Genomic DNA, 72,089 nt, shown 5'->3' on the forward strand with positions numbered 1-72,089 from the left:
GCATGCTTGTAATACTCAAAGAATAATGATAAACAGAGAACATTATAAATCTAATATAGTTAATGGTCTTAAAATTCTACTCTGGAAATTGACTATAAAAATATCTTTGCAGGGTTGCACATTTATTATGTCTCAATAGATGCCAAATCAAATTTGCACAGTTCATCTGTATTATTTTTCTTGTCTGCCCTGCAAATATTCCCTGGGAAATGAGAGCCAACCTCTCTTTTTGACTCATCATCATTGGTGTAATAAAGATCCTTCAAACCAAAATACAACTTTAATTATGCTAGTGAAATCCTCTGGTCTTCAGCTCACTGTCTTTTATATACTTCAGACGGCGTGCGCAGGTGCAATCAGAGGGATAGTTTATTTAATATTTTAATCATGGAGTATGAACTAGAATGGTTCATTCCCCTTCTCTCCCAGTAGCTGAAGAAGCTCCTGGGAAAGTCACCAAATGGGGATAAGGAACTGAAATTAGGATTAGTAGCATTTTTGTCTTCAACTGAAATTAAAAAACATATTTTTACATATTTCCTGTTAAGGCTTGGAAACTTATTTTTTTCACAAAAGTAAGTGATTTTCAATATGCCCAGGGAAGGAACACTGCTATATAGGAAATGGTCGTGTTGATACAGCTATTTTTCAGGCAACAGCTGCCCTTTACATCAAGAGACAGGTAATATACTATGCTCAGTTCCTCACTGTATGCCAGCATAGACACAGAAAGTAGATTTTGTGCTGATTACACAAAAATCAGGAGCCCAGGAGCTCCTAATGCATCTTGTGTACTAGTGGAGGATTAGAGAAACTTAAAGCTCAGGGCAATCTCTATGCTGCAAGGCCAGAACAGGCATGATGTGGACTTGACCCAAACACTTTCCATTCATTTCCCCAGCTGTTAGCCCAGCAGGATATTGGGTCAAAAGCATCCACCCAGTGCTTAGGAAGAAATGAGCTATACCTTCAGGTAGCTTGGCCCATCCTCCTGTTCATCCAGACCAGATGAGTAAGAGGCTGGGTCTGTGTCAAGTCACTAAATATAGTCAGCATCTTCCCCTCCAGACAGCTTCAGTTGGTGATATTAGCAAATATGGACCTGACAATGACTCCTGTCCACACTTAACTGATGGCCCAGGTACTGACACCTATGCCCAGAAATATTTCCAATTGACACCATTTGAACAGTTGTGGATACTGACATGGCGATGTGCTCTTGTGGTCAATGTACTGAAAAGGTAAGCAGGACAATGTCTGCATATGAAGAAATCCATATAAAGTAGCTCACACTACAATGGCGTTTAGCAAATACAGCTAAAAAGCATTAGATATCCAAAAAAGCGTGTGACCCAGCAGCTTTCTAAGGAGATGATATGAAAATGAATGCTTTGTGTGATTGGTAGCTGGAATAATGCCCTATAAAATGATAGCAACCTTTTTTTAATTCTTTTTCTTCAGATTAAAGATAATATCTTGGAAGAAAAGCAGAGGAGTCTCAATTTTGAAGAAATGAAAGACTGGGGATCAAAAAATATCATTAAAATGCACCCTCCTACAGTAAACAAGATGCCAAATTCAGTTGCTAATTTACCTCTTAGGTTTGGAAGAAATTATCCAGAAGAAAGAAGCATTAAACCAATTGCTAATTTGCCTCTGAGATTTGGGAGAGCTTTTGGAGAGAACATACTTAGGCGTACTCCAAAGGTTTCAAATAGGCTTGGGAGATCTCCACTTGTTAGAAGTTCCAGTCAATCACTTCTAAATTTGCCACAGAGATTTGGGAAGTCACTGTCCGTCAAACTGCCTCAAGATGTTCAGGAATCTGAACCAGGTAATACTATGCAAGCGTTCAAGCCATATATTAAAATGCATATTAAATCAGGTTAGCGATGATCAAATACAACCAGGCTTCCTCAAGGGATATTCCCTAAGCATTTCAATATGAGTCCAGTTTGCCAAAAGAAAGATTTGCAGTTCATCAAATCAAAAAGTCTCATCACAAGAACTAGCAGAGAATCTCTTTATAAAACATTTTCTAATGAGAAGATGTCAAATAGCCAAAGCCAAAAATGTTCATATGACAAGATTAGGTGTGACACTTTTTTAGATCAGGTTTCATCTTAAAAAGTTTAAAGCTTTGGCAAAAAAGGTTCAGAATCATTAAAATATCCCATTTCAGCACTATAAAATGACCAAACAAAACTACCTAAAAATTACTCTTCCATTTTCTAAATTTATGCAAATTAGAGCTTAAAAAAAGACAAAATTCCAAGCTAAATTGCAGCATTTTGAAAATGTTGGATTTTTCTCATCCAAACCTATTTTTTTTCAGATTGTCTTACTGAGACAATGTTTGAGATTTTGATTTTTCATGCCAAGTTAAGACGAAAAAATTTTTTTGACATCTCAGAAATTTTTTCAGGATAGGAAAAATATTTCCTGCCCATTACTAAGAATAATTTAAACCAGCTTGTCAATAACAGTCTTTCTTATCATATCTGCTGCTTTATCTGAACTGTCCATTTGTCTTGGAACGAAGTTTCAGTTGGCTACCCCTGACTTGCATCTGACACATGCGTAAAGTAGAAGTTCAGGCCAGGAAAGATAACTGATACATCAGAAGCCAAGATTCTTTCTTATTTAATTTGTTTCCTTTTATTCCTTTCTCACTGTCTCACCTGATTGTAACAAATTATGTTTTATTTGTCTGATATTTTTAGGGATATGAATTCTAACAGTTATGTTAATACTGGAATGAAATCGTGAAGACAGAAACTGAGAGACTTCGAAAAGCTGCAATGTGTTTTCAAAACTAAAGAAAGGTCACGAAAAGGAAACATATGAGAACTGAAATGCAAACCTGTCTTCATGTTATGAATAATGTATTTATTCTGTACAAACCCTTGATGTATAAGGCAATGATAATTGTAGTGATTGTTGTAGTAGTTTACTTCAGTGGCAGTGTAGTATAAATTCTATTTACTTCTGTGCGACTTATGTCCTGTTGGTTGTAAAATCTAATTTCAGAACAATGGCTGTATAATTGAAAGCATTTTAAGCAAAATTAAAAGAAGCATAGTATGAATACAGAAGCATGGTACAAATAAAAAGAAGCCTATGATGTGAATAACAAACAGAAGCAGGATCAAAACCACCAGTACCATTTGTGTCATATGCAGATAAAGAAAATCAAGTAAAATGTAGAAAAAGCACTTTTCCTGTTGTTTATGAGTCATGTTAGATATAAGTCTGAAAGGCGACTTGTCAAGAATTTGCCACAAATAAAACCTAGCTTCTTGGAACACCCCCAGAGGAATAATATCTAACCAACGTCATCTTGTAATGCAATTATCTTGGGTTTTATATCTGAGATAATGCCCTCCCTAATGTCCTACAAGATCTGTAACCAGCGGGTGTCCCGATTCCTCTCTTAATGTGAATGACAGTACAGCTACCAGATACACATGTAGAAGGGGCTACTCCATTACAAGCCCATATTTCCATTTCATATTTCTTAGGAAAACCATTCCCTTCTAAGTGTAATATTGTGTGTTTAGGCTTCCTCCAAAACTGAGTTTTCAGTAAGCTTTGAAGAGAAGCTGAATTTGCACCTGTTACAGGGAAGCCAAATCTGGTGGACTACAGGATCTAAGGGATTCTTTCTTTTGGCCCTCAGATGCTGCATTACCTTGACACCAGGTCTGGCCAATGGTGGGGCTAGGCATCCCCAAAAAACCACACCACACGTACATACACTCACTATACAGCCACAGCTGACTACCAACAGACAAGAGAGCAGCACCTTTACAGTCTCCACATACATACCGACAAGACTCACATAAACATACAAGTGGGCTGATCCTCTTCTCACTCACAGGCTAATCAGACTGAAAGCTTGCTAGCAGATCTCCCACCTAAACACATGCAAACAGGTTCCTCCAGTAGCTGTTCCAGACCGGTGGTCTCTGCAGCAGGTGGCTCTCAGACCCTTGGTCCCTCCACTGTCCCAACCTATGGTCTCTCTGGTAGCTGGCTCCCACACATCTTCTCCTGCTCATCAGTTAGTCCAGCTTTAAATTCATATTAGAATCACACACACAGATGTGTCCCTTCATCAGCAGCTGCTAGATGCTCAGTCTGTTCAATAGCTGGTATCCGGACAATCAGTCTCTCCAGTTGCTGGCACTCAGACCACTCACCCTACTCACCAGCTAGCCTGGCTTGAAATTTGCTAGCAGATCATACACACACACATGCACACAGAATAGAAAGCACAGTCACACAGGAACACGTTCAATTATTGAGTTTAACAAGAAGACAGGACACACTATGATGATCAGGCACAGGGCATAGCCTGACAAAAAATACTGACAGCAGCTTGACTGCATGCAGCCAACCTCTTTTATCCCCCCTCTTCCCCATTTTCCCATGCTTGTTCTTCCCCCACCTGTCTTGATCCCTCCCTTTGACTGTCTTTGGCTCTCCCCTAAATATCCCAAAATAAGTTTAGCACTTTCCCACATCCCTTAAAACATCCATAATAAGTTTTATGGGATCCCACCAGCCCTCTCAAGTATCCTGTCCTAAGTTGCTCTTTCCCACGAGATCCGTGATAACCAGTTACAGAGCTCTGGCTGAACCTCCTAAAGGCATTGATTGGTTCCTTTAAGGTCCCATCAATCAGTGATCTGAGTTCTGCTCTTTGTTACTGTCTTGTTATCTCCTTTTCATCGGGGTCTGGGTATCTGAGAGTTTAATTTATTACTTCTCCTGTCTCTTGTCTTTTAGTCTTTTATGCTGAATAACCAGTAACCAGATATCCTTACATTCCACATATCTTTAGAGGAACCTGGAAAAACTCCTGATTAAATGGATCCTTTTTATCAGATAAATTCATAGTTGGGACAGAGCCTGGGTTGCCGTTCGTCTACAAAGTTAACATGGCTACTTGAAACACAACACTATTCAACCTGTCGCTGGTGAATTTAATTCAATCCAAAGTAGTGAGACCACAGTCCTGAGAATATCTAGTCTCTCTACTCACTCAGACTTGAAATATCAAAGAGAGAGGGACATCTAAACAGATTATAAACAAAGAGATTGTACCTCTTGAAAGTAAGAGTCGCCAACCAATCTTTGGGCTTCTCTCTTAGTCTCAGAAAACACTTTACCTAACAAGTGCTGGTGAAACACCAGTTTTGCAGCGTAACACTTGAGTACTGCAGTGAAGACCATGCTGAAGGACACAGGTCAACAAATTGTCTATGTGGGGGGAAGTCCAGGACCCAGCCTATGAAGCAGAAGTCTTGCCATTGCCTGCCACCAGAACAGGTGGTTATTCTTTCTGTAGTCAGGAAAACTGTGGGATTTTTTTAGTGATTTACAGTCAAATGAACACCAGAAGGAAATGCCCTGAACTTTGAGTTGTGTTCTGGTCCTGCAAACCTCACTGCACATCATGTGAACCAAGAGCAAACAAGATTTGTGAGAATCCCTGAGCAGCAATAGGATGTGCTTTTTTTAAGGCACATATCACCTAGCAACAGGGAAAGGGTACACATCAATTGCCATTAATGATGGCTGCTATGGGAGGAAAGCAGAAGCTCAAACATTGGCCCAGCAGCAAGTACAATTAGGTTGCCCTCTTATTGCAAGCTCCACAGCACAGATATAGGAGATGGCTGTTGATTTATTTTCCCTTAGCAGAGGAAGAGCTAGGTGAAAAGTACATAAAGGAGGAATTATGCTATGCTGTGCAAAATTTCTGTTTGGTTTGAGAGCATGTGAGCCAAGAAAACAATCACTGGATAGTGCAACAGGAAGAGAAAGGGCACAACAGGCAACATACATTGCTGTAGCTATTACTCACCAGGTTATTTATTATCCATATACAGATATTATTCATGAATTGGGAAAAAGCAAGGGAAGGACTCAAGTAAATCAACTGACAGACTATCGAGGCTTACCGGCATGAATTCTAGTAGGGTTCAGGAGCTCCCAGCCCTTCCTGTCATACACAGAGTATTTATGTCTGTTATTAAAGCCTCCATGCAAAAATAACAGCAGGCTTGTTTTAGATTCTGACTTAAGCTTATAGAGAGGACAGCTGACAATCTACTCATTAATTTATAAGTCTGAGGGCTCATCATGTTGTTGATTTCAGTGTATCATTTGGACAGATTTAGTGCAATGTAAAGAGACACTGTTGTTTTACCCTCAGAAGGAGGCAAAGACTTGGGCATCTGACATTTGAAATCTTTCAGTCTTAGATTCACTTCAACTGCTTTTGCAACTGCCTTTTGCATTTTCTTCAAAAGATGACAACTGGGCTAGCCTTGGTCATCACAGACCACTAGAAAATTCCAAACACTGAAAAAGACATTTTAAAAATTGCTCCCTCTTGAAGAGTACCCATTAGCAGGAATTGGAAATGCTTTCATTAGTGACACCCACTAAAGTACATCTAGCACAGACGCATGGACACCCATAGATATCCAATTCACGCTTGTGCTGCTCTCATGATGACATAAGGTGTAGAAGGGCCTCAGCTAGTGCCACTCAGATCTTTTGTAGCACAGAATATGGATGAGAAAAATCTGCACTATTCGGAAGAGAAAAAGAGGCTTAAGGTACCCTTTTGTGTGTTTTATTTCAAAGAACGATGGACAGTGTAAAATATATTTTTTCTTCTTTTCATACCTATGCACATGGATCCTATGAAGTGATTAGCCAGAAGTTCGGTCCTATGGCCTTACCGGGAACCATATCCAATTAAAATTTTGGTGAAAACCAGCAAAAAATGTGTTTCTCCTACAGATGTCATCCCAATTATCTTAGAGCCCTAAAGTTAACTGGCGGAAGACATATTCTAGATAGGCTTTCAGAAAACTCAGATATATCTGTAGGCTACCATTGTACTTGTATTATAAGAAAAGTACATGCTTTCAATAGTTTTCTAAAACCAGAAGGTATTAAATGCTATTCAAGTTCATTCCATCCCTTTATGACCATCCTCCAACGTGCTGATAGTGCATAAAGCAAAAGGGAAACCAGAAGGTTGTTTCTATTTTTTGCAAGTCTTAAAAAAGGAGTCAGGTGATTAAGACAGACATAGATCAGAAAAACCTTGCACAGGAAAATTCATTTTGCTACATCCCAGATTTTCAGAGGCACCTAAATACTGTCTTGTCTCACACAGCAGCACCTCAGCAGATAATTATTTCTTTTAAGGCCCTGCTTTCAACAGGAGGTTGGACCAGATGATCTCCAGAGGACCCTTCCAACCCAGACTTTATTTCTATTTCCTTATATACCTTTATAACTTTGACCCCAAGTCCCTCACCAAGTGTAGGTCACTTGGCACAGCAGAATGTTTCCTAGTCAATAGCAGTAATGGCACAGGTATGTAGGACCCTTTATCTGTTCCCATCTTCTGAACTTGCTGAACACTCAGCTCTTTCCCGCTATTTTGTAATATTTAGGACATCTGTTCTGGTTGTGAAGCTTTTACACTTACTATATTTATCTCATCTCTGATGCTCATAACAATTGACTTCTACCACACTTATCAATTACCATGTTTGTTGTCCTTAGTATGACATCCAGCTACTTCGTCTCTTGCAACACATTGAAAATTATAGGCACAAGCCAGAAAACAAATAGAAGTCCATTTATGGTTCAGCAAACAGAGCTGAAAGCAAAGCATGTACCAGAAACCTCCCTCTTTCACTTCTCTCAGAATTCCTGCAGTTCAGATGGACCCAGAGGGTTGATCTTACATATACAGCTAGAGACAGCCAATAACCAAATAAGGAATATTTTCAATCCTTTCAATTACAGCTTCACATTCTACCTATTGCAAACATTTATTCTCCTTTCTCCTCACATATATTTGATACCTTAGCCATAATGAAAGAAATGGTTAAATATTAGACACAGGAGCTAAACTTCACAGGCTGCATACCATAGCACAGATGCACAGAGATGCACAATGCAATACATATATTGTAAGGCACATTAAGCCATCGTACCTGTCTTTGCAAATACCATGTTTGTGCATATACCACGTTTGTGCATATACCGGTAACAAGTGATAGATGAGCAATGGTTCAAAAACAGGGGCAACTATTACGCATATCCTAACTCAAAACTCTGCTTGGGTTTTGACCCCTAGTTCCTAAAGCCACCCTGCCTCACATCAAAGAAAACATATTAAATTACTTTGCATCACTGAGATTCAAAGTACACAATAGGTCATCTTATATCTCTGAGGAGCTTTATACGAAATTTTTCAGTCAAAAACAAATAGATTTACAGTTTGTGGGGATGCTGAACAGAGCCAGTAAGGTCTGATGAGCTCCATGTGCTGTTCATTCCCAGCAGGGCTTAGCTGGCTTATTTGCATGAATTAGTGGAGGAGAACAGAGAGGAACTTTTTAAAATCAGCTGCTTCTTTTAGCTGCTCAACTCTGTGGGTACATAAAATACATCTGCATCTTGGGGTAATAAAAGTGTTTAGAATTAACTATATTATATGACCAATATGGAGAATTTTATTTGTAAAAGAATGGAGACAAACTTTCTTTGAACCCTGCTGTTGAAGAGAGAGGCTCAAGGAAAAAATAAAATCATATGTTGGGTGCTGAGCTTGTCTTTGAGTGTGGTTACCTTTTTGACTAAGTACCTATGCCCTTAGAGACCTTCATCAATTCTGAGAGCTGCGAGTTTGCCTCTCCCTCAAGAGGCATTTCAAATTAAATGGTACAGCCTAATTCAGCAGCTGATCTCCTTTGGCAGCTATGAAAGAAAAGGCAGAAGTTTAATTTAGATGCCTGTGAAGAAATTAAATACCAGTGAAGGTACACCGGGGTACCTATAGTGTAGTTATACTGGGATCACATATGGCTTATGAAGTCTTGAAATAAGGAAGTGTGAACGCAGGTGATTCTGGATTGCTCTTGAACTAGAAGTGTCAGTTTTGTGTGGAAAGAGCAGGGGAGGGGAAAAGCGCAGACGGTCGTCAGAAGGTACTTCCCGTGCCGGCTCGGCTCAGCATACCACCGTACGCTTCTCCAAGTTCCATATTTCAAGACATTTCCTAACAATTGTATTCTTGCACATATTTATACTGCACATGAATTTATGAATCCCCGGGGGCGGCCTGGAGGATTGCAGAGCCCACCCCCATCTCAAATTTATAACGAGTGATAAATTCTTTCTGGGTCTTGTTTCCCTCTCGTGCTAAGTGCAGATGGTGCACAGCTTGGCACTGGCACAACAGCAGCGCAGGCTGTGCCTGTGCAGTGGTGATTTTCCGAGTTACCCCAGAAATCACAGAGGTGAGGATATGGTAACTTGGGCTGACTGTGGAAAAGGGCACCTAGGAGAAAGTTTGCAGGTAATGTATAATGTAATGGCTTTTTTCCCTCCCTGTTTTCCAACATATAACAGCCAAATATTCTCATCTCGTTAGTATTATCTTGACAGTGAATAAGGTATTCTTGTTTTGTATAATACTGTTCTCTTAAATTGCTATTGCATTATACGCTACAAAATTTCTTGTTCAGATCCTCACCAGCTAACACGCACTAGAGATGCCACTGTGCATGCATGTGTACCTATTCTGTCTCTGTATACTTGATTGTCAGAAAAGGTGATAAGCAGCAGCAGCTCACTTTGGACTTAATTGAAACTATACAACCCTCTATAAGCCTGTATTTGATAGCATTATTCATACAAGGGATACATAGTAACCTTTAAACTGTACAGGATCTTTGGAAAATACAAATTGGCATTGTGGTCTGATCCTGCTCTCAGTCTGGGATAAATCTAAAGTAACTCCACTGGAATCAATGTATTTATTGATTAACATGACTTGGAAACTGAGTGCAATTTAACTTATAAATAAATTAAAGAATCACTGAAGGTGTGAAGAAGATGCTGCATGCAATTATGCAATATTTTTCATATGAACAGGCCAAAAGTGAGGCACAGGCCCTTGAACTAAAGTTACATTAGTGGTAATTAGAAAAGAAATGATCCTTGCTTGTTTCTTCTAAGATGCAAGTCACATTGTCATATGCTGGGTTATGCAGTAAAACTAAAAAAATTGTACGTAGTTAATTTGACAATCTAAATAGTAGACTGATGTACCCACATGGAAGATATACATAAGTAAGTACATTGTATACAGAAAAACTGGCTCGGAGATACAAAATTTTATGTTCGTTCTCTAAAGTAAAAGCAAGACATTTGGGATTATCGAAATGCACTGCTAGTCTTTGAAATTCCCGTCGTTGCAAAACTGCAAAACTGGCCTGTGGCCACGAGAGGGCAGAAAGAACATTCCTTGTAAAGCTCGATTTTGGGGACAATCATGTATTCCCTTACAGAACCTGGGCTCTAAATTGCCGTAAGAGGTTGCTGGAGGAGTTAGGAAAATGCAAACTACACAGTTAGCTTTACAAAAGCTATCATCTCATGAACTTTCAACGTTAACAAAGTCTGGCCATATTCAACTTTCCATTTTTAAATAACTATTCCTAGAACAACTAAATTAAAAAAAAATAATCACAATGGCATTTGATGTAAAGCCTGAAAGGAGCATTTCTTGAACTGTGTATTAAGCTGTGTATCAATGCTTTCTAACTTTTGCCTTTTAGCACTGGCTTAAGGATAAGAATATGCAACATTTTGCACTTAAATAAGCAGCTTGCTTTGGCTCTTTTTGGATCCAAATGCACATTTAGTTCTCACAATATCATGGCTACCAAAATCAGTGATAAGTCCAGAGAATGACATCTCAGTCCTCTTCACTGAAATGCTCACATCCCTCTATTTTCTCCACCACAACTAGGGCAAAAATATTAGAGAAATTACTTTTCTCCCTATTTAGCTGAGCTGGCTTCACCTTTTCTCAGCCCATCGCCATGTAGGTAACAGAAACACAGCTTTAATCAGTTAGAAATGATCCTTCTATTTTCTCTTTCCACTGGCTACATCACATTACACCACCTGAAGCATATTCAGTTCAGCATGGAGGGCGTACTGGTTTAATAACTGCCTCTGCAAATCTTCATCTTTTCTGCATTAGTCAATGGCAAGGTTAAAAGAGCTCTGACCTGAGATCATACATCTTCCAGAGCCAAACACAAATGACTATTTTATCTGTCTGTCAGAGCCATCACGTTATTCCCTGGGAGCTGAATATTTTGCTTAAGAAGGCAGATTATGCTTGCAATTCAAGAGATGCCTTGTTGCAAGGCTCCTTCCCCTCTTTGCCCCACAAAAAGGGATAGTTTTCTTTATCCCACTTTCCACATAACGGCCACAGCATGGGGACACCTTCAACAGCCCTTGATTCTGGGATTGTAGGAGCAAGCAGTCAATAGAGGACTGGGGTAAGAGAGGAAAACTGTGGGCAAGCTCTCAAGAAAAGCCATAGAGAGGTAGAAATGGAAGGACTACATGGGGAACTCACTGCAGAACATCTTTAATATGCTTGAGTAGATAGCTTAGTAAAGTTGTCAGGCTTGTAATTGTCATTTTTAGGATTGGGTTGAGGTCACCTTTTCTTAGGTCTTCTGAATAGCCTGGGAAGAATCCTTAAATGATCATGCTTCTTAATGCCACCTCATTTCTGCTTTTGCCTTCTGACTTCCACAGCATTCTAGAAATAGAACTAGTTGTGAAAAGCTTATTCTCTATATTCTTCACAACATAAGATGGGACCAAAAGCACAAGAGTGTTTGAAAAGCCTTTAAAACACACATACCCAAGTCTATGGGCCCTGGTGGCATGAGTGCTGAGGGAGGTGGCTGATAAGATCTCACCATTCTAAACACTGAACAATCATGGCAACTGGGAGAGGTATGTGAGGACTGGAAGAAAGTAAATGCCATGTGTATCTTCAAAAAGGGCAGGAAGGAGGATATGGGCTGGTCAGCCTCACCTCCATCCCTGGGAAAGTGATAGAACAACTCATCCTGAAAAGCACTTCCAGGCAGATGAAAGACAAGAAGGTCATTGGGAGTAGTCAGCAGGGATTCACCAAGGGGAAGTCATGGTTGACCAATCTGATGACATTCTATGATGAAATGACTGACTTGGTAGACAAGGGGAGAGCAATGAATATTGTCTACCTTGACTTCAGTAAGGCTTTTGACACTGTTCCCCACAAAATCCTCATAGAGAAGTTGATGAATTATGGTCTGGATGAGGAGACTGAAAACTGGCTGAATGGGTGGGCCCAGAGGGTGATGATCAGTGGTACAAAGTCCAGGTGGAGGCCAGTAACAAGCAATGATGTACCCCAGGGGTCAATACTGGGGCCAGTCCTGTTCAATGTCTTCATTAATGATCTGAATGATGGGGCAGAGTGCATCCTCAGCAAGTCTGCTGATGATACAAAATCAGGAGGAGTGGCTGATACACCCAGAGGGTCATGATGCCATCCAAAGGGACCTCAACAGGCTAGGGAAAGGGATTGACAGGAGCTTCATGCAGTTTAACAAAGGTAAGTGCAAAGTCTTGTATGAGAGGAGGAACAACCCCAGGCACCAGTACATGCTGTGGGCTGACCAGCTGGAAAGCAGCTTGGCACAAAAAGACCTGGGGGTCCTGGTGGACACCAAGTTGGACATGAGCCAACAACATGCCCTCACTGCAAAGGCCAACGGTATCCTGGACTGCATGAGGAGGAGTGTGCCAGCAGGTTGGGGGAGGTGATCCTTCCCCTCTACTCAGCACTGGCGAGGCTGCACCTGGAGTACTGTGTTCAGTTCTGGGCTCCCCAGTACAAGGGAGAGATGGACATACTGGAGAGAGTCCAGTGAAGGGCCACTAAGATGATGAAGGGTCTGGAACATCTCTCATTATGATGAAAGGCTGAGACAGCTGGGACTGTTTAGCCTAGAGAAGAAAAGGCTCAGAGGGGATCTCATTAATGTGTACAAATATCTGAAGGGAGGGTGCAAAGAAGATGGAGCCAGGCTCTTTTCAGTGGTGCCCAGTGACAGGACCAGAGGCAATGGGCACCAACTGAAACACAGGAGGGTCCACCTGAATGTAAGGAAACACTTTTGACTGTGAGGGTAACTGAGCACAGGCACAGGTTGCCCAGAGAGGCTGTGAAGTCTCCCTCCTTGGAAACATGATCCTAGGCAGCCTACTCTAGGTGGCCCTGCCTGAGCAGGGGCTGGACCAGATGACCTCCAGAGGTCCCTTCCAACCTCAACCATTCTGTGATTCTGTGATTTTGTGATATTCATCCTTCCCTGAGCCCTCTGTCACATCAGCACAGAAGAGCCACCATAGCCTGATAAGGGAGCTATACAGAGAGGTATCGGGGACCTTAGTCCTCCCAATTAGTTGTTTCCCAAAGAAACTCACTAACCTGGTGGCAGAGATACATCCAACTTAGGTACCGATAGATCTACATGTGGGGTGACCTCTTCTGCATGAAGATTTAGAGGGCAGAAGTGATGTCCTAAGCCTTTTTCCTCCAGTCAGCACACCCTCTGTAATAACAACTAAGACAGGTCATTCCCATAGTATCTTAAAACCACAAATCTAAATCTTCCATAGTATTTTTTTGGAAGGAAATAACAGAGTTTTTCAACAGCTGAGTAATTAATGAAATGAAGGAAAAGATTCTGCTGAGCCTTTCCATACATTCAGCTGTAGACTAAGATGAAGCATGAAAAAGAAACACTGAAAATATTTTTTTTTTTCAGAATATATTAAACTTTTGAACTCTGGGAATTACTGATACAGCTATATCACTTGTACATGGCACAAACATTAAAGTGTAGTTCACTTTAATGTGATGGCCAAGCCATCCATGTTAAAAACAAACCACTGGTCCAAAAACATAATAAACCAATTACTGGCTCCACTGGATAATAATAACACGACAGTGCATTTAATAGGTATTCAGAAAAGCTATTTATGTATTATCACTTGCCAAAAGACTTGCTTCCAGGTTCTTTCACGCTGCTTTTCCAAGAAAAGTAGGACCTCCAGCTAATTTTGCCCTGTCTGGTGAAAGAAACAACAGAATAAAAACACTCTTTTCAAACGCATCCATTTATTTTGACTCCAACTCAACTCAAACAAAAACCACATTGAGAGAAAAGAAAAGGTCAGCAGAAGAAAGTAAAACAGATTAAAATCTACCACCATGTCTGTCAAACATAGGAAGGCAGAAACATCCAGCAAGCCAACTAACCAGAATCCAAGCTCCGCCAGTGGCCAGGTCCAACTGTTTCAAAGGATGGTGTGAAAATCCCACCCAAGACCTAAGCAAAGAATATTGATATCTCCGAGAATGGGAATAAGAGGTGGCAATTCACAGAAGTCCTGCTGCTGTGCTGCCTGCCTTATTTGAAGTGTTCTAGGCTCAGCCACTTTGTCAGGAATTGAATGGACACCCACACCACTTCACTCAGTTCTTCCCAATTGAATTTTCTGTAACAAACTGGCTTTTGGCTTGGCTTGTGGCTATATTTACTGCTTTATTCAGGAGGAATTCAGGAGGTAAAACAGCCTATCACCTGCTTGTGTCTTGGATCCCAGCTCCCAAGCATGTTCTAACATCCTCCCCTCTCACACACTAGGTAACCATCTGCTGGTATCAACAGCTGCCTCATTCTGTGTATCACCCCAAAATATCCCCAACACCCTCTCACTCTGATGTCAAGTACTACCAGAACACAGGCCAAAGCATACTTACAGTGCACTGCACTGAATGAGAAGGTAGGCTTAGTTCACAGATCTGCTCTACAGAGTTTCCTGGGTCTTCTGAAGACAGACAGACCATAAAGCTTGGGAGGAGAGAGGCTACTCCCTAGATATTGTCTCCTGCTTTGGAATAATATCTCTTTGGGGTTTTGTAAACACAATATTTGAAAAGTTGTTACATTTAGAAGTTAAGTTTTACTTAGGTATCATTCCTCAGGACAGAAATGTATCATTTTCCTGTACCCTCCTGCCTTCCCCCACTAGAAGCTTCTCCTCATCAAAAGGCTCGTAGTGAGATAATTCATTCTCTTAGCCATGGATTTCTGAAAGCTCTGGGGCTGAAGTGTGAACGATCGTGTTTCCTGCTTTGGAGAGGCATCATCCTGGAAACTAACGATTTCCTTTGTGGGTGATTTCCCCTGGATCAATAAAGACTTGGGACTGTGGTCCTCCCAGCACCAGGCTCCACCTGACTTCATCATCCTTCTCCTACTGTTATCCTCTCCTATCTATTGCCAGCCCTCTAGCCTGGGTGGCCTCACTGAGCTATAACCCCCTTGGCTTCTTCTGCCAAGGCACTGGGCTAGTTTGCCAAGGAACAGAACTGGACAGAGAGTGGGTGTCCTTCTGCATGCATTGGACTGTGTCCAGAGAGTGTTGTTCATAGGGTTGCCTTGACCCTCGGTCTGGATCCTGCTGCTACAGGTAGGTGTCAAGGGCTGGGAACTCGAGGTTCCCAAGCCAGCCACCTGGAAGTGCTGTGCAATGAACTATGTTTCTGGAGCTGAAGGCAGGTTTTAGGATTTGTGTGGTGGCTTTGGACTAGTGCAGCTGCAGGGACATGGGACATAGATGTTCAGAACCCTTTTGATGAGGGGGTATGGACTGCTACCTATAAGTGGGGCTGGTGTTGGTATGATGAATAAGACTGCAGATGGCTGTAAATCTGTATGAACATTGTGGATTTGGAGATGAATGCAGTCAGATGGATGATGGCTGAAATGCCAGGAGACTCATGAAGTAAAAATGGTGGTGTAGATCCCTGCCTCAGTGGGCAGTTGCTGATGTGGAGCTGCAAAGAGAAGCTGTGAACTGTGGCACCTCCCTATATGTGCAACAGGTGGGGCAAAAAAAAGCCACTAGTCACAGGCCCCAGCGGTAATTCTGGCAGCCAGAAAACATTTCCCAGAAAGATTAATCAAGCTGGATAGAGAGGAAATTCTGCTAGGGTCTGAACAGTGTGGACTTGGAACTGCATTACGTTCCAGAAGCACAGCAGTCCTGCTGGAAGGAAAGTCTGGCTTCTGTTTCTTGCCCACTTGCAGATTGCGAATCGACAACTCTGAACATTTTTCTCTTTGCAAACCAGTAGTACTTGAATCTGAGTTGCCAGTATAAGATTCCCGTAGTGCTCATGTAGATACCATAGCAGACCACTCAACACTCCAGAAACTGCCAGCATGACAGAATTCATCTGATTTTTTTCACTTGAACATGATACATTGGCTTCTTTTCTTACAATACATATGGCCCAAACCCCCAGACATCCTAGAAGAACAAAATATTTCAAATATTTTCAAATTAATTTCCTATTTTAATAAAGCAAAGCAAAATCTTTTGCATTTCACTGACATATGCCTGAGAAGAAGAGGGCTTGATCAAAATACCCTTTTTGTCAAACCTTTGCCAGTCAGGATAGCAAACATGTACCAGTGAGATGAATGTATATTACTTCTTTCTCCTTGAGACTCTCCTCAGACTCCTCTTGCTACTGTAAGATCCATATCCAAAAGCTAGCAGACCATTAAGTGCAGAGCAATGCAGAAGTGGCTTAAAGGTACAACTCAAAATGTGAGGTAAAACAAAGGCCTCTCAGCCTTCTCCATGTGATGAGCCATTGGTTTTTAGTCAAAAAGAGCCTTGTCACAGCTTGTGGAGAGCAGAGTGAATTCAGTGCTTCCCTTTGTACCTGTGAACTTCTACTAAAAGTTATTACACACCCCTACTGGGCTTGTCATAGAGCAAAGAGGCTCCTGAGGGCTTCCACAGGAAGAGTGAGGATTCTCCCAGGGGAAGCAGGGCACAGATACAAGGGAATGCTCTGCTGGCTCCTGGTGGAGGGGGAGGAAGCACTAGTGCCTCTTCATATACTTCATCTAAGAAGTTGCTGGTGTTTTTGAGAGAAGACTCTTGACGCTGTGAACTAGAGCTTCACTAGGTAGAAAGTACAAGTCCTGGTGCTTTTCTCTTGCACAACAGAGCAGCTCAAAACAGAAGCAACTTGTTCAGATATAAATGCCTGCATGGTGTTCTAGAGAGCAGAGGGGTTTATACTGAGCTAATATAGCACCTCTCCTCACAGAGAGCTAATCAAGCAGTGTTGAAATACAACTTCACTCAAGTGAAAGGAGGAATAAAGCATTTCTTCTCAGCACAGAGGTAGAAAGACAAAAAATACTTTTCTATGAAAAGTATCACAGGTTTATTATCATCGTTTTCAGAGTGGGACTGGAACTTTACAGTGAATCCAAATTCACGAAGTGATACTTTCACAAGTGAGACTTGTGCAAGTGCAAGTGCAAACTTTCTCCTCCCATTACTTGAAACTTTATTTCTAGCTTCTGTTCATCAGTAATGCAAAGGAACAGTATCGCACCTCTTTAACCTCCCTCTTTTTTTGTTTTATTTTGTAACCTGGTACAAATAAAGAGTAGCAGTAGTAAAAGCAACTACCATTTCCTGTTGACACTTGACAAAATTAGGCAGAACTCATCTATGTTTCCTCCTCAGCATCCAGATGCACTAACAAAACCTTTGATATTTGGTATTTTATCCCTGTATCTTCCCCTAGAAGCTCAAATACGAAACATGATGCTGCTCCATGACTTGTCCCACTACTACAGAGAAATTGAGGGAACTGAAATCCTATCAAGAACCTTTCAGTCCAGTGAGATACTAACTCCACTTCAAATTCCTTCTCGTCCAACTTTCTCACAAGACAGGTAAGAACAGAACTTGTAAAGGTAAATGATTCTATTAGAAGTATTTGATACCCATTTGCTGTTACCGAAAGTATTTTCTAATGGTTATGTTTTTCTGGCAAGACACAATTTTTTCTTTTTGTTTTAATGAAACAAAATGTTTTCTACTTTGTGCAATAGTCTGTCAGTTCCCTGGGAAATACGTTGATTACACCTGAAAAGAGGACTGCTAAATTATGTTATACTATGGCTTTAGAGCTCAAAATCTCCTGAAGTAACTTTCATAAAGAGTAAAACCAACATGTATATTGTATTTCTAATTTGGAAAAAATTAGCATATTTAAAAAACCGATAACCAACATATTATTCTTTGATCTACTCCTCTTTTGAACCTTTTTTTTTCCCCTAGATTACAGGTTGACCTAGAATTATTGAGATAAACTTTAAAATTAAAAATTAAAATTACAGGAAGCCTGCATTTTGCTTTCATAGTCATCAATGTGTAATCAGGAAGTTTCAGGAATCAGTGCATTTTTACTATACTTTAGAGGCCCAATTATACTGTTAGCTAGGGGGCAGGATATGGCAGAATTCCTGCAGTTTTTAAAGTTCTGGAAAGCTGAATCTCCATGCTACTCAGTACTCATGACAAATTTTTTTTTAATCTAAATTTCTATTTTTTTACATGCATAACAGATTCCACAGTTAGCCTCAAGTCCTCCAGTGTTCTTTCATGTGAGATTTTATCTCTGTTGTTAGCAAAATCAATTCTTAGTTTCCATCCTACTGACAGCCTTCTGGTTTACTATTACTGCTAACTTATTCCATTATTTGTAATGTCTCATATTCAACATCTGAATTCCAGTCAGAGTATTTTGATATTATTGGATTATCACACTTGTCAAACTGTGCCTTGATGCCTCCCACTTATGTATCTTCCCTGAGGCAAGTTTTTGTTGTATTTCTTGCCTTACAGGAATTTGGGTGAATTTCCATCTGAACTGTTTTAACTATTGACAGACTTGAAAGTTTACTGAATTATAGGTCTGATCTAAATTTTAGTGAATGTACAGGAAAGGTTCATTTTGGCTACACAGGATACCCAGCAAAAGGAAAAATTAAGCTCAGAATGGGCTGCGATGTCAGGATCTGAACGCACCGGCAAAGCATCTTTCAGATGACAACTATGTCAGACCCAACATTGAAACACAAACAAGAAATAGGCATGGCCAGGTCGTAACGTTTCTTTTCTCTGTGAACAGGAAAACCTGTATTGTAATACAGGCAGTAAGCTACATTTTCCTGCTAATGTAAACACACACTCACATGAACTCACCAATTTATACCTGAAAAGAATGTGGCTGCCTGTTTTACAGTATCATACATGTTTTTAAAATGGTGCATTTTTTTCTAGTCACATAATTACAAGCAAATAAATAAACAGAACAGTTGTTCTCGGCTTTTAGAAATACTGCATCTATGAATTTATTACATTATCATCTTGGACTAGCGTACTTGTTACCAATATTCGCATTGATAAACAGCGCCCATGAATAACCAGAGGCATGTCTGTGTATTGGTATAATGCTAGGTTATATATATACAAAGAAAGTACCCTAAGGATTTTACCCTATGATCAGATAGTCAGATTCAGTGTTGATATACTAAGATGATGTATATAGTTATTTATATGTTTATTGGGCAAGAGTTAATTAAAAAAAAGTTCAGCCATTCCCACCCGCCAAAAAATTCACTGAATTCCAAATCAGTATGTTGATCAGTGACTATGTCTACGTTGGCAAGTATTGTGGACTACAGGAGAAGATATGCAGAGCGCAATAGTTGGTGCTGAGGATCTGAGGTCCAGAAAAAAACGCATGTCAAGTTGCTCTTTACTTTGTATTACCTCTAGTGTGATTCCAGGGACTGAGGGTCCATTTGTGGCTGTGGTGCCCTCCTGGTGTGTTCCTGGAGCACATCGTCCAGTTCATTTCATCCAGAAGAAACCCAGTTCATATACTCCAAGACGAAGGCACTGCAAAATAGAGACCATTGGGAGATTCATGTCAAAAGTGCACTCCTGATCCAAATTAAAATGCCAGTGTGAATGCACCCTATGTGAACTCATACAGGGGCAGGTCCCAATCCTATCCCTCTAAGAACTCTCCTTCCACAGACCTTCTGGATGCTGTTGGCAACACACCCCCTCAGATGTGTTGGCTTCATGCACTGATCAAATCAGTTACTGGAGCCCTTCACAAGCTCAACAATGTAAGACACTCTGGTTTGAGCTCCCCACAACAGAACAAATTTGAAGGGAAAAAAGTAACTTTTTAAAAATAAAGGAGGCATTAGCAAACTAATGTTCTAATCCCAGAATGCTAGCTTTTTTTTTTTTCATCAGAACAAAAGAGCCAGAAAGCTGGAAGTTGGCTGTCAGAATTCAGAATAAATCTACAATTGTGGAAGTTATAAATGGTAATAGTCTCTACTAAATCATTGATTATATTGCTGAGACTCTTAAGGACTGTTCGTGATACACTCTAAAACTTTGTTCACCCTAGCCCTCATTTGATATTCTCTGGGCAGAGGCATTTTTTTCTGTGTCCTTGAGATCTTCAGCATCACTGGATCAATATCAGCTGTAAATGTTTCTTTGTGAGAAGGCAACTTGGAAACATTTTAAGCTTAACAAAGTCCTGTTTGGGCTGAATGGATGATCAGACCTTTGTGTGCAATGCTTCTCTCTTCTGTCTAAAACAAAGTGGTTGTTCTGCAACTTAGTAACCTATAGATAGCAGTCAACACGGATGATTTATTAATGTTTCCAGTGAGAGTCGGCTTAATGAATACAAACACTGCAGCCAGGCAGGTGACTTGGCATCTGCTCACCTACTTTCAGAAAGGGGAAACAAGGCTTTAGGCAGAACTTAAGAAATGGATGCTTGAGTTCTTTCAGAAACTTAAAAACAGAAAAGTTTTCTGATAATCTAGGGCACATCAGATCCTTATTTTGCCTCATCGTACGATACATATTGCTCTTCACATCCTGGCAAAATGGATAAAGGAACAGCATCAGGCAGCAGCAGAGTGGTGCTGAACCACACGGAAGGAACTACATGATAGGAGGGCACTGCGCTGCCAAGGAACCTGAGAGAACAAAACACAACACAGCAGCACTGTCTGTGTCTTGTAGATCATGGTCTCTCCCATAAATTTCCCTAAGAAGATCTGTTTAGATATCTAGGACTCTGCCACAGTTTGAGTCTAAACGTACTCTAAGAAGAAGTTTTTGTAGCCATTAGTTTTTCTTCCTCAAAAGCCTATATGCATAACGAAGGTCAGAATTGTAATGTTCATTGAAATGCTCATAGCCACATAACAAGCCTGTTTCCCCTCACATTTTAGGACATGTGGGCTCAGGGATGTTATTCTACCTTTGAATCAATGTAAGAGAAGTCAGAATTAGGGGAACCTTACACCTGAAAAACACCATAAGCCTGAATCTAACCAGTACCTGCAGAGTGGCACTTTTTCCCAGTATAGCTTAATGAAAAACACCCTCTTTCTCCATGTCCAAAGTAATGATCAACACTAGCAAAGATTAATAACATCTCTGCTTAAACAAGGATTTCTTTAGCTGATACACCTTGCTCCATCAGGAATCATATATCCAGAAACCCAGAGCAACACCATACTTTGGAGCACAGGGCAGAGAAACCCAAGGTAATTGGGAGCAAGTTGGAATATCTGCACGATTCACCACAGCCTGTGCTGTGATAGCAGTGCAGTGGCTACACCACAGCCAACAAAGTAAAGAAACACCCAATATCAGAAAAAGATGGTAGTACAGATGACGTCTAGCTAAAGCAAGAATCGGGGCCACTCAGTGATGGAAGGGCTGACAAGAAACACAGACATGGCTGCTGGTTCCCAACCCATTCACCTAAACATCACTCTCTCTGGTTTCATGTGAATGAAGAGAGCACGCCGGTAAAGCATCCCGAGGGTGACCATTGCCCTCCCATACCACAACGATTTGTTACTTCCTTGATAAGGTTTTCAGAAAATCCCTGACAACTAAGTTGAATTTAAATCACTCACTTTGGCTCTTATAGAATCATAGAATCATAGAACATCTCTAGTTGGAAGGGACCCATAAGGATCATCGCGTCCAACTCTCTGCTCCTCGCAGGACTTACTTATCTCCTTAATAAGAGGATGGTTGGCTGTGCATGTGTTCTGACTGGAAATCTGTTGCCACCCAAAAGGAAAGGAAGCCTTAAATTTCAGTGAGTTCGGTGTCCGTCTTTACAACACTGTAAACCAAAACTATGTGAGGTGAACATGCATCTAAACACATCGAACTGCTTGATTTCAAATGACACAGATGTATGGAAATGTACTGAATATCCTCAGCCACTAGCACATCCATGTGAATTGCCTGACACAGCTTGCATTCAGTGTGAATTACAGCTACTAAACAGTAACATTTCTCACCCCTTTCTAGAAACGGAGAGGGGAGGTTTTCAAAGCCACAAATAACAAATTCTGAAATCAGTGGGAATTAGATGCTAAAGCTTCCATCTGTGCCATTGCATATATTTGCTGCCCATATGCCACTTACGTAGTACTGAAGGGACAGTGCAGGTTTCTCTGTGCTGGCAGCTGAGACTCAATTATGCTGTAAGATGTACATGCTACACGTATCTAGCACCTTCTTTCTTGCTCTTACTGATCAAACTATGACAGACTTGATTCAACCTTCATTAAACAATTGCCAATATCAGTGTTGTACTTAGTTCTCCTAGTGACAGTTCACAGCAATAGCATTACCCAGAATAAGACTGAGTAACTCAGAGCCAAGAAAATAATGCCAAGTTGTCACTGTTTAAAAGATTTCAAGTAAGCATCACTGTTGCTGCCATTAAAGGACATTTTGGTGGTTTTTTTTCTTTCAGATATAAAGAGTTCAGGGAATCCCTTCACTGCTGCAAGCTTCCCTGGGCAGCAGAAAGGGAGCATGGAGGAACTGCACTACCTGTACTGCCAGAAGACAACAGGGCAAAGGATAAGTCTCCATGTACATTTGTTAAAGTACATCAACCTTATAGTAGAGGTGTAGACCCTTGGCCAAGGTAGGCTAGACATTTCTCACAGTCAAAATGTTTAAGAAGTGAAGTGTTTTTAACAAGAATAGCAACAGACAGCTAATAGGTTCGACAGCAATGTAGACTGAGATGTGCAAATATCTGCATTCCAAAAATGGGCAATTTAAGCTTCTGCTCTTTTCACAATGCCCTAAATATTAACATGGGAATATATTGGTACCCACAAATCTCCACACAGTGTTTTGCTGAAACACCTAAAGTTCCAAATTTCCATATTTTCTTTTTGACCATCATTTGATAATTATTTACTGTTGGCTGTTGTCCCAAACACCCTTCCTGACCTTAAAAATGTCTCTACCGGCCTAATATACAGCATCCACAAATCCCATAGGCATAAACATGAAAAGTCAGTGCTCAGATTTTTCAGAAAGCTGTTGTAAAAGAAGAGATCTGTCTAGACAACAGCTGAGGGGAGAGCTCTGGCGTATGCTTTCTGATTCAGGGCTCCTTCTCCTAGCCTCTTACCACAACCGATTTCTTCTTTAGAATATAATGGGGTTGGTGCCACTTCCACTGAAACCAGTTCCAAAAATTCTTGTTCATCATGATAGCATTGGTTAAAAATAAAAAAAAAACAACTGACTGACTAGCTGGTAGATAAATAGATAGATAGATAGATAGGCAAACAGTGATGCCAAATCTGTTGTTCAGACACTCAGGTAGGTTTCAGATCACTGCTACTGACTTACAGGAAAGCTCTGAAGGCAGAACATGCTGCTGCTTAGGGCTGACTTGGAGAAGTTCAAGGATAGCCTTCAGCCCTGCAGGCTTCCCTGAAGAACGGGAATGGAAGATGCAGATTAGGCATCTGCATGACTGTCCAAGCATTAAAACGTGACTCAAAGACTGGAAACATGCCTTCCTGTCCTTGTTCTCTGCATTATCATGAACTAGCCTCTCTGTAAAACGATCATAGAATCATAGAATATCTCGAGTTGGAAGGGACCCATAAGGATCATCAAGCTCAACTTTCTACTCCTCGCAGAGCTACCTAAAACTAAACTGTAGGACTAAGAGAGTCGTCCAGACGCCCCTTGAACTCTGACAGGCTTGGTGCCATGACCACTTCCCTGGGGAGCGTGTTCCAGTGACAGACCACCCTCTCAGTGAAGAACCTTTTCCTAATGTCCAATCTGAACTTCCCCTGATGCAGCTTCATATCATTTCTGTGTGTCCTATTGCTGGTCACCAGACGAGGAGATCAGCACCTCCCCCTCTGCTGCCTTCCTTGAGGAGGTTATAGACTGCGATGAGGTCACCCCTCAGCCTTCTCTTCTCCAAACTGAACAAACCAAGTCACCTCAGCTGCTCCTCATAAGTCTTGCCCTTGAGACCTTTCACCATCTTGGCTGCCCTCCTCTGGACACACTCTTAGTAGTCTGATGTCCTTCTTACATTTGAGGTGCCCAAAACCGCACACAGTACTCAAGGTGGGGCCGCACCAGTGCAGTGTAGAGTGGGACAATCACCTCCCTCGACCGGCTAGCTATGCTGTGCTTGATGCATCCCAGGACACGGCTGGCCCTTTTGGCTGCCAGGGCACACTGCTGACTCATATTCAACTCGCCATCAACCCAGACCCCAGATGTCTTTCTGTGGGGCTGCTCTCCAACCTCTCGTCCCCCAATTTGTACGTATAACCACGATTACCCCATCCCAGGTGGAGAACCCAGCACTTGCTCTTGTTAAATGATGGTGATGGGACTTCCATCCCAGGAGCTGTGATCCCACAGTGATAGGATTGGTGCAAGAATGCAGAATGAGCTTGAAACAAGAATTTTCACACTCTTCTGTTTTTCTTTTCTGAATATGCAATCCCTTGGATTATTTGTTGTTCAGGCACACTCGTGTAGAGCCCCTGATCCATCCAAGTGAACCCCACTCTGAAGAGAAAAAGAGGTCCAGAAACAAGCCTTCCCTTTTCCACAAGGTGGAAAATGCCTAGGTGGCATATAGTCCATGTAGCTGTCTTTACATTCCTACCCTCACACTGCAAGCAAGCAAAGGTTTTGGCCAACTCAGGCATAGTACCTAAGGAGAAGGTAAATGAGTCACAGCGACTACATGCCCCATCTCAGAAAACCAACTTAGCAGTCAGAAAGGAAGAAAGGTTTGCAAACTACTTTATAAACCCATGTTCACGACATCCATTTATTGTTTGTCTTGGGCAACTCTCACAGTAAAGTGATACTGCAGAAGAGTTGTTCAGAGCATATCCAGATGCTCACAATCCTGACAGTGCTATTGCAGGAGCAAATTAGATTAGCCTTTCCTCCACACCAAGTTTCTATATTACACAGATTAGCTTCCAGATAAGGAGCAGAGGTACAGTATCCCCAATGGCACCACCTCCACTGATCTCAATGAAACCTATGAGAGATACAGGATAGAAATTAATTAGAAACTTACTTACTCAAGTGCAAACAATTATAGAGGAGAAAGCTGAAGTGGGCAAGATGCAAATGAAGTATTTTCGTGGCTGCACCTCTGATAGCACTGGCACAAATTTCAGTGGGGGAAGTATGAGAAGCCGAAATAAATATGTTTATAATACAGCTTGTAAATAAAACTTCAGGAAATATCCACAGTGAGAATTATTTGATTTTTATAGAGGAAATATTGTTTTTTCATAAGAACCACACAAAAATACTTAAATAAAATCCCACAGTTACAGTTGATTTAAATATAACTTTCTAGTAAATAAGATTATTAGATTATGCTGATATTGGTATTTTCTATATATGTGCAGGACTTTGGGCTGTAGAAGTATAGTACACAGGGCAAGCACTGGAGTCACACACTGTGGTTCTAAAACTAGTGGTAAGAGGGGTGTGTTTGCTTGTGCTTCATTTTTTAAATCATTTTGTAAGATGTCTATGAAATTTTATGAGAAAAAAAGCAAAGAACGTATTTTCCAGTGCACCTCTACATAACTAATCTGTGGCTTTTATACATGCTGGAAAAATTCCTACGTATAAAACTACAGAACCCAAAGGAATTTTTGTTACATAAGAAACAAGGGGCTGGCACAGCTGGCTTTAAGAGGAAAATGAAATGATGCCCAGTGCTCCCCAGCAGATGCCAAGGTGCAGGGAGAGCACAGGGAGAACAGTTCATGAGAGCTTCTTTTTCCAAGTGGTGGAGTCACAGTCGGGTTCAGGTTGGAGGGATCTCTGGAGATCACCCACGGCCAAGCCTCTCTCCAAGTTACAGCCAAACTACTACAACTACACAATGCTCTTCTGAGTGGGAGAGGCAGTTTCCAATACAAAAGTCATCCACCTCTTGATTCAAAGTAAGTACAAGGAACATAAAGGCGTCCTTCTACAGATACAACTGCTGCCACTTTGCAGAGGCACTGCTCCAAAAGACTTACTTATTGAGCCAGACCACCCAAAGGCATCAAACACAGAAGTAGTGAAAAGTTCATCTTCACAAACGCAGTAGCTGAACTAGGCAAAAGCTAAGCATTTCCAGGTTAGCAGGTTTTCATTTTAATGATGGAGAGAGACTTTGTGTCATGGCAATCCTACATATGCATTGATCATCCCAAATCAGCCTTCAGACCTCTTAAATCCCTGGATTTGGCTCTAAAGTGAGCATTGCTGCTCCGTTACTATGGAGCACCACCCTCCCGTGGCACAGTCTGCCATTAGGAAGCACCCTCAGCACCAGCTGTCCTGCCTTAAGGGTGCACGGGACCTGGCCTCCAGGATGGAAGTTGGGTACTACTGTGGTGTGATGGGGCTGAGAGGGCAGGAGAGGAGTCTCAGTGAGTTTAGTTTAAGAAAGACAGAGGTGCTCAGCACGTCTGAACACGCAGCCTTGCACGACAGCGGGAATGCTAAGTCTGACCCTAGGTGCCCACACTGCTCAACTGACAGAACCTGTGGCAGAGAAGCTTGCATTACACTGGACAGTGCTAATGTGGGAAAGTGCTTAAAGAGGAAAGAGAAGACAATAACCATTCTGAACTCGTGGTCAGACCCAGAGTACTATGAGCATATTCCCGTTGGACTGTGCTATAACAGGGAGCCCATTGAGCCAGCCATAACAGTCAAACAAATCCCTTCTGATTCAGCATCATTTCTCTCCCTTTCTTGCAGCCAACATCTCTTCTTCAGCCATGCAATTAAGGCCACCCATTCCTTTCAGCAACAGACACTTGATTAGACTCTTTGGGTCAAGCTCAGCTTTAGCAAGGCCAGGTCAGGAGTATAAGCCTATTTCTAATACCAGGAAAATCTTACTGGTTACAGCTGATTTTTCCAACTGCATTTCCTTCATTTTGGCACTCCCATTTGCTCTCTCTTCTGTTGTTGGGGTTTTTTTTGTTTGGTTGGTTTTTTTTACCTGATGTCTCATACTAACTGCTTTGTTTTCCATTTTTTAAACTCAACGACAGGTATGGTGTTGTCTTTTCTTCAGATTCTTTTCAGTGAAAAGGCCCAAGCAGTTTGGCTGGATTCTGGGAGCCTTTTGGCATCAGAAGGGGCTGAAAGTGATCCCCATAATGTAGGAATAACTTAACTCCTTATAGGATCAAAAGTTGGAGCCTGCACCCATTCAAGGCATTCCTACAGCTCCTACTGAGTGTTAGGGGTGCATGGTGAGGAGCTGTAAGGGCCAGGCCTTCCGAGGGGGAAATACTCAGCATTCTCAGGAACTCTGGATTCAGGCATGCGTGCTCAGCACCTCCAAAATCCAGCCCTGCATGATTTAGATTTTGAAACTGAGGATAGATTTCTACACTGGTAGCATCTATGAGTTTTGATATTAAGGGTTATCTGAGAAATCAAGACAAAAACATATCAATTGATTTGGATTTTTATAAGCAGATAGAGCATAAGCTTTCTACATTTATGCTTTCTCTTTGCACAGAGGCCTTCCCACTGAGCAGTACTGTGATGTCACCCAGCTGAAAAAAGTGATGTGAGTATGTATGATGAGCTGTAAGTTTAAACTGTGCGTTAACCAAATTGTGCATTTAATGAATATAACAGCAAACTGAACATTCATTCCACTCTGGTGATATTACGCACATCTGATATGAAGTGCAGCTATGATATGAAATCCAAAGGGCCATGTTCTGTAAAAAGGGATTAGCTAGTAACAAAGGAGAGCAAACACAGTTGGGAAGGAAATTCAGAATACAGCATTGTGCCCCTTCAGTTTAGTCTCTTTTCAACAAGGGTCTCTGAGTTTGTTTTACAGGTTGTCCATACTTATAAACTTGTAATGCTAAAAAATATTATCCTTTCTACTAGTTAGAATTCAGATTAAACTGAAGTAACTCAAGTAACCATGACACCATGTGTATTTCACTCAATTTTTCTGGTGTATTTATATAGATATATTTTTGGAGGGGGCTTGGCAAAGATTGCTTTCCTCACTGCTGCTGTTAAAGAGAAAGCAGAGTGAATTAGGATGCTGATGGAGTTCTGCAGTCCAACATTTTGCCACTTGATGGCACCAGCAAAACGCTTAAATTTGATCAAACTACTGAGATTTTAGATTACAGCAATTTAAAGTGTAAATGTAAATTCTTCAAAAGCAGAAAATGAACAAGTAACGCCTCTCATATTAGCATTGATAGCTAGACCATATTAGAAAGCCAAGAATAATTCTGCAACGATTCCTGTCAGTTATCTTTACAGGGCTATGAGGGGCATTGTTTGACCCCACCACTCTCCTTTTAGCTTCCCTGCATGTGAGGTACCTGCTTCCCATTTCGTGTAAACTCAGACACTTTAGAAAAGCAGGAGAGCTAACTGTAAAGAGGCCACAGAAGCTACACAAGGAAACCTGCAACCTTGCTCTTTGTGGTTCACTTCACTTCTCTCTTTATTACCTCATTACAGCATGCAGCACAAGCAGAAGCGAGTTTGGTTAACTACAAGAGTGTACAAGCCAAAACTCCTTTTTACTGGGACATCTTATTGCCTTTGACCAGCAACGCACATTAGAAGCATTGGTGGTGCTGCTTCTGCAGAATTTGATTACCAGATACAAGGAAGTAGCAAAGTTTCTCTACAGGTTTCTTCCTACACGTTTCCTAAGCACCAAGTGACAAGAACTGGCCCGTGCACTTTTGTAAGATAATGGAGCACCTTTAAAGTTGTTTCAAAACCAACATCCATGCAAAGTGGGCACTCTCATATTGCACAGTCAAGCTGGGTGGTTCTGTTTTATTACCTAATCCATCCTCAAGAAAACTCCATCGACTACAGTGGAATGACGCTGGGGAATAATCTAGTTCACTGTGACTTGACAGTCAGATAAGTGTCGTGTTATGTGACATTTATATGGGTATCCCTGAAACAGCAGAAACACAGACAGATTGTGGAGTGAATTAAAAACTGCGCTTTGCATGGTGTAGGAGGCCTGCTGTGTTTTCAGTGAGTCCTAGGCTGGCCAACCTCAAATGATTCTTGGTTAAGGATGCTCTGGGACCCATTCACTTCATAGCAAGAGCGTTCCTCGTGCCAGCTGCTCACCAGACTGGATCATCCATGTACACAGGGCGAGGCAGAGATCATGGCACCTTTCTGGGGATTTGCTTCCCTAAGAGGAAGTGACCAGGGACTACTGTGACTCTATGTCCTTGTGCTAGCTGTATAAGGAGGAAGGAGGTTTTACACAGGAGTAGATCAAACTCTGCCCTCGTCCATACTGAAAAGTACATGACCTTGGACTCTGGATATTTCATCAACAGCACATTGATATACTCTCTTCATTATTTTGCACTCATATCTTACCATGAAACATGGTGGGTCTCTAAAAATATTTTATGGTCTATGCTTTGTCCTCACTTGAGCATTTTTTTTTTTCCTATAAGGTTGTATTTTCTTGGTCTTTGAAAGGCTTTTAAATTGAAGGAAAGACTATATCCTTTAAGACAAAAAGTGAAACACACACACAAAAAAATCTTCCACGTTCATAGTCTAAGGTCCTTCAGAGCAAATATTCTTCCTGCTGTCAGGGACTATTAGGTGGTGACAGCCACACGGAACCTTTCCTGAAAAATACCCTCTGAGTGGTGCTCTGCAGGCCTACCTGGGAGCTATTAACACTCAGTTTATTTACCTTATAGCCTGTGAGGGCTCCTTTGAGCCATTACTGTCTTTTGTGGGAAATGAATTACCAGGCATTTGCAATAACTCTGTACACTTTCATGGGACAACTATGCCTTTGCCTTAAGTATGCACACTACGTATCCTTGCGCAGTTTTGCACTAAAATGAAGCACTGGGTTTGTGCAGATGTGCTTAAGTGCATTAGCAGTGGGCCACACGCATATGCCTTCCCAGTCAAATGTACTGGAGAAAAGTAGTTGTCCCCTCCCATCTAAAGGTGTAATACATCCTCAAGTTCACATCAAACAAGACTGCAAAAATCCTGAAAGGCCTTGAAAAACACCCTTCAGCCATTGCCAAGAACCCTAGTTACACACACACACAACATCAGGCTAGAGCGTTTGCAGCTGTCCTTCCAAAGACAAGTCACACCAATGAGGTTTTTGGTGGGTTCAGTGACAGCATGAAATGAATCAAACCTGGCTTTTTTCCGTGTGGGTTTTTATCTGCTTTCACTGTTTATCATGCCACACCGCACTTCCATTCCCCTGGCTGTCCCCCAGCCCCCTGACCCCTGGTGGTCCCCTGCCCTGCAGCTCCCTGACCAAGCAAGTTTTAAGGTTAGGCAAGATAAGTGACTGTCTTCCTTTGCAAGAATAAAGGGCTGCAGAGAAAGCCAATTTACACGTTTTATCCTCCAGTCATAATTTCCTTCCTGTTAAAACTGGCAAGAGTGATACGTCTTATTCTCTTAATAATTTACAGAGTACATCGGAAATTAACAGGAAAGAGCAGCAAAAAGTTATCTATCTAGAAAAGAAGCTGAAGGTCATGACGCTCCCCACACTGCATCACTCTCAGGCCAACACCACACCTGAGAGAAGAAACAGCTCTTCAGAGGCTCCTACCATGTGTCGGAGAGTAGAAAAATAGTGGGAAGTGGGAGCTCCTCATGAAGGTCACACAGGTTCCAATGTGTCTTTTATTACCATTACTGAACAAGTGTGTCCCTGCACCCAGTGCTCGGCACCACATCGGGAGGGGAGCTGCAGAACTACTGCAGGTGAAGCCAGGGTTTCCATAAGGGTACTCTCTCTCACATGAAACTCAGTTTATGCCTATTTTATCAAAAAGTGTTTGATGAGTGCCCACAGTGCACTCATGGCTAGGGAAATGGGATGGTATCCATCTGGACCACTCCCTGGATTTGTTCTGGGGCTTTCCAAACTGGGAGCATAAGTCCCTCCAGCTTGAGTCTGACTTCTTTTCAAGAGACTGATAGATTCCATATCCTCTGTGGACTGAACATAAAGGGGCAGAAAACATAATACTTAGGAACTATTTCTTGTGTGATACTGGCAGACTCCAGCAAAAGTCTGCTAGAACTCCAGCAAAAGCATCTCGGTGCCAAATTTGGGAAAGCTGCTATTCCTTTCTTCCCTTCCAGCCAGAGCTCTGCCTTTCTATACTGCCATCCATTCTGGATGGCTTCAGACTTGATTACCCAGTTTGAGTTTTAAAAATATAAGGAACACTCTAAACAACTGTCCACCTTTGAAAATGCAAAGCTTTGCTGGCTGTTACAACCTGGGCTCACAAAGCTTCTCTAAATCATGGCAAAGTCATGAAAATGCATGTTCATCCTTATTTTATTGCTGCCTTAAGTTTAGGTGTTATAATGAAAAGTGCTCTACAAAGGCAGTCAAGTAGTTCTGCCACGCCAGAGCACAAAGCAGACTGACTGTCCTTATTTTTGCATATTTGTATCAGGAATATGTCCAATGAATGCAATGAACAATGTAACAATTCACATTGTAACACAATGGAATGGAAATGGAAATTGAAAATACTTCTTAGTGTTTATTTTCAATTCACATTGTGTTACAATTGTAATTTTCCTTCATGTTTGCAGCACCAGTAGACATACAGCACCAGTTCTAACTGTAAAAATGGAAAATCAATTAGAAGTATCTGTGGAATAAATTTTAAAGATTGCTGTTCTGTAAGTATGGTTATTTCTGCAAAAGCTTTCCGTTTTGAAGACAGACACAAAGTTTGAATCAGAGTCCCAGTCATTATAAAGGTAATAATGTACAAATGGTTGTCAGAATCCAACATTTTGATTAAGTCCTGTTATCTTTGTAGCATCACACATTAGAAGTAGATCTCTTGTTCAGCTCAGCCGAGGCATGAGTTATGCTGTCACGGTAACTTGTGAGATACCACACCTCATGTTGATTGCACTGAGTCCCATGGCATCACAGCACAGATTTCAAATGAAATGCATGACTTCTGCATGTTGTATCAGAACGTGTGAACAAAATCGATCTGGCACTTGAAGTTTATCTTCAAAACACCCATGCAAGTATGGAAAGAAATAAGCACAGGAGTGTATTTAAATTCTTTGAGCAAGGGGGCATATCTCCTCTTTGTAACTGCGCAACACCTATTTTTAAGGAGACTAATCCAATGATGGAGCGGCCAAGTTGCAGCTCTTGAGTCACAGGTGACCTGAACACGGTTTGCGTGCAGCTCCCATGCCGCGGCTATGTCATTAACCAGGCTACTGAGTAATCCCCAGCTGTGGGAGGAAGAGAGCTCCCACAGGAACTGCCAAGGCTGAAACGATGGAGTCCGCCTGGGGCCCATTAACATCCCACACGGCTCTGTCCTCAAACTGAGCAAGGGGAGGAGCCCTGAGAAGTTATCACTTCACATCTCCTGCTTGGGAATGAATCTGGGACATCCCCCTCCTCAGTGAGAAAAACGAGGGGGCAATATGAATATTTTGGTATATGGCTTGTAGAATCAAGAAACTTTGTTTGATCACTGTACAGATAATAAAGCTTAAAAAAAGACTACCAGCAGTCAATCTCTCCTACCCATATACAGTAAAGACCCTTTCAAGCAAGACCTGGTAATTAAGCCTTCCTCATGAAATACATAAGATTTTGGAGCTCCAGGCGAACCAGTTAGATTAGTCCAGTAATATTGTCTTTCAGGCATTTTTTAAATTATTTTTTTCATTATACCACAAAGAACCATTAAGCAAATTAATTAATTTTTTAATCTTAGACATTTTTCTGACTTGGTACAAATGCCAAGAGACTCTTAGCTAGCCTCAGTGATTAAATTCTTGCCCTTTAAAGTTAGTGTTTTCTTTTGATTGCTTTTTTAAAATTTATTTGAAGCATAAAATAAGTCTCCATGGCAAAACATAAATAATTTATCAGCATGGAATGAATAAGTATTTTCTCTGCAAGTAGAAAGAGGACATGCTTTCTGTTTTGAATTATGGATAAAAGGGTTTATTTTTACTAATAACACATACCATTGTTAATTAATATAAAGTTTATTACATAAAAGTGTAAGAGGATAGATTTATCCTTTGCTCCTTTTAAAAAGACATTCTGCACATCACTTGTTCATGGTGCCTTTTCAGTTTTTGGCACCTGGCAACACAAAACATTCCTCATGGAATAAGTAGTATCAGGCAGAATATTGTCTGCGCTGCTTACACATTGATTTGTCCCTAATGTATACCGATTGCACTGATTCAGATAAAATGTGGGAGGTGCAAATGAATGTGGGTCACTTCAGGTAACTTATTTATTATTTTTGTTCCCTAATATAGGCTTCATAAACCACCAGAGAGTTTGGCTAAATAAGAACACTTCCCCTACATTATATCTTATCTTTCCTTAATGAAATAAAAGGGCAAGTTGTTCCTCTTACAGCCATAATTGCACAGTGCAGGTGCCTTGTCAATAAGCAGCAGCAATGCTACTAGGCAAAAACCCCTCGAATGAAACATGTAATGATAGGTTTAGCAGGTTAGCAGTGTTTGCCTAGCACACCTACTCTCCTAACAAATACTGATCTTGCTGACTTGCCTATGGGCTAATTGGGTTTTCTCAGCTGTGTTGTTCATGGCCTCTTTACTTAATGTGAATTAAAGTGTTTGGGAGCATCTACCAAGCACAGCTAAGGGATCTAAAGTATGTATAAAGCAGATTTATGAGACAGAAGCCTCAGAAAAGCCCAGCTTGGTAAGACATCTCGTTACATCATGATGCACAGCCTCAGGAATTAAATTAATTTGGCTCCTGTATAAGGTTGTGACTTTGCTTTATACAGCAATTGGGGAAAGGAGTTTGCCCTCAGTAAGCTGCTGTATACAGCTGTGGTAAAGTTTAGAAGAATCCAAATAGGGTGCTAGTCTCTTTTACTGGAATAAACTGCTGCTTTCATTTTCCTCAGATGATTTCAGGATTCCCACGATTTGAATAAGTTTTTTAATTATTCTACCATGAAAAACTGAAAGCTGAAAAGAACAGCCACAGGAACGTGGGCATTCCATGAAATCCTGGTTCTCAGTATCCCATAAAATTCTCCAGCTTAGCTTTATCCTCCTTCCTCCCAGAAATAAATGTCTTCGTAGAGGCAAATTTTGATTTCACAAGCACAAACTCAGTTACTACTAATTGGAGCTGTGCAAGAATTAAAGTCCACATTTTCCTTCCCTTAAGCCACATAAAAGTAAATGTGAATTAGTATAACTGATTATGTACAAAAGCTGCAAGGGAATCATCATTGTCAATTCTTCACAGGGTGCAAGAAAGAGGGGATTAAAGAACTAAGATACCGCCTTTCTGATTCTCGCATCTTTCCCAGATCTTGCAAAGTGTTATATTTAATGCTAAAACTCTGTGAAATGCAAAATAAGGAAATTTTCTTTCTTTCTGACCTTCCTCCTGCCAACTCAAACCAATCCAAGACCACTGTGCCTGCCATTTCCCACCTCTCATCCCTACCAGACACACATCTCTAGGTACACAATGTTTGCAAACTTCAGATCACCTGAGGATCAAGACACTGGGATCGATGCAAGCAGTCATCAGTCTTTCCATCCCAATATCCCTACGAAGGCTTTTGATGTGGTTGTTCTAAGGAAGACCAGAGTTAAGACTGCACTCTGTTGGTTTACCATTTATTCTTGAAACTTACATAGAAACACTACTGAAGTCATGACTCTCTTCTACTGAAGCTTAACAGAGACAGAATCTGAATATATCAGTGGTCAAGCTAAGCATCTTGGCTTAAATTAGAGCTCTATGTGCTGATAGCTGCAGTGTCCATGGAGGATACCTCAGCACTGAGAACGATGAATAAACTCTATTCATGTGAATGCCTTGTAGCCTCAGAAGCCAGCAGAGCTATTAACATAGCTGCTAATCCCCACAAAAGCAAGATGGATTATTTAGTGTACCTGACATCTTCTGTCAGGCAAATAATTCTTCACAGTCCAACAGAATGGAAGAGAAAGGAAAAAAATGCATCAGTGGGATCAAAAACTAGCAATTTTGGGGCCAAAGTCATGCCTGCCATACCTTTGCTGAGGACAACAGAGGTACCCCTGAAATGAGAGCTGACTGATTTAAAATATTTTATCACTACACAGATGGCAGAATAAGGTCCAGGGAGAGAAAGCAACTCTTCTTATCCCTTACGAAAACTGAGAAGAAGCCCTAGACACTCATTATTTACAGAACACCATGTAAGCCATCATGAGGTCTTTGTTTTTAACCCCAGCAGCATTTTACCCTGAGAGTGTTTTACACAATACATTGGATTTGGAAAAGGGCACGAAATTTTTGTTCTTACTCTGCTTTTCCCTGGAGGCATTCAACTATATTGGGATTTTGACAGGTCCTTCCAAAACGGAAGACTTTAAAGATAACCTGCAGGAACTGATGAGGAGTCCTTGGCAGCTGCTCGCCGCACAGGGTTATGGGGAATTTGGGACAGGAGAAAGCCAGCACCTCTGTGTGCCATGGCAGTGCTTGCCAGGAAGGGTTTGGCAATAACTGTGTAAAACAGAAAAAGCATACGCTGGCATGGATAATAAGAAGCTTTTCAGCAGAGTAAAAGCTGATAATGTTAAGTAGGAGGTCAATTTGCACTAATTAGCTGCCATTCGCAGTCATCAGCACAGTGCTGTACAGTTATGTATATAATTGGGTACACGAGCCATTTTTAGTGGAATATTTGTCCATCCAAACACAAAATCTTTCCACAGAATATGTAATGCTAGGAGTAGTAATTTTTAGTCAGTTTTCGTTGATCATTGGTCAATTTAAGAAACACTAATCATGTGTGGAGGTGGGCTTGCAAAGCGTATTTTTGCACAACAGGAGGATCATCGGAGGCCAAGACCTATTTCCAGCAAAGCTTAGCAGGCTCAGAATTACTAGCTAAGGAGCCAGCTACCACTGGCACTTAGGAAACACTTTAACTTCATTGGCTGTTCCCTCCATACGGTTTGAATTCCACTGAGATCAAGACACTCCAGTTCTCAGAGACTGAAGGAGAAATCTCCAGTTAAGTACAGACAACCCAGACCACACTCAAGTGACTTTTAACACTGGAAGGTTGTATTTAAAAGCTTTGTGCCTTTTCCGCATCTCACCTTTACAAAACTCAGAGTAGCTATTATGTAGTTAATGCCGACATTGTTGTGAGGTAAATAGGGAAACTGAGGCAGCAAGACTGGAGAGAAAAAGCAGTGATAGAACCAGGGTTGGAAATTAAGCTCTTCCAAGCATGCACTGCAGTTTCATTTTTATAAGACATCTAGTAGCACTCAGTTATTCCTCTGATGGTGACATTATGAGTACAGGGCCAGCTTCACTGTTCAAGCTTTATTGTTTGTTGTTCCTGTTTTTAAAAATCATGCACAGAAAATGCAATAAGAATCTTCCCTGCTGGTGTGTGAATCAATCCAGAGCTTTTGCAATTGGCCATGGGCAGTTGGCCTTCTGCAGAGGCAGCTTCATCTAGTATAGGATCCAGCCCTCAGCTGCTTGTCACCACCTCTCTGCCTGAGACAACTAGCCTTGCAGATCTGGTGGTGCAGATAATCACATTGAGTGCTTCCAGAAAGACAGCTGGGTTAACTTATGCTGATTAAATGGGTGATCTGATCTAACCCTACTGATTTTGTACCAAAAGAGTGAAGATGAGTTCTGTGTGCAGATCCATGAGGTCAGTCTCCCAAAGTAGAAGAGACATTAGCAGCAGCTCACAGAAAGAACCTCTTCCACCAGCATAGCTGTCTTTATAGTGAGCATATGTCTACAGCTTAAAATGCAGCTCCATCTGTCATTCTGATCAATGGTGTTCCATTAGAACATGTTAAAATATTTCCCCTATAGGTAATCCATATGGACATGAAGTTGTCAGTACTCCAACTCCCAGAAGGCGGCTGTGCACTAGCTGGGACAGCACACATACTTGCAAGTACATCGTTCATATAGAAAAGAGCAAAATGCCTTCTTTTTTTTAAATTGAACCCCTCTGCATCTCTTTCATGGGAGACATTTTTACACAGAGAGCTCCTACACTGTTCCAAACACTTGCAGACCATGAATTAGGCATCAAGCATACAAAGACTGAAAAGCTTTAGAGACAGTTTTCAGCCACCTCAGCAATATATAAACAAGATCAGAAGCTAGCAGGCTGTCCTGTGACTGAAGTCCTTTAAGTACTAACTAGCTCTCATAGGACCTATCCAAATAGCTCTGGAGACAAGAAAAAGAACAAGAAGCAACAATAATAGCTCCTGACCATACATTTGGGGGAGGGGGAGGGAGGGCTTCATTCAGAAGCCCAGATTACGCTCTGCAGCCCGTCAAAGAAATGGGTTTGGGCAGCAGCAGATCTTTGCTCCTCCTTACCTCTCCACAAGTACTGCTAACATATTGACAAGCTGGTGCCTCTACTTTCATGGTTTCAAGAAAATAGACATCCTCTTTGTGGATGGTCCTTGACTCGAACCTTGCCTTCCCCAGTGTAATGATGGAGACTGGGCTGGCCCATAAAACAAAAGAGTAAATTTGTTCACAAATGATCACATTTTGACTATTCTTCAGCTTGGCTAAACACTAGTTCTCTTCCCAAACAGATGTAGCCTGAAGTTTGACGACAGATAAAAGTCATGAATAGTGTAGGAAAAAATAGTGGTGAACAAAGAAAGATACAGCCTTTGTAGACACACAGTTTTACAGATGTGGCAAGGGAAACAGTAAGCGGCAGTCCATTTTAAGGCAGTCTATAATTGTGACTACAAAAGAAAGCTTATCTAGCATGTAATGTTCTGCCTAGGTGTGGATACCATGGAGAACTTGATTCTAAGTTATTTGAAGTGAGTTCCGCTTAATTATCTACCTGTTGAATCTTCCACTTGAGTAGTAATACTGTACTGAAGACATTTTTCCACCACACTTTTACTTTGATTAGCATTTACTAAACAGATAATTGGGGGAGGGGAGGGCAGCACAACACATGTTATTTCAAACCTTTAAAATAGTCTTTTCCATCCAGCACACATATTTGGTTCATACCTTACCTATTTCTTCTTATCCTTCAACTTCTTAAGTTTGCTGAAGAAAAGGGTCAAATATACTACCCAAATCCACCAAAGATAGTGGCCCCCAACTCCACTTTTAAAGAGCTAGAACATAACCTCTCTCCAAGAACAACCAATATGCTATGAAACACTGAAAGGGCTCTGGGGATCACGACATAGTTGGGATTTCACAGGTAAGCATTTTTTGTTAAATTAATTTACTTGGGATAGCAAAGAAAGACCACAAAGTGTTAGCCCCTAAATTTCTCAAAGAAATTAATTTTTTGTCATTTAGTAACAAAGGCCACAAAAACTGTAAATTATCTGAGGTTTTTCAGGAGGACTGTGCATTAATTCTGATTTTCCTTGCCAATAAAAATGTGTGACAATAAAGTATGTCTCCATTAAGGAAGAGGTCCTATGAATCCCCTTATCCTGGATAACTATTACATGAAAGCAGTTGGCAGATATTAACTGGAGAACTAGGTGAAGATGTGGAACTAGTAAGTACTGCAGTTGCTAAGAATCTTATGCTTCCACCACAAGTAATACTGGCAAGAGTATTACCAGATTCAGCCAGCAGAATTTAGCCTTCCCTGTGATAATACTTAAGCGCAGGGCAAGGTTCACTCTAAAACAGAGGCAAAAGTTCTGTATACTAAATCAGTCCTGACACAGCTGGTTGACAGAACTTCTGTAATGGATTAATGACTTGTTCAGGGTTTGCAGGGGGGGAAATTATCGTGATTACCTGCTTATTTTTTATCTTATCATTTAAAGTTGCCACCAACACGTGACAGCAATTCAAACGACCTTTTGCCTTGAGAAGCATGAGTAACAGTCTCTATAAAACAAGTTGGCAGCTCTCATGTGAATGGTGCAGCACTGCAGAGACTGAAACATATTGGCTATATGTTCAGCTGGTGTTAATCAGGACAACCCCACTGAATTCATCAACTTACTGTCTCTATTGCACACTGCATATTTGATAAGTGACCTATTACCGTTGCAGACTATTGCCTCCTTACTAACTATACCAGTTTAAGTTTGGCAGAGTTTCTATGATTCATCCTCCCCCATTTACGTGAGTGATTTGCCTTTCTTCCTCAAGGGTGCATCAGTAACATTATCAGATTCTATTTTAATGCAAAGATTTAGTCTAAACAATGTATAAAACTATACTGTAAAACTCCATATTTATTGTCTTCCACAATTTTTATATTCTGTGTGGCCTGTATAAAAGTGAAAAGATACTATTTCTATCGAATATTACTCGTGCAAATGAAGCATAACATGGTATATAAGCACAGCAAATCAAGTTGAGCTGCTTTTTGCTAATGCATCATTACCTGTAATGGCTTAAGCCATTCAGTGACACCTGCACATTGTCATGCAGAGTACATACACACGTCTAATTTATTCTAACTGACTAAGCAATTCTGCAGGTAAAACAGAAGGAATGGATTCCTGCCCACTCTTCCACAGCACTGCTGGCTTTACAGCACTTCTGGGTTCAAACTGCAGACATACAAGGAGCAGGGCACCTAAGTAAGATGCTGTCATTTTCTTATAGTCCAAAAATGGCCCTGGATAAAAAGTCCCCAGATTGTCCTGCTTTTTTTCTATTGGATTTTAAAAAAAAAAATCCATGTAAGGAAATCCTTTTTGAAATGGCATTTACAAGTTTCTGATAATTGAATCCCTGTATCTGAAATGGAAAAGCTGTCTAGGTTTTTCTCCAGTGTTTTGAAGAAACAAATGTTAAGCTTTATGGTGATGAACACTTTAAAGAACACTTTCAACAGCTTGTCTCTGGAAATGAAAATCCAAACCAGCAGCTTACCTTAATTCAAAACTGAGCAGTTTTATTACCCTTTTGGCTTCTGAAGTGTGATTGGCAGAGGCCTACCCTGGGCCATGCTGATTTATCTGAACAACATTACTCCACTTAAAGCATACATACATTAAATATCAAACACTCAGATTGTTCAGCACAGTAACTGGCTATAGGACTCAAATGTACTTTATGTTTGAACAGTTCCTATACAATGTGGCTTTGACTCTGCACCGGTATCTGAAGCTTCAGCAGTACAGATGATTAATACAGGGTAACAGTATTCAAGCAGTGGGTCAAACTGTGGTTGAGAAAGCTAAAAAAGCAACGTGCCGGTGAGCATCCTCAGTCCCACTTGCAACAGTTCATCAAAGGAGTTAAAAACACACTAATGCAAGTCACCGTTTATACTATCACATTGCTTATGAGACCACAAATGGGAAGACAGATGCTTATAGAAGAAAGGAGAAGAGAGCACAAGACATCTATATCCATTTATATCTTATGCATTGGGGTGGAGCAGAATATTTTCTTTTCCAAAGCATGAAGACTGACTCTAAGCTCCCTATGTGGCAGGGTAGTAATGAATGTCTGGGCTGCTTCCCTTTGTCTGGGAGACCCCTAACTGAGCCATTTCACTAGTCTCAGGCAATGGTCTGCTAAAATAAGCAGTCCCTGCTAAAATAAGAGACTTAGATGACAGTGTAAATCCTGTTACTTCCTCCATATAGAAAGAAACATTTCTGCCTAGTGCCTCACAAGTGAGACCTCTTGAAGGGCGCACTGCATGTTTACTTCAAGGTCAATGGCCCCATGAATCAATTCTGCAGGAACAGTACTCCTCCAGTGCCCAGGTGCCTCTCTCTGCCTTTATTCAGGGTTCCTACTGTCATAGCCAGCTACTCAGGCACAATGCTGAGTAAAATAAAAAGTGGCCAGTCTGGGTCAGCAGTGTAAAGTGACAGAAAGCACAGACCAGAAATGGGATGTGAGCCAAGAGCAGGCCACTCTGACTCAGACATGCTACCAGAAAGTTCATTATCTGGATACAAGGCTGCCAATAAACAAACTTCAGAAAATCACTGACACATTGCAAACACAAGCATTGTACAGGGGGCAGCTTTCAGGAAGGCCTGAACTTGAATCCCTTCCAAAATCTGCATGTTCCCTTTCCTATGAAGACTTCAAGCCCAGACATTTGGATCAACATACAATATGGGAAAACCCGGTTAGTCTAAGTAAGCCAGGCTTACCACGGGATGTAAAGAGTAAGGAAAGTAGAATTTTGTTGCACAAGCTTTGGAATCAAGAAGCATGTCAGCCTGCATGAAGACCATAGGACAGGCCAAGAGAGACAGCACTGCCTGAATGGATCCCTAGCTGTGAGGTTCCTCGGCACCAGACAGCACTGCCGAACTGCAGCATTCCTTCTCTAAGACAGCACCACAAAAACGTTTTCATGATTCCATAAGAGGAAAGATAAAAGACCTCAGAGATAACATTATTGAGGAAAAGAGACAAAAATTCTACAGTTTCAATGCTTTTTATTTCTTTAACTGACACATTCCTTGGCCCTTTAAAAATAGAGTCACAAATAAAAAAGTACCTCAATACAAACTGTCTGTCCTTTCCCAGAGAACCACAATAAATTCAAACAGTAAAGAGAAGGGCAGCTAGAGTAGCTCAGGACATGTGCAGCCTATTTGAGAAGACTAGAAGAGCTTGTCTTGGGCTAGAGGCTGTGAAAACATGACTTTTCTTGAGAAACACATTAATGGGATAAACACTGGTTACAGAAAGAGCTGGTTCATTAAAGGCCAAATAGATTCAGAAATGAGCGTTACAGTCTGACTGGGAATAAACTTACGCTGGGAATCACAAGATTTTTAATGGTCACAGCAGGGAGGTTCAGCAATAGCTCTTCAATAGATGAGGAGAGGATCAGAAAACAGGCTGCTTCAGAATGGACCTGACCAGTTGATGAAAGGACCTATGACACGGTTGCCAGCAACAGCTGGGGATCATAGTTACTGACGCAATAAGGCCCTTTGCAGGCCCTCACAAGCACCAAGCTTCCAGGTCAAAAGGACCCTCTGCTACTCTGCAGGGAGTCAAACACCAGTAATGTCAGCACCACCGCGCACATACAGGGACAAACATGATGCTCGTGAGCCGTGGAGTCTCTTTGGCTGCGCAGAGCACATTCCCAAAGCCTCCATGCTCTAAGGTTCACCGTGGCCTCTCTAAGCCCACATTCCTATGTCAGACCTATTATGGCTTGTATTTCAGACTCTTTCCTTTTTTACTTGTTGTCTAAGACAGGAATGTTTAAGAGAACTGGAAAGGCCATAGAGACCGTGTTTAAACTGCAGTGAAGACTGGTAGAAGGAGAATGGGATTTGGCAATCCCTGCAGGGCTTTGAAGGAGCTTTAGAATGAAGCAGGTAAGCTACAAAAAACATGTAATCTATTATTAGGAATTAGCCCTAGATGGCTGCAAGTGGTCAATATAGTAGCTAAGGATTAATAGAAGGCATTAACTTGGTGGTTATAAAAATAGTTACGAGCAAGAGATAGGGACAGAACAGCTCTGCTGCCGTGTCACACTTACTGAGCTGTTTAGGATTCCTGGAAAGTGTGAACAAAAACCAACCAAACAAAAAAGTCCCGAAACACAATATATTTAAATATCTTAAATAATTTTTGTAAATGCTTTTGAAAATAAGAAAGCAGAAAAGGAAACTTTAGTGGAAAGCTATCTCATGAATTAGCAACTGGCCTTGCAAACAGAATGCAAAGAATAAGCTTAAATTGCTATTTTCTGTGTGCTGACAGATTAATATTTCTGCTACCCAGAATTCAGGAACATAGCTACTATTGCTTCAATGAATATCTTAAAGAGCTGCAGCCAAGTAAGGATTAGAGAAGCAGAAACAGCACATAGGCATTCACTGTTCTTTTTTTTTAACTGCTTAATTAAATGAGGGATTATTCAGTTGTTTCCCAGAGAGGACCTGAAGAGGGAGCAAAATGCCATTATATTTGTTGTTGAGAGTTTTTTCATTGCAGTCTTCTAAGCTGTCCCATTAAGAGATCAGATATATTCCCCTCTCCCTTCAAGCAAATCACCAGAGTTCAGGAGACAGCCAGGATCATACACTGAATACATGGCTCAAACAGAACCATGCTTCCAGCTAGTCATAGCCACTGGACTTTCCTTTACAGGAAGAGATACTAGCAAAGAATCATGGCAGAAACATAAATCCCTGATTACTTTATTTGTGTGTGAGATCTTCAGGAGGCCAGTCAGGACACAGTACCCCAGCAGTGCAACATTTTCTGTGCAAGTATTCAGAATACAAAGGGCTCAGTGGCTACCAAGAGGATATAAGGAAAATGATGTGACAGGAGTCAGACAGCTTACTTTCCATTAAGAGAGGATACTCACTTTCTACCCCACCTTTACACCTCTCAGAAACAATCACTTTTGGTTCTTAGAACAGAGATGATTAATGCATTTATTAGGACACAAGAAGACTACAGGAGAGTATCTAGAGAATTTAGTACAAAAGTAACTGAGCAGCATAATAACAGATTAAATTTAAAAGTGAAGTATGAAGAAACATACTGCAAAGAACTCTTGAAGACAACTCAGCCACAAATGGGTTTTAAAATAGTTGTTACCTCCTGGAGGAATGATTTCAAAACCAGTGTAGGCTCCTGCCTTTTGCTCTGCCTCTAGCACCATTCAGGAGAGATTAATGTTAAGCTGCAGAGAAGATAGAATGTTATGTTATTTCATAATCCTTGTGTATCTTGCATTTAGTTTTGTTCAGCAGATTTCATAAGTAAAAAAAAGCAAAAAAGTCTGGAAAAGAGCAACAATTATTAAAACCAGGGGATTAGTTACATCCCAAGAAAGATATGTGAAAACTGAACTTGTTCTTTCTGGGGAAAAAAACAACCAAACCAAACCAAAAAAACCCACACAAACAAACACACACCAACAAAAAAAAACCCCAAAAACTATAAGCTACAACTTAGCAATGAGTACATAACACATTTACTACAGAAAAGTTTCAGCAGTCAGTTGCATCATGTATCTGTAAGCCCCTGAATCAAAAAGCTCTGGGACTTTTTGTTTGGTCAAATTCATCAGACAAAAGAAGAAACTTAGAAAGTACACTCTGATTTACTTGTTTAGTTTTCTGCTCAGAATATGATGAGGGCAAAGAGCTTAATATCATTTTAAAAAAAGGCTGAGAGACATATCCTAGGAACACAAGAAAAACATCTGCAATGCTAGTAATTTGGATTAAGTGTTCTCAGTGCTCTGAGACTTCATGCTTTAGGATAATAAGCTCATCCTGGGCAGTTTTTAGTGTCCGCAAAGCATCCAGCATTGATCATTGTCAGAAACAGTGCTAAACCACTAATCTGCTCTGATATAACACTGCACACGTTCCTGAAGTCCTATGTAAAAACAAGCAGACAATGAAGCTGGGATATTAAAACCTGATTCTAAAACTACCAGCCAGGCAATTACTTGATTACAAAAGTCTTGAAAACTTCATGGCCTGTAGATCTATGAATCATGAACATGTTGTCTTGTGACTTCATCAGGCTTCACATTCAACAGCTCCTCTCGCTGCTATGCACAGAGCACTCATAGCTCTGCAGGGAACTGGGTATACACTTAAAAGCATTAAACGTGCCATAGCACACTAGTTTTATTTCTATGGGAGAACAGAGCTAAATTTGCCAGTTCATGACCTTATTTCTACTTATGTTATAAATAGTTTCTCCTTTGAAAATCCTAAGGTAAGCAAAGCTTTTATTTTTTAAGACTCTCATCTGAATTGCGGGGCCGTGCTAGCGCTCTTATTTCAGGAAAGGTCCTCTTGTCTGGCCTATAGCTTAAATACAAGAACTGTATAGGCTTTAGTAGATTACATTAGATTAGCATATCATCATTACATAAGGAGACCCAACCACACAAATCTCCTCACAAAAGGAGTCTTAATTTGGAGCTTTTCTCAGGGCTAAGTTGATGCTTTGGAGACTAATTTGACAATATCTTCATTTAAGCTGCTGCAGAAGTACTTCTTACTCTACAGCTTGGATTATTCAGAAGATAATGTCCCAACTGATGATGTAAACGAGAGGACAGTAATCTTTGGCTCCCACAGATACACAAAGCAAATGTATTATCAACGTAGACAATTGTCATCCCCTCCAAACAGGATATGGCTGAAATTCTTCCAACTGTTTGATTTGTTAGAAAGAAAAATAATTTTTTTAAAAAATGAAAATGTAGTAGCTTTGACCAATTACTTGCCACCTAAAAACAGAAATTGAGGCCAGTAGAAATTACTGTTCTTGTAGCATGTTTTTTTCGTCAGATGGAATCAAACTCTCAGACAATGCTCAAGGACATTTACTATAGCTCTATTATTTTAAGCTTTCCAGTAAACTGTGGCAGACTCCACAATAGCATGACACTAGCTTTAAAGTTATAAACATCATGGACTTAATAAAAGCATACCCTTTTATTTGTCTTTCAGTTCTCAAGCCCTTAAAGTTAAAGTTCTTTTCCAAAAGCAACAAAAGTATGTTTTTAAGAAAAGCTGAACTTCTGACAAATTGCTAGGCCCTGAATCTTTCAATTGGGAATGTCCTTGTGAGTTAACTTAATTAACTTTGGCCTCGAGTCCAAAAATGTTTCTTTAAATTACTATCTTGAATCACCTACCTTTTTAGCCTACTTTTGCTATGGGAACTGGTTTATAAGGATTCAGAATGAGTTTTCTGATAGTAAAACAGAAGTTGATGCAGTCCTGTCCTAGGACAACTCTTGCATTTGTAAGTCCTTTCTTGCTATTCCATGCTTCGTTGCAAGTTACCTGACTTTATGCATTTATCTTTTGTACTCACTACTCCTCTATACTCATCCAAACAAGATGCCCCTGTTGTGTTACGTGCCTCAAACCATGAACTGATTACAGAGAAACCGTATCCCATGCTTCTGTCTCTCTTAGACTGAGGTCCAAGGCCTCATTCTACTCTTCTCTTGAGTCTACAGATAACTAGACATCTATCAGTCTACAAGCAGCTACTAGAACAAATGCTTGAGCATTTGTTCAGTATCTTAACATAGAAAAGACGGGCATTGATTCAGTGTTCTCAGCTGGAGGTCTGTGTCTGTTTTAAGCTGGCGAAGAGTGACTCTGGATCTTCTTAACCTACCCAGCTCTCCCCAGGCCAGATGCTGGGAATGGCAGAGACCTCTACCTACACCAGACTTGGGGACACTTCATCATAAAATAAATGGGTACCAAATGAATCTCCATGCCTGTGACATAAATCCTCAGCATCAAAGAATGGCCAAAGCACTTTGGTATTTTCACACTTGTTAAAATTATCAGTAAATATATCAGTAAATAGTAATGAAAATTTTTGGCAGTCTTCCAGCTGCCCACTCTGCTTTGTACTCTGGTTGGATTGGCTGGTGTCTCTCTACCTGTGTTACCTGTTATTTTTTTGATAGCTTACTGCAATGGTGAGCAGCATTCCTCACCCTGTGCCTAACTGGAGTCTACAACAACATCCTGGCCGGGCAATTCTCAGCGTCTCTGTTCACCTGAAACCTCTCATAGTAGAATTTCCCTTATCTCCCCTAGTGCCAAGTAGTTGCATCCACAGCCCTACAAAACTCACTCTCCAAAACCACAGGAACAGCAGATACAGAAAGAACTCTTAAGTTGGGCCTTCATCTGCTAAGATCAAATCCTTCAACTGCCACTCTGCATCCTGGGGTGCAGAAAATATTTCTACGTCCCACTCCCAAATACTTTATAACATAGGCATGTGACAACACAGTAGCAGTGCTTTTTGAGAATAGCTTTTATCTATTCAATGATGGAAAATATGCATTGAATGCAATCCAGCTATTCAAGTCAATATAACACTTGTCATTTAAAAAAAAAATTAAAATCACAATGTTGTCTGAGACAACTGCACAAAGCATAAATACACTGCCACAAGAAACTACTATAAACAGAGCTTAAAATAAAACCAAAACATGTTTGATAAAAATGTTACACAAAAGCAGATGCTATGCACAAATTTAGCTTTGTCTTAAGAAGGAGCCTAATATGCAGTGACCCTTAGCAACTGCAGCACCTCAGACACTCTGCCTTTCCAGCTGTTCCAAGCAGTAGCACATTTGCCCTTTCTGTCTTAGACTGTTTAAAACACAGCAAGCAGCAAAATTAGAGGCACACCATTCATCCAGCATTTTTATTCACTCTTCAGTCTATAATGTTTTCCATCTTTATTCCTCACCTGTTCGGGTGAATGGGTTCCTGTCTTCCATCCAAATGCCCTGTAAAAGACATAATAAACATAAAGCCATCAGTTTGTTCCAAATGACAGGACTTGCACGGTAAGAGTGTTGAAAAGTAACCCTCAAAGCATGTGTTTGCCACTGCAGAATATTTTTGAAGGATCCCAGCATCAAGTATTTTTCAAGCCCAGCCCAGAATTGCTCTTTCATGTTCATAAACCAGGCTTTGAAAAAACTATGGAGAGAGACACCTTTCTCCCGACCAATTTCAAAGGCAAAGATATAAAAAAAGGGAGGTCTTCTGAACAGCTTCAGTACAGTTCAGAAATCACAATGGGGCAAATTAGCCAGTACTGTTTTGTGAGGAGGTAATATTTATCACTTGGGTCATAACTCAAACTCTTTCTTCAAACCAGCTCACACTACCGTGACAGCACAAATCACAGACTCGCCAACACTGGCGCAGTTAGCTGATAACTAGCAGCAGCTCAGGCTTGGCCCACATCCAGACGGTTAAGAGGATGAAAAGAGGCCAAAGTACCGAAGCACCTAATCCCTGATAGTTTCAACACAAGAAATGGGTTCTAAGGTATTTGTTAAAGATGAACCAAGAAGTTTATCACCAAACTGATAAAATCCCCCCCACGTTCTCCTAGGTTCCAGCCTAGGCCCATAAGGCCATCTTTCTTCTTTATCTGCAGCGTATCTCTTAAAGAGAACTGGTTGGCTCTTTTGCCATGTTTCCTTTAGTATTGGACTTCACACACTTGGTTTATTTTTCCTTCCTTCAGGACAGAATTACATAGCAATAATTCTGATTGCAAAATAACTGTTGTTCCAGTGTGTAATGGTCTGAGGTAGTAAAAAGACAAGGGTATTTCAGGTGTAACCACAGTGAATAAATGAAAGACTAAAATACAAACCTTCTAGGCAAACCAAGGCAGACCAAGGCAAACAGTCTAATGAATGTTAATACATGTAGGAAAGTAATAGCGCATTGAAAATGCACCCTGAGTCATTTTAGTTTACTCCAGCAATTCAAACCCACAAAGCCAGAAAAGCCCTGACTTTGTCTTCAGCATTGCCTCTGGAAGTCCCACAACATATTCTGTCCTACAGAGGAAGTCATACAATATGTGCAGGATTTACACTACAGATGCTATATTTAGCGGAGAAGTGTAACATTTCACTATTACTCTGTCCTGTTGCAGAATGTTTCAAAACATAAAACACTGGGCACCTTGAACAACCCCCCTTTCCTGCACTGTCTACTTACAGACCAGTTCTTACCACTGTGTTGCTCCAAATTCACACTTAGTAACGCCCAAATGGGCTTAAAGAAATTAAGTCAAGTCCTCTCCATTCAAGATACCTCTTATTACTGGTGAAAATACATCTTCTAAACTAGTATAGTTTTATATTAGATAGAACCTCTGCTTCCACTGACAATACAGTATGCAAACCCACAAATACTCCATTTGTATCATTTACCCCTTCATGAAAGGGTATTGCATCATGACTCCTGGCAGTCACTCAGACAGCAGACATCTGAGTGGTCAGGTGTAAGGCAGAGAAGACAACAGTTCCTTTTACAGACTGATCTTTAGTATATTAATCTTTAGTGCGGAAAACCTCACAGGTTCAATATTTTCCCTGAAAGCATTATTTTGTTACTTCAAAATTTTAACAAAAAGCAATTAAACTGTCTTGAATTAAGGTGCAGTTTTCAAAAACAGCTTCCTGGAAAACAATTAAAACAACATTGCTACAATGTCCCTCCACATGCATCAGAAGGGTTAACCATGAAGCCCAGCATGCAATGCTCAGTATGCAGCATACATATTTAGAGGGCAAAACCCTACAGAAATGAAGAGCTACAGATGCTTGAAGTCTGCATTCTACGAAGAAAGAGAGAACCTTTGACTGGATGTCAGCGGGCATCAGTCCACATCAAGTGCTTAAAGAAGCTTAAGACTTTACACTACTGTAATTTCTTAAAGCAGCTTAAAAGGTACTTTCAGCTCCTTCCTCTTTCAAAGATAAGAGAGACCACAGGTCTTATCATGAGTCTTGTGATATTAAGTTACATACATCTGGCTCCTGAAATCATATAAGACACAAAAGCCTTGCTAAAAAAATTAAAGTCCTTACAATCACAGTAGAAAAATCTAAAAACATGAGTGCGCCATGAAGGTTCAAAACCAAATAGCAAATAAAAGAAACAGAGAATGACTTTAAACTATTATCTTTCCAGTCAATCTCCTAATTCTGGGATTCTGACATGATTTGAGTTTGGCAACAGAAGTCAAGATGACAACTTAAAGTGGCTCCATTGCACATATATTACCTCACTCTCCATGAAGTATATGGATTTAGCTGTATATCATAAGCAAATTTGTTTTACTGTGGTAAGTGTACTGTCAAGAAAATTACAGTGTTAATTGTTAAAGTTTAGGAATGTATTAATAAAATATTTTGCATATACCTAGTGATGAAACGTTCGAAACTGCACAAATGTATGTGTCTCTAGACACCATGAGCAACGGAAAACAATGTACTCTCTCCAAGCTAGGAAGTGGTAATTTGCTGAATATGCTTATGAATTGTCTGCAAAATTCTGCCGTCAGAGGAACCTTTGATGAACCCTGTCCTCATTCCCTCTTGCTTCATGTTGGCGCTTCAGGTGAGCGCTGCTCCACAGGGCAATTACAGGAGCACACTTACACCAGTCCCAGCATAGCATAGGAGCACACACTGAAAAAGAAGTTTTTCAAATGCCAGACAGTGGGAAATTCTCACAGTTTTAATGTCCATCGTTAGGGCACATAGTTCACCTCTTGTGATCACTGCCTTTTGATCATGAGACATTATTACACTAGGCTTTTTTAACAGCTCTTCTTCCGCCTTGCCAAGGAGAGCGAGATGGCGGTCACATCTGAAATTCGTTATTTAAATTCTGTTTAGAAGCCCACAATGTATGGGTATCCACCCATCCTCTTCAAGCACCACGTTATCGAGCATGCTGGGAAGACAGCTGGGCCACCTTCTTTTCTTGTGGTGGTCCCTTCCGTAATAGCCTCATCTTCTTCCGAACCACAAGATTTCAGCATCCTACGTGAGATGCAGGATCCAACGGCGCTCCCGCTCCCGCTAGCGCTCCCGGCCAGCCCCTCTCAGGCCTGCAGGGGCTGATCCTCGCTCTTCCCACCGGCGACGCTTCCACCTCTCCATTCTCTCGGCTCCCTTCAGAGAGCTTTTAGAGGCCAGCGGCACGCACGGCGGGGGGCAGCGCTTCGCTTCACCTCGCCGCGGCCGCCTCACGCCTCCTTCCCTCTGGAAGGTGCCAGAAAGCGCCGGTGGGGAGAGGCGGGGGCTGCAGGTCACGACACGTCACGACACGTCACGTCACGTCACGTCACGACACGTCACGTCACGTCACGGGCCCCGCCCACCGCCCGCTGAGGCGATAGCCCGCTCAGGGCGCCGCACGACCCTTCCCGCGCCTTCCGCTGTGCGCATGCGCTCGGAAGCCGCTCCCGCTCCCGCGCGCCCCGTCGGTCTTTACGTACCCGAGTTACGTCTGACGCAATTCCGCAGGGAGGGGGAGGGGGAGGAAGCCCGGGGCCCGCCAGTCGCAACCTACCCCGCTAGCCTCTAGCGCCGTGACGTCCACCTTGACGGACAGGCACCGTAGCCAATTAGAGGTCTACAAGCCGGCACTTGATTGGGTGTCACGTCGGGAGGGGCGGGCCGAGTGCCGGCGTAGCTTGGTTGCGGCAACACCGGCTTACATAGGGCGGAGTACGGCGTGTCCTTGGGCTTAGACGCCGGACGGTGCGGGAGTTACCGGGCTTGTGGTCACCGCCGTGGGCACAGCGTCAGCGGGGCGGCCGGGCAGGCAGGTGCGGGCGGCAGCCGGCGGGGCAGCCGCGGCCCGGCTCTGGGCCCGACTCGCATTGGGCTTGGGCCTGGCGGGACCGTTAGTCCGGAGGGGGCGGTGAGGCGGCCGGGCGGGAGGGAGGGGGTGAGGGACAGGGAGCTGAGGGCGGGCGGGGGCTGCTGTCGTCTGTCCTGAGAGCGCGATTCCTGCCTCCGTGGGCTGGGGCGGGGGAGCCCGGGGCCGCGGCCTAAGGAGGCGGCCGGGGTGCGGCGGAAGGTCACCGCGGGGCCTAGCGGCCTCGCCTCGGGCGGCTGCGGCCGGGAGGCCCGGAGGAGCGAGGGGGGGACCCGGCCTGCCCGGGCTCTGCCGGCGGCCGCCGGAGGTCGGGGGTGGCGCGGCCTGGCCCCCGCGCCCTTGCGGGGTGAGGGCGCCCGGCGCCGCGCTGGGGTCGTGCCAGGGTCGCGCCGCTGGCTTGGAGGGTCCCCCCCGCGCCCGGAGCCGGCTCCCCGCCTCAAGGTCAGGCTCCGCGGAGGCAGAGCCGGAGCCGGGAGGTGCCGTTGCCCTTGGGCGCGCAAATAGCGTTGGTGCCGGCGGGGGCTCGGGAGGCAGCCCGGCTCCTGGCGAGAGGGCAGCGGGCCGGCTCTGTGCCCGCGCCCGCGCCTCCGTCCAAGCTGGTGTGCTGGTGCCCTTTTCCAGCTGAAGTGGAAAACCAGGCAAACAGTCCTGTCCCTTTACACAAGATTATTCGTGACTAGGAAACTTCCCTATTAGAGATATAGATGCTATATATGGAAGTTGCATTCAATTCACTGTTCAAAAATTATCTCCGTGCTGTTCAAATGCTGTGGGGCAATTACTTTGGCTGAGGGAAGGTTTTTCCTGGTCTTCAAGCATGTTTATCACCTTGATAACTTTTATGTGGTGTAATGATTCTATGTTAATCTTCAAACCCAGGAGCTATAGCTTGTGGATAGAAAGTGTGCTGGAGAATAACTAGACTGATGGGCCATATATATGATTGTGTAAACCAACAGGATGCTTTTGAAGTTTCTGTTAAATAGGTGACCTTGAAATTGCGATACTGACCTCTGTGTGTGTTCTTGCTGTAGTACTGAAAATGGGGGATATTGAGAAGGGCAAGAAGATCTTTGTCCAGAAATGTTCCCAGTGCCATACAGTTGAAAAGGGAGGCAAGCACAAGACTGGACCCAACCTGAATGGCCTGTTTGGACGCAAGACTGGACAAGCTGAGGGCTTCTCTTACACGGACGCTAACAAGAATAAAGGTAAACTTTAAGCTATTATTATGAGTTACTAAGGACAAAAATACTCAGTTCTCGGTGATAGTTCTAGAAGTACTGAAATCTGCCAAAAAGTAAAATCATATGGAGGACAAGAATATAAATGTGTTTTGTTATTTTGAAGTCGCTAACTTATCTTTTTTTCTTCTCTCTAGGTATCACCTGGGGTGAGGATACTCTGATGGAGTATTTGGAAAATCCAAAGAAGTATATCCCAGGAACAAAGATGATTTTTGCGGGTATTAAGAAGAAGTCTGAGAGAGCAGACTTAATAGCATACCTCAAAGATGCCACTTCAAAGTAAAAGTTATCTGCTGCCTTATTTATTTCACAAAGGAGATGGCAATGGAAATGTCTGTGATGAGATTGGTTTTTAAACTTTCTACTTTTACATGTACTGTCTAACCTTAAAATCTGTCTCACCCATCAGCTGATGTTGCTCATGGTGGGTCACTGGGGTACACACTTGTTTGGCAGCCATTAACTTCATGGAAACTATGTAATTGGGTTGATTTAAATGACTATAATGTTCAGTCATACTTGATGATAGAATTAAAAAAAAAAAAAAATATTTCCTGCCTCTTCATTGTTTAAAAAGTCTGTAGATAATCAAATGAGTAATTATCAACAGCATAATAGCTTTGATAGCCCAGCTGTTCCAGATTAAAAAGCAGGGTGGTTTTTGGCATCTTCCACCATAAGTTTTCTGTTACATTACTTTAAAGATTTGGAAAAAAAAAAAAAAATCCAAAACAACAAAGGCTAAAAAAACCCACCAAGATAATATTTTTCTAAATCTAATCGATGCTAGGTGTTGTGGTATATATTAATCTGTCTAAAGCTTGTGATAAGAATGCATTTCACCTGACTTAAGTACTATTTGTGAAATGGCAGTTGTGCCCAGCCACTTTTCTCTTATCTAGGGGAAGCATGTTACCTAATTTATCCAGACTTTGACAGCTGCATGCACCAGTGGAGTATAACTCCCCTTCAGAAACATCTTCAGTTTTTTTAAATGTTATTGAAACCCTTTGTTCAGTAAATCTTCCAAAAACAGCTGTTCTTGTTGTAACGAATAGAGCAGAAAAACCTCCAGTTCTGGAAATACAAGTGCTAAAGACCAAGCTGAGAGTTATTAAATCTTCTTAATTCAGCAGAAGCATTCACCTAAAATCTACTGTTACAGGCAATTTTAGATGAAGGGGTACAGGAATGAATGCGCTGGTAGACTACAACAGTCTTCCTCTGTGCCTGGCTGTAGCCAACGTCATTACTTCTTAAGGTTCTGTTTCGCACAGTGTAAAGCGGTATTTTTAATGTTTTAACTGCATTTTTTTCATACTAAGTGAATTGTTCAGGTGAATGTATTTACTGTGTACTGACAGTAAGGCATAACTCAGAGCAATCAATACTGTAAATTAAAAAAAAAAATTAAAAGTCGTTTGCTGTTTGTGTCTGAAATTAAGTGGAAAAACAGTGGGAATATAGAGAAAAGTTGGGTGTCCAGCTTTACATTGTTAGGAAACAAGACAAGCAAAAACTCGGCATGAGAAAAAGTAATGCTAATGGAGTTGGTCTGAGAAGTACTTACAAGTGTGGCGAAGTTAGAAAGTATTTTGGGCTAGAACTAGCAAATCGAAGCTCTTCCGTCAGTGTTCTCTTCAACAGCACTTCTTCTGTTTCCGGAGTGGGACAGGGGAGAAAACTCAAAGTAGCTTGAAAGCTGTAGCTGTCCTGTAGGATTGGCTGAGTTTGAGTTATGTCAGGTGGAACAGTGTGCTTAATGACTGAGTTGCAAAGGCCTGTTATTCAGAATTAAGGAGTAAAAAGAATTAAGATGACCAACAAATCGTCTCAATGGTTGCTACCATGTATTTTGTGACTTTTTTCAAACTAAATGTGCAAGCAGCAGTTCCTGCAAATGGAAAGGCAGATTTAATGTTAACCAACAGCAGCTTCTTTACTGAAGGCTTGTTAAGAGATACCTTCAGGTTGTAGTAGTTAATGACTGTTCTGATTTTCAGAAGTGATGTTCATTGTTACACCTTTATGGCTATATAGAACTTAGCTTTCACTGTGGCAAAATCCTGATAGTCATAGATAGAGTGTAACCTTACCTAGCTGTGCAGTCTTTTGAAATTATTATGGTGGATTGCGTGGCGAGAGTTGTGGCACTTTCTGTTTTGTCAGCACCCTTATAAGATGACAAAAATCTTTGTCATCTCTGAACTGCTCCTCTTCCCTAGTTGAGCTGGAGAAGAAATGGACTGTAGAGAAGAGGATTTTGCAGTAAGGTGGCATTTAATTTTGCACAAGCAACAATTTACAAAAAGTTACCCATCATCAGGAAAACTCTTTCAGGAGAAAGCAGAGTGATCCTTTGTACAAAGTAAGTAGGGGACACAATTTAGCTTGGCTTGTTCTATCTGCGTACCTCGGAGGCCTTAGTACAAAGACCGGTGCAGCTGAAGATGGAGGAAATTGAACTTTTGAATTCTAGACTGGGAATGCATCCTTGTTTACATTTTAGGGAAAAGACCCTTCTGACCTTTAAAATTTCATCTTTCTCTCTATGTATACAGCCCTAGATAGGAAGAGCTTATAAGATTTGTTGTAGTAGATAACTAGCAGCCATTTACCACTGGACAAACACAATACTATAGTATTTCTACTAGTGGATCAGCGAAGTAAGACTATTGAAATGGAAGAAGGTTAGGTTATCTCCTGTTGAGGTAAGTGTTAATGCAAGTGCCTGGATGGGTTTTTTGGAGGGTGGGAGGGAGGCGTCCAGATCGGTTGTGGAATGAAGCTTTCGTTCTTTGATTTCTGGTTTTGTAGAACGGGAGGAGTGGGGTTTGCCTTTGTTTTATGAAGTAGTAAGTTTCTTCTTTCTTTTCTTCTTGTTTTATGAAGTAGCAAGTTGTTCTTCTTTCTGATAGTGGTATCAGTTTAGACGTCTGGTATTTCAGTGCTTCCTTTACAGTTCCAAATTAGGGAATCAAGGCACCATTGCCAAACATTGCACCATCCCACAAAAATGGTTCTTGGCTACGAGTTTACAGATTTGATGGAGCATGCCTTTAAAACTGATCTTATAATCTTTTCACATGTAGTTATGCAAATGCATGAAGATTGTCAATGTCAATAATGACTGGAAAAAAGGTAAAATTCAAAAGTACACTTTTTCGCAGTGTGACTTTTTGAAACCAAAATGAAACAGGTAAGATACTTTTAAAATTATAAAGTTGTTATTTACGCATCCCAGTGAAATTTAGTGATAACAGAAGCTCTTCTTTATTTAGTCTTAACAATTCAAGTGTAATCATTCTACAAACAGCTAAATTTGGGAAAGTTCCATTCGTAGTTGTCCATGCAATTGTAGATAATCGCTTCAGTTGAAGATCTGTTCATTTTAATAGATCTAGTCTTGTGTGGGATCATATAGTACTTTCCTTTTTTGGTATAAAATACAGTATCAGTGATCCAAAACAAATGTGATACATTTCACTTCTCTTACAGGGGAGAACAGAAATTAAACAGCTAATAGTTAAGAACTATTAGATATTCTTGTCTCGTGTATATCAAAGGCCATTAAAGTGCACACATTTACCTCTGTAGTAAGCCTTGTCATTTGCCTTTATCTAAAACACATCCTAAAAACTCTTCCAGGGCCAAGGCCAACAGAAGTCCCTGTGTTACTGCATATAGGATGAGTTGAGCTGTTTCAAACTGATGTCCTGAAAACCAGGTTATTCTGGGAGGGGAGCAGCCCAGAGCTAGCAGTAGGAAATGTTAACCCTGGGGAATGGTGTGAAATCTTCTCCCTTTCCAGCGCTGTAATGGCTGAGACAGGACTCAGACAGTTATCGCCATCTGCTCATGATTCAGAGCTTGCATGTAAGTACTTGCATGTTTTTTTCCCAGGATCGTTCTTTTCATCTGACATACAGAAAATATTAGAATAATTAGTTTCTGGTTAGAGGTCTCACAGGAGGTAAGAGACGTGGCTGACATGTTTGCTTCTGTGACAGGATACAGATTTATATCCCCAGATTTCCAGAAGGCTGCCTTAACCACCAAACTGAACGTGTGCGCTGGGAAGAAGATGCTGTATGCCTCTGTTGGAGTTGTCATTATGCAAAAGGAGAGCCAGAAAGAAAATGAGCAAAGGAGGAGCTAACTATAGCATAGTGTTCAAAACACATACCTTGGAGCAGGGGAGAAGGTGTGTTCTTTCCAGGTTGTTTATGCATTTAATTTTAAACAGTCTTGGATAAAAATAAACCTGGCAGTGGAGATCAGAAGTCATTAGTCCGCTAGTTTTACATCTCACTAACGCTGTGCACTGCAGCTTGCTCAGGCAATGTGATCCCCTGCCTTGTTCCTTTCAGAATCACCCACTCTCCAGATGCATCTTCCCCTTCCTCGTTCTCCATGTGTTAAAACATATTTTTGTATGTAAGACTGTGCTGTCCCTGTCTTACCACACTGCCAGTCTTTTGGTCATAAGCACTCAAAAAGCTGTTGACGGAAGCATTGAGTAGGGTTCTCATCCTTACAATAATTGCTGAAATTCACTGCTGATGTCCCCATTCAGTTGTGACTGTCTGGTGACAATTTCTTTTCAGGATGTCTGATGGTTCTTAATCTATGTGACGTTGCCTTTTATTGATCTTTTCTAATTGTGAATTTTTAATAGAGCTAACTAAAGCAGCTAGAGTTTTATGTGGCTTTTACCTGCACTAGGTCTCAGATTTTTTTTTTTACTGTGAGATGCAGCGTGATGATTTGAGTATTCCCTCATGCGTAGTGCTTCCAGACAAATAGGAAAAATGCACCACAGACACTGAATTTTAAAAATGGTGTTGGTGTCACCTACATGCCACTGGTAGCTGCAAGAATCTGGTGCTCTTACCCAGGTTTCATTGCAGGAATGTGCCTACGCTGACTGTAACCAGCCTTTCCCTTCAAGCATTTCTCGCATTTCTCCTTCCACTGCTGACTCATTGTTTGGAGAACAGAGGGGAATGGAAATCGGACTTCTCCATGGCTTTACCATGTTTCCTACAGGACCCTGTCATTTTATTTCCAATTATTTTGTCAGTTTACTTGCTATTAGATCTGGAGTTCTTCCAGTGCTCTTTTTAAAGGAAAGTTACCACATTTTCAGTTCCACAAATTTTTGCCATAGTTAATGATTTTAATTCTAATTTTCATGTACAAATTATCACTGGTTAGCTTACCTATCTGGTCTCTCTCTTCTTCGTTTTACGTGTTACTGTTACAATTTATACTTCTTTTGTATTGGCTGAACTGCAGGCGGCTTCTTGTACTTTACTATTCAAGTGTACTCTTTAAGTTACACAACTCTTAACTCTGTAGTGGACTGCTTTTTAAAGATTCCAGGTAATGACTTTACTTGAAAAATCCTTCTTTCATTTCTTTTTTCATTGTTTAAAATCTTCTTTTTTAAAATTCACTGAAAAGGGTTCGTTTTTTAACTATCCCTCACACAATGACGTTATATATAATTATTTTGTATACACCACTGTTTTGGAACCAGCTATTCTTATGTATTGAAGAAGAATTGTGTCCTTCACGTGGATACGTGGGAAATAGTCTTTTCTTGTGAGCCTCGGAAATGCTTCCAAAAAGCAATCATGGTTAAGTGCTGAGAAACTTCTGTAACTGGCACTACTTGATCAGTTTATTGTTTACACCAAATGAACAGGAGGGGGAGCCAATGTACTAAAAAGCTGCGGAAGAACTCATAACATGAAGTAATTTTGAACTAACCTCGGACAGTTTGAAAGATGAAGTTCATTTGTACAAAAAACAGTTTTACTGCAAGTGCTCAGCAAAAAGCGCTGGATGTAATTAGTACAGCTGAATGCATTGACATGTCTGCAATAAGTTTAGGGTCTTCTGAATTCTTAAACTGATTCATGTTTTATATTTCATCAGGCTAGCTCAAGTTTGAATAGCCTGTATTAAATTTCAACCTATTCAAATGGTAAAAGATTCAGTTAGAAAGCAAAATGTTTCTTTCTGACCACTCAAAGAATCTTAATCAAGAGTGGCAATCTCTAATGCATACTCTGGCTTTGTTCCTACTGTGGAGCTCACATTGATATCATCAATTGAAGTATTATGCTTGAAATGAATATACAGTTTGTAATATAGTTTCTCCACTAGCAGTTAGGTAGGAACATGATGACCTTTGTTAGTAAAAATGCACTTTAATTCTGTCTTTAATACTGTTTTATGGATGTTGTTTGATGATAGACTCAAATTACTCTGAAAACCATGCTAAGTTTTGTAATACAAGTATAACTAAATGCTAGCATTGTTAGTATGTAAGGTCCTAGGAAAACTAACATTTGTAACATTGAGTCAGAATTTTACTTCGCTGGGATATTTCTCATGGGGATATCCATTTTAATTTAACTATCGGTATGGCTTTTCTGGCACACACCCGAATATGAAGTCTTTGCAACTCTTCAAAAGACCATGTCGCCCTTCTTCCTGTCAATCCATAGTCCATGTGTATGTTGCAAGTTAAGCTTGTTTTTCAGTGCCTAACTCTATCAGGAGCAGTGTGATCAGACATTAAAAGTTTAGGTTATATGTGTGTTTGCTGTCACTCTGAATTCTCAGAAAGATGACATCTCTCTCTGTACCAGCATGCAGTGACACATCAGAAACAACTCCCCACAGAAAGAAGCTATCCAAAGTGAGAGCTTTGCAGTTGAAAGGTACTTCCACATCAGAAAAATCTATTGAGAACATGAAGTAGTCTTCTACAAATGAACAAGGTCACAGGATAAAAATCAAGATGACACAAATGAAGCAAAGGAAGGGCAAACAAAGTGGAAATGAAACGAGGTTAGTACAGGGTGAAATATTACATATTCTCATTACACATTCAGCAGTTACAAAGACTGTGGCTATGCTTTATCCTGTTGAGTAGAGTCAGGTACTGCAGTATGAAAGGAAAAGCAGTGGAAACCAGAAGCAATAAAAACTAAACTTGCCTACCTTCAGCTGAACGCACACTCTGTGTGTGTTCAGTGAATATCCCTTTGGTTGGATGCCTTTAATTTTGCTTCAGCTCTGTGAAGTCATCCAATTGATGCTACCTGGCTCCAGCAGTCTGTACTTTGCTTCCACTTATTTTAGTGATATATATTCCACATTAGCAAATCAGCCAGCTGAGAAATGGTGTGATGTTTACTCAGTGCACGTATCGAATGATGTTTTGCAGGGCTGTAAGCTCTGATCCTTCTGTAACAGTAGAGCCTCATGTCCCTACTTAACACAACATGCTTGAGTTGCACTGCGGTTGATGGCATAGCTTTAAATTTTGCTCCAGCTTCAGATCTTACCTGAAATGTACAGGTCAGTAATCTTCAATAGCTATAGTGAACATAATATAGACAAAAGGGCAACAAAGAAGGGCTTTAGCACAGGAGAGAGTAGTCATACAGTAGAGTCAGCATGAAAAACAGCCTTTGTTTCTCAGCCAGAATATATAAAAACTGTTGATTGGGAGCATGGCCTAAATTACATTTACATTGCAGATTATTTTTTTTTTCATTTAAGGACGCTAGTTCTCTGAGCTGCTCTGTGCCAATCCAGAACTCAGTTGAAAGGCAAGTCATCAAGAAAGTCATCAACAAGTGAAGATAAAAAGACCCAAAGCCCAGTGAATCCACATCTACTACAGTACCATCTGTCTGGCTCTTTAAGACCAGTTTTCAGTTTCTAGACAGTGCAGCCTGATGCTCTGACTGATCAGGTTAGCCAAATTTATGTTTTTCTTTCAGAAAATGGTTTCCAATAACCTTTTGTCATTATTTCAAGATTGTAAGAAAACTATTCCTTTGGTAAAGCAGTTAGTTTTATTTTCCTCATATCAATCAAATCAGCGCTATGTATAGCACTGATGCTATCACCAGGAAAGCAGGAGAGGGAAGAGTCACATTGAAGGCTTCTCCCACTGCCTGCAGCAAGCTGGGATAGTCCCCTCCAAGGGTTTCACACCATGGCCCAGAGACAGCACTGTCACGAGTTGTGCACCCGCAACAGTTCGGTGCCTGGCAGCTGGGGTGTTTCTGTTACGGCTATGAAACACTCCTACCAGGCCGGGGCTCTGGGAAACCTTTCACAGTCCCCATTCTGCGATCTAATCACATCAAGTGATGGGGTTAAAAAGGGGGATGGAGGAAGAGACAGGAACTGTTACCAGTTTGTGCAGTGTGATGTAGGGGTTCAGTCTGGGAGAGTTTCCAGTTTGGGCTGGTGTGCCAAGAGATGTTCTGCCACCCAGAGTGATCTTTAACCTTGATCTTCCCACTGCCCATTACTGTTAATGTCTCTGCTACCCTTCAGCTCCCTTCACTGCAGCTCCTTTTCCTGCATGGCTGCAGCAGTAACCTCCATCAGGTCTTGGGCATGTTTGACTTCCTCAAAAAAGGGGACAGTCTCCACTGACCATCCATTTGGGTGTGGTTTTCTTTCTACCCTCTTACAATTTCCAAACATCCTTTCTTTCTAACCCTAGGGTTACAGATTTTGGTTCTTAGTTTAAAGAGTAGCACAGGATGCTCTCCAAAACAGTGGTTTCTTAGCTAGTCTTTTGATTTCTCCAGGTCTTTATTGGGCAAACCCTTGTTTGTTTTACCAAAAGAATTGGGCTCTTTGTTATCTGTAAGGTCTTCTAAGTTCGGGGGGGGGGGGGGGGGGGGAGTGGGGGGGTGGTTCTAAGTTGGTTTTTTGTTTGTTTGTTCCTTTGTTTGTTTGTTTTGCAAGAACTAATAGGTTTTCATTTAGAGAGTCTCTAAATGGCCCAGCCAGACCCTTCCTCACGGGAGAAGACTATAATAGTATAATCACAGGGCTTTGCTTTTTCTCCTATTTCTCTGACTGCTTGAAGGTGACTCTGAGGGACTTCAAATATTGGGTAATTATTGGGTAAGAATTTCTTATTACTTCATCTGCAAAAGTTCACTTTATTGATGCACATCGTATGCTCACTTTCTCTTCATTTATGGACCTAATGGAATTTGAGAGCTTATAACTTCACTGAAAATAGTAGTAAATATCAAGTGCACATTTTATGACAGCACTCAACATCAAGAGGTTTCAAAGGCAGTTTTCTTAACTTTCCGTAGTGCAGGCGTATAAGTCTAAACAAAAGCTTGATACTAGCATGGTGAGAATCTTTAACTTGGGAGTTTCATATTAGAAGAAGAAAATATGAATGAAATTCTGAAATGTTTGACCCTCTGGTGACCCATCCTGCTTTCTTTTGCTCTCCTCATCTATTACAGCTACATGTCTCCAGAGAATCAAATACATGGCTGTAGTGATTGCTAAAACAGTGAGCTAGCAGATGCTTGTTTTAAGCGATTTTTAAGGGAGTTCCTGCATGAACACAATAGCTTGTTCATTTTTTTTTTTATTTTTGTTTAACTGAGGCCCTCGTCTCTCTCTCACACACGTGGAGGGTGGGAGAGGAAAGAGAGGGGCTAGTGAACTCTGACAGCTGTACAGAGCTCTTTCCCACAGCTGTGGATGTACCCCATATGTAGGTGACATGTAGGATGTACAGGTGACAGTTTCTATTTTTCCTGTGACTTGTTCATGGCTATCGTTTCTTTCCAGCCACAGAGGGGGGGATATTCTCCCTTCTGTAAAGCCACCTTTTGAAGGAAGGCCTGTGATTTTGTTGCCTGAGCCCATCTTTTCCAGTATATGTGTTTCAGTAGGTGGAACCAGTCTGAGTTGGTACACTCTTGTGCCCGTCCCCTGAAACTGTTTCTTTTCAAGTTTTAAGTGGTGCAGAGGGTTTACTTGATGAGCAGGAGCAGAGTTTTCACTACTGTCAGGAGTAGTATCCACTTAGAGTTGTAAAATGAAATGCTTTGAACTTTCTAACTGTGGGCAAATATGCATTTGTTTAAAATTTGCAAGTAGGTGGAATTTTTCTGTCTTGCCAAGCTTTGTAGAAATTACACAGTGCTACAAGCAATTTGTAAGTATTGAATAGACTTTGGTTAGTTCAGAAATGCTAGGGTTTTTCTCTTATGCTTTAATGGATAGATGAGACTGTGAACCTGCCAATGTGTTTAATCACAGAAAATGCAAGTGCCAGTAAGTCCATGCGATGTGTACAAAGCATGCCAGAGGTGTGAATGTAACTGTTTATTTCTTGTCAGTCTCAGGAAATTCAAGGTCTTAAAAAATTACAGGTGTCAACTAGAAATTAATGTTGCCATATGTCTCACAGATGTCTGCCTAAAGTTTGGCTTCATTCTCCCAGACTTCGTTGGAGAGGATTTACTCTCCATATTGGCCTTGGGTTTAGTTCCGTGTCACCATGACCAAAATGAGAAACCTCTTCTGGGCATTGTATTGTCTGGGAAAGTTGGGTGTACACCACTGTATTAAAGCATCTCAATATGGCCTTGCAAGGCTGGTCTCTATATATATATCAGGCCTGAAGGTCTGGGCTTTTGTTTTTCAGCTTTGATTGTTTCTTGCTGATATGTTCTTTCCTGGATTATTTCTCTTTAGCTTCAAAGCTTGCCTCAGAAAAGTTGAGAGGCCAATATTTGTATTCTTTTTTCTAATTCCATTTTATGGAAGATGTAGGAGAGGCGGTCCAGTACTTAAAAAGAAGTTAATGTTTTGCTGCTGTTGCCTTGAATCCCTTATAGCAAGAAGAGCTAATTTAATGACTGAAGCAACAACTTTGGTTAAAAAGACATCCTATACCTGGAATCCCAGATTTATGTCCTAGAGAGATCAACTCTTCATCCTTCATTTATCCAGCATTAAATAGTCTATTTGGAAAGAGCTTTTCTACAGTGAATGGATAATGAACGTCGCCCCCCTAGCTCCTTCTGAAAAAGTTGTGGTTTCTCTATTCTCTCTGAACAAAGTCTTGCCTTGGTATTGCTCTGCTGTTTGCTCATTGATTACTATCTCAAATATATACATGTTATATATTCTCTCACTGCTTCACAGGGTGTGTACAGATAACTAGAGATTAAAAGCCTGCACCGTATAAGTTACTACAATAATAATTACAGACTCAGTGCACTGAGTGATTTTATTTTTTTTTAAATAATGGTCCCTAGCAGTTCAGAACTGATAAACAGGATGTTGGATAAAGGTATCTGGCCCAGAACAATGTCTTCAGCGATCTTGTTTTTGCAGTTCCTTTCCTACTATTCATATGCATTTTCTTGATCTGTGTCTGAAGCTTGGGAGGAAAATAATCAGCTTCTGTGGGATTTAGACATTACAGTGCTTCTCTATTTCTAAGCACTCAAGTAATAAAGGCTTTGGTAATCATCTCCAGCATACAGTATTACTATCTTTCCAAAGCTGTCATTGCTGTTAAGTTTAATGGCTACTCTACAACTTAGAAGCAGCTATGAAAATCAAAAAGGATGGCACCACAACTATAGACTGAAATCCAGAAAGCTGTGGTTCTTGCTCCAAGAAAAATATTGAATGCATTAGCAGAACATGACTTCATTAACAGCATTAAAAGTTATCGTTTATGGGAAGGCAAGCTCTACTTTGGCACATATTTCAGTGAATGACAACTTTTTGAATATTTCAACTAACATGCATTGACAGCTAGTTTAGGGCAGCAGGTCTAAAAGCATTTACGATTACAGCAGTGTTCTTTAGAATAATATGAAGAATTGTTACTGCGGTCATTTTAAAAAGACATTTTGCAGAATGTTTAGTTGTATACTAATGTTCATATATAATTAAAACCAGAGGCATGTCTCCTAGCTAATTATGTTGCCCAGTATCTTTCTAAAAATATTGTCTTCTATACTTTTATTTTTTCTTCATAGTAGAAAAAGAAACTTATTCTAAATTTTGCTCCTTTGTGGCTTTTATAGTTTTGCTTAGGGTTGACTCAGTTTTGGGACTGGGAGGTTGGATTGCTTCCTTCTGCTTCTTCTCCATCCTCACCTCTATATAACCTACATAATTCTCATCAGTTCTTTCTGCAGCCCTGGCTGGATTTGTTGATGATCTCTTATTTCTGTCTAGCCAGCAGCGAGTCCTCTCCTAGGCTCCTGTCACTGCTACTGCCACGCTGAGATTTAGCTTTTGTGACATTATCCATTCTGGGAACAGCAGGACGGATTTCTTGGATTTCTGCAAGCCACCTATCTGAATAAGAATACACCACTCTGCAGCTCAAAGACTGCTATTGTTTCCTGAGCCAGCAAAACAATATTGATAATATTTCTTAGCTGTTTTGACAATTATTTTTTTTTCTCTTCTGTCTCATGATTGTTACATGAATAGCTGCTATAATTTTGATTTAGGACAGCATCATGCAATGTTTCAGAAAATTAAGATCAATCTCAATTAGGCTTTTTCAATTATCTTTTACTTAGAGGAAAAAAATCAAAGTGGGTAGGAATGCTATTGTGTCTCCGGAGATTTCTTGTTTACAATTGTAAGGCTTGATTCTCTTCTGTTTTACAGTGATACAAATAAGGCATAAATGTAAGGCACAATGTAAATGTAGGCTAGTGTAAAAGCAGGGGGGAGAGAGGAAAGAATTTAGGCCTAAGACTGGCAAAATGGAGAGTATTTAGATGCAGGTAGAGTGCATGATTTTCAAAGCACAGGGGGCAAAGACAGAAGGTCCATGAATCCAAAGTGGACCAGGAATCTGAACTCAAATCCTGCAGAAAAGCATGAGAGGCAGCTGGTTTGATGTCCCTGCCCAATCTTGCCACAACTATATGATTTCAGATATGCCTCTTCAGGCAGGAAGACATACAGGTAAGACACTTGATAGACAAAAAAAGGGAACGTAACCATGTAATACAAGCCTCCCTGCACCTCCAGGGACTGGGAAAGGAGAGGAAAGGCAGACAGGTTGTTCCCATGTCCTAACTGGTTCTGGGGGGCTGCAGAGACCGAGCACACCTCACCATAGCTTAGAGCACCCAGGGGGGTTCTGGAAACCAGGAGAGCCTCCCAGCAGCTCCAATGCCTGAGGTGCTGCAGGTCCACCAGGAGCTGTCTTCACTGTGCCCAGGCCTGGGAGCAGCTGATGTAAAGCAGACTTCTCTCGCAGGCAGTTAAAGAAGTCATGCAAAGCCTCATTTGCTGTCACCACATCCTAACAGAGCCAATAGTTTCTTCTGTAATGGGGCTGGGCACTGTTGCTGTCATACTAAAAGGGATGAAAAATGAAGTTTAAAGAAATTTGAGAAGAAAGCAGGAAAGTAAATAAAGTCAAGCTAAAATCAAGCCTGGTCTTCAGCTCATTCCAGGGAAAAGAGTGGGGACAAGAAATCAGCAAGTCCTTGAAGGAAGAAGGGCACTACATCAGTTAACAGTGGGAACTAGAAATGCACAATGTTTGTGCCTCAAATATTCACCTTGCTGCTCACATCTAATTTTCTACCAATATGTTTTCAACAATAGTGGCCATTAAACAACAACACATATATACACAAAAGCTTGTATTGTGGCAATGGTATTCTCTTCCTCAGTCATTAAAGACCACCCTGTGGCACTAAAGAACTGCCTGTGCAATGCAAGGAGCTGTTCCCTCCTGCTGCCTACCGGCACTGGATGCACATATATGTCCTTGCTGCCAGTTACTGAACGTGGGCTTTCGCACCCCTGACCGAACTGCAGTGTCACCAAAAAAAGCAAAGTTTCCTTGAGTCACTGAAAAATCAGTTATGTAATTCACATTTGGCAAGGGTGTAGAGAGGAAAGAAAGTACAAATCATGGATGCAGTTTGTGTGCTCCATGTCCAGCACCTAGATGGAGAAATGCACAGGCACTGAAATAAAAGGATGAAAATTCAGTTGTGGAAAGGAGTAAGGGAAACACAGAAGGGGCTGAGGGGAAGGTGAAGAGACTTCATGGGAGAAAGAAGGCCCTCAGGACTCCCATTCCTTAGGAAGAAGAGAACAGAACGACTGGAGATAGTCAAGGGGAAGGAAAGCTGGTGAAGCGATCACATCGAAATTCAGGAGGCAGACCTGATGACATTTACCAGGGAGAGAGCGCTGAAGGGAGAAAAAGCCATAAAGAAAGCAGAAGGCTTTAGGAAGGAGCAAAGCAAATGCAATTTAAAAGGACCAAAGAATTTCTATGAAAAGTATGAGAAACGAAAAAGACTATAGGGAATTCACCCAGACATAAGAGGACAATGCTGGAGAAACAGAAAGTAAGAATCAGAGCAGGACTAGGATGTTATTGACTCTGTTATATTGAGTGTTTGGCCCATCCAGCATTCTGCCCTGTGAGTGAGTGACTATCGGCTTGTTTCCTTCCCTAGATTATTTGAATGCAGGCTATACCAGTGTCTTTTTTTTTTCATTCTGAAAAGCTGACTGATCTTGCACTCATACAGTTGAAAGTCCATAAAAATTCAAAAAAGTAATCTTACAGCAAAAAGCAGTATTACAATAGCGAAGTGTTGTGCCTCCACAGGCAGCAGCTGCAGGAATGGGGTCTAATTTTCACTCTGATCAGCTCTTCAGCTGAGCATTTTCACATGTCTGTGATCTCATTCTGTGCAATAACTGAGAAGTAACAACTGTAAACTCTGGAGAAGCTTCATATTATTAATTATGTAGTTACTTCACTAGTAATTAGAACATATATAACAGGAGGACATATACACACACTGAAACAATTATAAATTATTCAGTTGAAACAACACTTACCAAAATGCTCCAGCAAATTATACTCTCTTTCATATAGTTTTGAACTCTGTATCTTATCTGTCCATAAAGATGTGGATCCTTTAATTTCTTTAATTTGTTCTCATGTAGAAGAAAGAGAGCACCCATGATCCTGTTTTCTTTGGAGGAATTTCAGAGCAAAGAGTATCTCTGGTAGCACTAAATAACTCATCGAGCTAAACCTTATTTGCAAACTCATAAAATGATAGCAATTCTTGGAAGCATCTTTCATTGCTGAAATTGATAGTCCTGTCATGTCATCTTCTGATTAAAGTTGCTCTGGAAATATGGAGAAGCGGTAAATTACCACCCAACCTCTATTTGTGTCCCTTTTAATAACATTGACCTATAGTTCAGTAATAACTAAAATGTCACTTACATGTAAATATATAGAAAGCTTCTGTCCTCTGATAATAAGTAAATGCCTAGGAACATCTGAAGCACAGGTTTAATTTCAACTGGAAATGAAGTTCTAAACAAGTTCTGGTGCCTCACAGGGCAGGCGCACTACTGGGTTTTTGACGATAGTATTTTCATCCCTGATCAGCTTCCTCTATTTCTTGTATTTGTGCTTACGAGAAGGTCTGGTTAAAAGGATGTTTCAGCAACTAAGCTAAAACTCCTTTAGAAAGCAATGTTTCTGTATTGCAAGGTGGGAGCGGAAATGGGAACTTCTACTATTCTCTTCTGCTCTAGGCTTGCTCTGGCTTTTCACTCTAAGGGTTGGGTATACCTGTGCTGCACAATGCAGCAAGATGTAAAGATTTCCAGACTAATTCTTACTGAGCTAGCATTGCTATCAAAGAGATAAAAGAGCTGCATTAGCAGAGCACTGCATGAGAGCCAAGTTCTCCTGCGGAGAAACTAGCTTGGATGCCTCTATTCATTTAGCACTAGGTCAGGCGTGACAGCCCGGTACCACGTTCTGGCGTGGAGATGCAGGCAGTGTTTCTGCGGGGAAGAGCACTGACCGCTTCCCCAGGTGATTCACCAGGCGAGCCTGCCTGTTAGCAATCCGTGCGCGGTGTCCCGTGGCCTTCCAAAGGACGTGATCAGTCATGAGTGACACAGTGAGCCCGAGAGGCGGTTGCATCTTTGGCTCCTGACCGAACTCCTCCATGAGAGGAGAGGCAGGCGAGTGGCAGTGGCTGACTGAGAACATCGATCTGGGTATTGATTTGTTTCTTTCTGCAGCCTGAGCAGAGCAGGATCTTGCCCCTCCTTTCGAAGGGAACTGGCTGTGCGGGGGCCCAAAGCAGAGCAGCGTGTGTCAAGCGCTGGTCGAAGCGCCTGGGGAGGCTCTGCAGTCATTACAGCTAACGCTTCGCCCAGCACCAGGAGCAGGGCTATCGATTTTGCTCCGTTCTCTTGTCACCAAGCTGAGTCAAGACTCAGTTCTTCTAAAAGCTACATTAGAGAAATGTCAGCAGAAGATCCACTACACCTCCACATATTGTTCAGAAAGCTCGTGGGATTAGCTAGGCCTAATGCAATAGGACAGTATATAATCTTTCTCTTCAATTGCTGGAAATCTGCTGTTATGCCAGGCTCTGCCTGTCCTGAGAGAGAAGGAGCATTGTGCCAAATTTCATACTGAGTGAGTGCAGTTCTATAAATCAGCATTAATGCTTAGCTTATTAGAACTACAGGCAAATAAGAGAAGGCTAAATGAGCAATATTGTGTATTTAACTATGTATGAGGTACGATTCAAACAGCACAAGGCCTGTGTGTTGGATGTGCTGTCAGTGGACGCAGTAATGAAGCTGTTTACTGGGGAACACTCACTCTCCTTTAGCCAAATTACAAGAAATCTTTTTTGGCGTTGTATGACTGTGATGCTGCAAGTTTTGCAGTGCAGAAATAAACTTGAAAATCTAATTTAACACTGAGCAATAGCTTGCTGATCACAGACTGTAACATTTATCTTAAGGTAAATCACTTTCCTCTAGACAACAGCAATTGATGTTTAGACATAGCGGTATAGTGGGCAGTTCAAAAAGAGAATAACGTCTTCATCCCTGTGTCTCGTAAACTCATTGTCCGGAATGTACGTAGCTCTGCTTAACCTTCACCGATATCCTCTGCAGAACTTACTGCGAGTGTTCCAGACATTTGCTTCTTAAAGAGCGATCAAAAATATAATGAGATGAAAATGGTTGTGATTTATTCTTGAAGCTGTTTGTTGCAAGGTTCTGACCCAGATTCAGCCCTCCTTAGGGCGTTTTTGCACTGCACTCTGGGCAGAATGCCCTTGAAATGGGCAGAGCTGGTGGTGTGTTTGTGACACTCCAAGGTGTCTTAAGCAGCAAAAGTCAAACTCTGCTTGCTCTGTGAATTCTTTTTTAAAAGTCAGAAAAAGATAAAGGCAAAAAAAGAAAAGTATTTAGTCTGTAAAGAGTATGCTGTCTAAAATCTGTGTTGAGATCATGTTTGGTAAACAGTGCATTAATAAGAAATCAAAGTGATTCCTCCAATAAATCTGAAATCAGACCTTATTGTTGAAAAAAATAAAAGAGGAGATTAGCTATTCTAGCTAGTACCATTTGGGTTTGCACTTTGGTACTGATGCTGAAAATGCCAAGTTGGCACCCAGAGTCCAGCTTTACAAACGTGACCCTACATTTACCTTTTGCTGAAATGCTCTGTAACATAATGGGGTTCTCATTTCCTTTTTCCTGAGAGATGGGCTTTTGTCATCCTAATTCTGCTAAGAAAAAAGAAAGACTCATATGAAACATCATCATCTCCACTGGCTTTATTTTATACCTGAAACTTACTGTTCTTCCTCCAGCCTGTCCTTTCTGCATCCTTCCTTGCATCCCATTTTCATTTCTCTTCTTCACCCTTCTCCCTCTCCTTGAGCAGGTAAAACTGCACACCTCTGTGACACCTGGATTAGAAAGCTGTGCCTTAAAGAGGTTGAATGCTAATGCCAGCTCACCAGATTTCACAGGCTGTGGATTTAACCTAGCTGCAAGGGTGCAAGGAGTGCTGCAGCAGCACAAGCCTTGTCTGTAGCTCCTGCACTTTCACTCTGCTGTGTCCACTTTGTTTTGTCTTTGCAGAAACACAGCTAATTTCTTAACAACTCCCCAGGGAAAGACCATGCTGTCTGTTCTTCTTTTCTAGAGACTCTTTTTTGATGTGCTTCAGCCGCTGGGATGATCAGATAAGTGCATCAATAAGGACTCCTGTCTCACTGCTGCCAGACCAGACAAATTCATCTTGATACAGAGAAAATCAAGTTTGTTTGCTTTCCCTCTGTATGCCTTACACACGTATAGCTTCCTACCTGTTGTTTCACATCCCTCTGGGCCTGCTTGTGACACTAGCAGGCTACAGCATAATGGAAGGAAGTTTCCATCCCTGTATGATTAGATTTGTCCAGTGACATCCCACATCATGAGAGACAGCCAAGATCCAAAGCATCCCCCACAAATCTGCAATTTGTGGCTGATAAGCCACACTGTGCATTGGGAATATCAGCAGACGTATTCCCCTACCAGTAATGAACATGTTCTTCAATGTTTGGCCTGAATTGTCTCACTGTCTCTCCTAGGACTGAGCAGGCAGTAGTAGCTGGACTCAGCATTGCAAACTACATTTAAGTATTTTCTATCATTCAGAAAGATGATTGTGCTAGCCCTGCTCATTCACCTGGCCTGTTTCACCACCAAAATTAGCCCAGCGCTTGCCACACTTAGAGGCTATTATATAGGAATATAAGAGTACTGTTAGGACTCTTCTGCATGTATCTGTTACAGGAGGCCAGCACAGCTGATCTGCAGAGCCTGGGGCCTAATTCTTCAACATGAGTGAAGCTGAGATAGAAATGCCTCCCCACACTTCAGCTTATGCAGAAGTCAGAATGGAGAAAACACTTCTGTAACTTATAGCAGAAGTAGACTGTAGACAATCCCAAACTGCCAGTAAGTGCATGTTATAAGATTAGGTAAGCATGTCAAAAGATTCAAAGACTGATGCAACCGATATGGTTTCTATCATCAGTGTCACAGTTTTGGCTTTCCTCAGAAAATAAATGTTTTTGTATCTATCTTCCTCAATGGAACATTTTACAACAAGAGCGAGGCAGGTGTGCAAGTGTCAGGAATAATCCCCATACTCTCCTTGCTGCCAGTGTCCTTGGGAGCTGAGATGGAATTGATATTTTCCTCCTTTAATTATGTCAATTTTAATTTGCTGGCTGTTCATAGGGAAGCTGCTAGCCTGGAACAGCTGCTGGGGCTGTGTAAAATTAACCTGAGCCATGTCCAGGCTCTAGCAGACAGGTGCTGCCCTGCACAAGCTGACGCATTTGGTGCTGACATCCCGTCTTGAAGCTGAGTGCAGAAGGCTGAAAGCTGGATGTGCCCTGGAGATCAGGATGTCCTGCCTTCCTCCGGGTTTATCTTCTTAGGCCTTGCAGCGATGGATTTACGGGGGGAAATCAGGAGGAGTGTAATTCTCCTCATCTGTAAGTACCATAGTGTACTTTGTATCATGAGATGGGGAAGTGACCATGGCAGGCACCGCTTTCTCCCTCAAAAGAGCCATGGCAACCGCTTTGTAACTAACCCTGAGCTATGGACACGTAG

The 72,089-nt window shown here is 41.4% G+C and overlaps 3 protein-coding genes across 4 annotated transcripts in view; all 3 read left to right on the plus strand.

Moving 5' to 3' along the window:
• NPVF (neuropeptide VF precursor) overlaps positions 1 to 1,890 on the plus strand; it is a gene marked incomplete at both ends in the record, with an annotated part of 2,382 nt that extends 492 nt beyond the window's left edge. The window contains one exon of the mRNA XM_082329463.1: positions 1,462 to 1,890. Within this exon, the coding sequence (XP_082185589.1) occupies positions 1,462 to 1,890 (429 nt within the window). The remainder of the gene's footprint in view (positions 1 to 1,461) is intronic.
• A 15,720-nt stretch (positions 1,891 to 17,610) lies between these two features.
• Positions 17,611 to 41,770, plus strand: SPMIP4 (sperm microtubule inner protein 4; the record flags this gene model as incomplete). Its single annotated transcript, XM_082329475.1, is given in 9 exon segments — positions 17,611 to 17,744; positions 34,696 to 34,930; positions 38,407 to 38,516; positions 38,790 to 38,844; positions 38,847 to 38,879; positions 40,942 to 41,064; positions 41,163 to 41,438; positions 41,550 to 41,619; positions 41,622 to 41,770. Coding segments are annotated over 9 exon segments (1,185 nt in total).
• A 9,555-nt stretch (positions 41,771 to 51,325) lies between these two features.
• On the plus strand, positions 51,326 to 53,307 carry CYCS (cytochrome c, somatic). Of its 2 annotated transcripts, none has more exons than XM_082315189.1 (3): positions 51,326 to 51,457; positions 52,545 to 52,721; positions 52,892 to 53,307. In XM_082315189.1, exons 2-3 carry the CDS (start codon positions 52,553 to 52,555, stop codon positions 53,038 to 53,040), a joined length of 318 nt encoding a protein of 105 aa, XP_082171315.1. In that variant the 5' UTR covers positions 51,326 to 51,457; positions 52,545 to 52,552; the 3' UTR covers positions 53,041 to 53,307. The 2 variants fall into 2 exon arrangements, with proteins under 2 accessions (XP_082171315.1, XP_082171316.1); XM_082315190.1 differs by having other exon boundaries at positions 51,372 to 51,453.
• The last annotated feature ends 18,782 nt before the right edge of the window (positions 53,308 to 72,089 follow it).

Source organism: Platalea leucorodia, assembly GCF_965183815.1.
Source record: "Platalea leucorodia genome assembly, chromosome: 1".
Taxonomy (NCBI): Eukaryota; Metazoa; Chordata; class Aves; order Pelecaniformes; family Threskiornithidae; genus Platalea; species Platalea leucorodia.

Bases quoted from the DNA above. Each gene is read 5' to 3' on its own strand.
- CYCS (XM_082315189.1), top strand. From the start codon at position 52,553: ATGGGGGATATTGAGAAGGGCAAGAAGATCTTTGTCCAGAAATGTTCC. The intron at 52,722-52,891 runs GTAAACTTTAAG...TCTTCTCTCTAG, and splicing joins GGACGCTAACAAGAATAAAG to GTATCACCTGGGGTGAGGAT.